General features: G+C 47.4%; 3 protein-coding genes across 9 annotated transcripts; 1 reads left to right on the top strand and 2 right to left on the bottom strand.

Annotated features, from left to right (window-relative positions):
- Positions 1-13,548: 13,548 nt before the first annotated feature.
- Positions 13,549-20,204, bottom strand: ISCU (iron-sulfur cluster assembly enzyme). Its single transcript, XM_066370666.1, has 5 exons — positions 20,048-20,204; positions 18,560-18,673; positions 17,540-17,650; positions 15,576-15,654; positions 13,549-14,065 (listed from the first exon to the last, which is right to left on the bottom strand). The coding sequence occupies exons 1-5, from the start codon at positions 20,159-20,161 to the stop codon at positions 13,980-13,982; spliced, it is 504 nt and encodes a 167-aa protein (XP_066226763.1). The 5' UTR covers positions 20,162-20,204; the 3' UTR covers positions 13,549-13,979.
- Positions 20,205-21,374: 1,170 nt separating this feature from the next.
- On the top strand, positions 21,375-54,965 carry SART3 (spliceosome associated factor 3, U4/U6 recycling protein). 3 transcript variants are annotated; one of them, XR_010749359.1, is made up of 20 exons: positions 21,375-21,924; positions 31,866-31,992; positions 32,864-32,968; positions 35,568-35,752; positions 36,827-36,932; positions 38,117-38,241; positions 43,019-43,174; positions 43,998-44,136; positions 44,585-44,692; positions 45,313-45,390; positions 45,517-45,575; positions 46,723-46,832; positions 47,977-48,089; positions 48,992-49,068; positions 49,639-49,804; positions 51,309-51,763; positions 52,312-52,464; positions 53,245-53,435; positions 54,028-54,276; positions 54,794-54,965. XR_010749359.1 is itself a non-coding variant. In XM_066370657.1 (19 exons), exons 1-19 carry the CDS (start codon positions 21,604-21,606, stop codon positions 54,200-54,202), a joined length of 2,949 nt encoding a protein of 982 aa, XP_066226754.1. In that variant the 5' UTR covers positions 21,375-21,603; the 3' UTR covers positions 54,203-54,965. The 3 variants fall into 3 exon arrangements, 2 of the variants coding, with proteins under 2 accessions (XP_066226754.1, XP_066226755.1); XM_066370657.1 differs by having other exon boundaries at positions 54,028-54,965; XM_066370658.1 differs by having other exon boundaries at positions 21,376-21,924; positions 36,881-36,932; positions 54,028-54,965.
- FICD (FIC domain protein adenylyltransferase) lies at positions 54,699-64,077 on the bottom strand. 5 transcript variants are annotated; one of them, XM_066370662.1, is made up of 3 exons: positions 64,057-64,077; positions 61,842-62,200; positions 54,699-59,161 (listed from the first exon to the last, which is right to left on the bottom strand). In XM_066370662.1, exons 2-3 carry the CDS (start codon positions 62,140-62,142, stop codon positions 58,086-58,088), a joined length of 1,377 nt encoding a protein of 458 aa, XP_066226759.1. In that variant the 5' UTR covers positions 62,143-62,200; positions 64,057-64,077; the 3' UTR covers positions 54,699-58,085. The 5 variants fall into 5 exon arrangements, with proteins under 5 accessions (XP_066226759.1, XP_066226756.1, XP_066226758.1 ...); XM_066370659.1 differs by lacking the exon at positions 64,057-64,077 and adding an exon at positions 63,735-64,050; XM_066370661.1 differs by lacking the exon at positions 64,057-64,077 and adding an exon at positions 63,992-64,012.
- Positions 64,078-69,618: the final 5,541 nt, after the last annotated feature.

The raw sequence follows: 69,618 nt of genomic DNA, 5'->3' as shown, positions 1-69,618 counted from the left end.
GTTAGCTATAAACTGTGAAGTGCTGTGCCCACAGAAAAGAAGAGGAGGAAACTTCTGTCTCTAAATGTCTGGCTGTTCTATGAGTTGCCTCTTCTTTCCAGGTCCAGATTTAGAAGCTTCAGAATCATGAGATCAGTGATTCTTAGATGCTTGGTTTTAGAGTCGTAACATCTTTCTCAGGGGTAAAGGCAGAGGGTCCCAGAAATGTTGGTTAAACCAGAGCAACACTGGCAACCAAGGTAGTCCTGGGAACGTCACGGAGGGAAGAAGGGTGTGGCCAGAGAAGAGAGACAGACTCATGCTGCCCTTTGGGTGATGTAAAGTACCCCCCCCCCGTCCACGTGCCCTGCTGCTGGGGTTTGGCGCCCAGAGGGGGCCAGGGGTCATGATGCAGCTGTTCCCTGTCTCCCTCTGGGGTGTGATGACCCCAGCCAGGGCTTAGACATTGTCTGGGCTAGCACAGCTGGACACATGGTTGGCAACACGGGATGGCGAGCCCAGGGGCTTGGGCCCAAGGGGGCAGGGGCCAGAACTACATATTTCTAACGGGACGGAAAGTTGAGGGAGACCGAGTGGGATTAGTTGCCAGGTGACCTAGAACAGTCCTCTCCTCTCTCTGTTGTGTTCCTATCTAGAAAACAAACCAAATTCTTATCAGCACCAACTCTGGCAGGACAACAGAGGAAGGACATAAAGTGTGTACATCCCGAAAGACTAGTGCTCAAATCCCAGAGTCTGAATTCCATTTCCAGGCTGTGTGACCTTGAGCAGCTTCTGCCCCCTCTTGGAGCCTCAGTGTGTCACCTGTGAAACCACAAGGCCTGCTGCATTGCAAGGCTCATCTGAGTGTGGCCCAAGGCCTGGCATGGAGAAAGAGCTCCATTGCTCTCGGTTCTTCTGGTTGTCCTTGTCGTTCCTACCATCAGAAAGCTCCAAAACAGATGCTGAGGGTGAGTCTAATCTCAGAGATTTTGTGGCTTCTCCTCCAAACCCTGTGGGTTCAGACGGTATGGAGCCAGGTACTCAGTAGGTGCTCAATGAATGCTGAGTGGGGGGTGCTGTGCTCCCTTCAAGGAGCTCCCTGCACAATGGCCCAGAGGGTCACCACTGGGGGAGCTGGACATCTCTGCACCTGTCCTGGGAAAGGCTGTGATATGACAGGCTCCAAGAAACCCTCTTATACCCCCAATTCTGGAACACCTACTGTGTAGCAGGCATAGCACTAAGCACTTTCTATACATTTGGGCCTTCACAAAGCTCAGGGAGGCATGGATATTATCCACCCTTTACGGAGGAATACACGGAAGCTCAGAGAGGTAAAGTGATTTGCTCAGGGTCACACAGCCAAAAAGTGCCAGAGCTGGGCTTTGAATCTCCTGGGGCTGTTGGTCCCCATAGCCACTGCTCCACACTGCCTGCAGCCTTATTCATGAATGAATGAATGAATGAATGGGTGCATGAATGGATAAGGGGTTGGAGGAGGGGACCTAAGGCCAGTGTGCTGAAGTTCCTCATGGTCCCACAGCTCAGCTGGCTCAGGTGTCTTTACAGCCGCTGGTGCTGCAAGGTGGAAAGGCACCCAAGAGGGCGTGACCACAACCCACTGTGGGGTTAGGCTTTTCCAGTTCACAAACAGCGCATGTGCGCACCCCACACGGGGGAGACAACTCAGGTTGCTCACCCAGCACCGCATCCTTGCCCGGGCACGGTGACCCAACAGGCGGCCCAAGGCCATGTGTCCAGTGAATGACCAAGCCAGTCTGTTGTGCTCCAACGCCCCCGGTCCTGCCCAAGATGTTGTGTGTAAGAGAGCCCCGGGAGTCATCAGGGTCTGCAGTTAAAACCACAGCCCTGGTGCAGAACATGTAGATGGGGGGCACTGGGGAGAGACACCAGCTTTGGGTCTGGAGCCCCGGGGCGGAGGCCCTGCTCTGCCCCTCTCCTGGCTGCACTGCCCTCTCTGGGCCTCAGCCACCTCTCTGACAAAGGGAAGAAGGAAGCTCGCCCTGAATTTCAGCCAGCTGGTGGGCCTCAAACTCTGCTTTCCATGTGAGGCGTCAGCACCTGGGGAAAAGGACCACAGGATGCCATTTCCCCTAAATAGACCGAACCACTTGATTCTTGGACAGGAACGTCTTGGGAGACACTGCTCCTTTTTCCTCCTTTAATACATCCCAGAGAGATCAAATGCCCCCCCCCCCTTTAAGAGACCCCTTGAAGAGATCTCCCGGATTCTTTGGTCATCTCACCAGCATCTCAGCAAGCCCACACCATCAGGAAGTCCTTTCTTTTAGTTAACCCAAGAAATTGGGCCCAGAGACCAATTTCCCCCCAGGCTGGTCTGCAGCGTGCTCTGGCCGGAAGGACTGGGCCAGCCATTGGAGAGACAGAACACGTGAGTTTTTCCCACGACCTCTCCTAAGATAAGAACATTTTGTCTCTGTCCCGATCTGATCTTTGCACTGTCTGGTTTTGAGCAGACTGGGGTAAGAGGGAAACAGCCCCCTTTGGAGGGTTCCACGCACCATCTACCAATGTTCTCAATTTCCTTGTCCTTTGCCCCAGACTTGTATGTGGACCCTGAGATGGACTGGATGTGCAAGGATGTTTGTGCCACTGTCGTTTAGAATAAGTGGAAAAAAAATCCAAAACCCGAAAAACTGGAATCCGTCTAGGTGCCCATCAGTGTGGGATGGTTAAAGAGATAGTCAAGTGAGAGGATACTGAGAGAAAATTTGCTTTGGAGCAAGGGTCTGGAATATAAATATAGTCACTACTTTCCAATTTGCTTTTCACATGAAAGATTTCATATGAAAAAATTACTTCGAGGTCAGTTTGATCACTTTCAGTTAGCCGATGAGAAAATCAATCTCTGCTCAGTGTGTTGCTGACCAACACGGGAACACGGCAACGCGGAAGTGAGGAAACATGGCTGGGAGTGGGGGAGAGGTTTCAGGTTTTAGGTTTGGCCTGGCTTGACATGATTGGATTCACATGTGAAAGTCATGTGGTTGAGGCATGAGCCCAGACCGGCTCACCTGGGCTTTGGGATCTTTGGAACAGAGCCAGTTCAGGGTTTCTCTGGGTCAGGTGTGGGGTGCAGAGCAGGCCGTGGGTGAGCTTTAGAAGGGAGATCACCGATGGCAGAGCTGGAGGGTTTTTGTGTTATCACACGTCTCCAAGGACATCTTGCATGTGCATGTCTCTGCAGACATGTGGCATGCTCCTTGGTCCTACTGGTGGGTGTGCCTGTCAGACGGGACATGCATAGCATTTTTAGAGATGCTGCCAAATGACTTTTCCAAAACGCGTCACCCATTTTCATTCCTATCTTGGCCTAAGAGTGTTCCCATATTTCCACATCTTTAACAGCACTGCTGGTTTTCAGTCTTTTTTCCAGTTGGTGAGAAGTGGTACTCCATTGTTGGTTTAGTGATGGTACTCTGATTACTGATGACATGGGGGCTTTTCCTTACGGAGTTCCTCTGTGAATTACCCCTTCCTGTCCTTAGTCCCCATTAGTGTTGGTTGTGTATCTGCTGGTTTTCAACTTTTTAGAGCCACAGAATCCTTTGTTCGCATAAACTCTTACTAGGAATGCTAACATAAGTTGAATGAAAGTTGAGCTGCCTTCTGGAAGCTGTATTCTGCCTCCATGAGTGACTGTTTCATAGCTTCCTGTCTATACTCTTCACTTTACTTGTTTTTGTTGTGTGTATGTATTGCAATGGCTGGAACTTCTAATTCAATATGATTGGTGGGTGTGGTGGTGATAGAAATGGCCAATGATAGTGGAGGTGGAGGTGGAGGTGGATATGGAGGTGGTGATGGTGGTGGAGGTGGTGGTGATGGAGGTACAGATGGAGATGGTGGTGGAGGTGGAGGTGGAGGTGATAATGGATATGGAGGTGAGATGGTAGAGGTGGAGGTGGTGGTGTTGTTGCAGGTGATAGTGGTGATGGTGGTGATGGTGATGATGGTGGTGGAGGTGGTGGTGATGGAGGTGGAGGTGGTGATGGAGATGGAGATGATGGAGGTGGAGGTGGTGATGGAAATGGAGGTGGAGATGGTGGTGGATGTGGAGGTGGTGATGATGGTGGTGGAGGTGGTGGTGATGGAGGTGGAGGTGGTGTTAGAGATGGAGATGATGGTGGAGGTGGAGGTGGTGGTGGTGTTGCAGGTGATAGTGGTGATGGTGGTGATGGTGATGATGGTGGTGGAGGTGGTGGTGATGGAGGTGGAGGTGGTGTTAGAGATGGAGATGATGGTGGAGGTGGAGGTGGTGGTGGTGTTGCAGGTGATAGTGGTGATGGTGGTGATGGTGATGATGGTGGTGGAGGTGGTGGTGATGGAGGTGGAGGTGGTGTTAGAGATGGAGATGATGGTGGAGGTGGAGGTGGTGGTGGTGTTGCAGGTGATAGTGGTGATGGTGGTGATGGTGATGATGGTGGTGGAGGTGGTGGTGATGGAGGTGGAGGTGGTGTTAGAGATGGAGATGATGGTGGAGGTGGAGGTGGTGGTGGTGTTGCAGGTGATAGTGGTGATGGTGGTGATGGTGATGATGGTGGTGGAGGTGGTGGTGATGGAGGTGGAGGTGATGATGGAGATGGAGATGATGGAGATGGAGGTGGTGATGATGGAGGTGGAGGTGGTGGTGGAGATGGAGATGACGGTGGAAGTGGTAGAGGCAGTGGTGATAGTGTATTTGGAGGTGATGGTGGAGGTGGTGGTGGAGATGGAGATGGTGGTAATGGAGGTGGAGGTGGTGGTGGAGATGGAGATGATGGTGGAGGTGGTAGAGGCAGAGGTGATGGTGTATTTGGAGGTGATGGTGGAGCTGATAGTGGTAGTGGACATTCTTGCCCTGGTTCCTGATCATAATGAGAATGCTTCCAAAGATTATCAGTGGCCACAATTTTTACTATTAAGTGTCTGGTAAATATCCTTTTTCACATTAAGGAAATTACTTTCTCTTCTTGCATTGCCAGGATTTTGTGTCACAAATAGGTATTGAAGTTTATTGAGTGCTTTCCTTAAGGAACAAGATGGAAACATTCCTTGGAAGTCTGAACGAGCTGGTTTTGTCTCAAGCACGGGACTTCCCTCCGTCTCACTCACTTTTCCTATCTCTTCTTTCTCCCTAAAATGCAGACACATTTCAAGGCCTGGGGAGCTGGACACTAGAGGAGGGTGAGGCATCGGAATAGAAATGATCTCCTCGTGCTGGGTCAGCGCTTTCCGCCTGCTCCACTTCTGCTGCTGTTTCCTGTACTAATCCCAGGGGGGACTAGCCCCCCCCCCCCCCCCCGTTCCAGACATAGCCTGAGACATTCTGAGGTTGCGTTAAAATGCTGGTGGCAGACAGACAGAGGGGATCTTGAAGCCTTGCATTCCTCTCCAGGATAGGGGAGAAGGGGGGATGTCGCAGGGGAGGGTGAGAGGGTGTGTGTGTGGGGGAGGAATTTTTCTTGGGGGGAGGGATTTGGTTTGGAGTGTGGGGAGAAGGGCTGGTTGCTAGGCAAAATCGGCAGAGATGAATCATGTTCTGGCGTAAGCTGGGTATTGGCTAAAATGTGAAGTTGTCCGAGTTTGTGGAATTTTTTTGTTTGAGCTGGAAAGGAATATGGATTTGTTGGGTCCAGTCCCTCATTTTGCAGATAAACTACAAATACAGAGAGGGAGAAATGTTTGCCTAGGGGGTAATGGACAGATCTCTTGCCTCCTGGCTTTTTCTAGGACCCTCACTGCGGGTGCAGGCCGGTGGCCAGAACAAGCCTTTGGGAGCATGTCCCATATTGCACATAGTGACTGTCTTAGGCATCAGAGATTTGATGGAACCCTCTGACACACTCTTCCTGAGCAGCACTAGTCCAGAGTGTTATGTGCTGTGGAGGAAATGAACAGTGTGATGACCGAGGGGGCAGGCATGGTTTTCTACTTCAGCCAGAGGCCAGGGTGGCCGGTCTGCAGAGATGACATTTGATGTGAGACCTGAGTAGAGGAGGCAGCCTTGGGAGGCTCTGGGGAAGAGGGGGCTGGGCAGAGGGGCCAGACAGTGCAAAGGTCCTGAGGTAGGAATGAGCTTTATGAGTTTGAAGGACAGCAGGAAGACCAGTGCAACTGGAGTGGGTTGAGTGAGGGGGGCTTTGGAGGCCAGAGGTTCCATAGAAAGCTCTTGCTCTGCAGAAAACAGAGGGGTGGTCACCCCTTGACTCCTTCTCCTGTCCGGTCATGTCTGCTAAGGGCCTATCTTCCGGATGAATGAGCATTTAGTATGGTGTGCCTTTCCTGGCTGTCCTGGGCACATTGTCTATGTAATCTTTTTTTTTTTTTTTTTTTTTTTTTTTAATTTAGTGAGACAAGGGGAGGCAGAGACAGACTCCGTGCACCCAGACTGGGATCCACCCAGCAAGCCCACTAGAAGGTGATTATCTGCCTGTTGGGGCCCTTGCTCCTTTGCAACTGTAGCCATTTTTCTTTTTTAGCACCTGAGGCAGAGGCTATGGAGCCATCCTCAGCGCTCAAGGCCAATGTGCTCCAAATGAGCCATAGCTGCGGGAGAGTAGGAGAAGAGAGAGAAAAAAAGAGAGAAGTGAGAGGGGGAGGGGTGGAGAAGCAGATGGTGCTTCTCCTTTGTGCCCTGACTAGGAATTGAACCCAAGACACCCACATGCTGGGCTGACACTCTACCACTGAGCCAACCAGCCAGGGCCTGTCTATGTAATCTTATTTCATCCTGCAGCAGGATGTTGTCATAGTTTGTCCTCTTAGTTTGTTCTTATGAAGAGGAAAAATGAAAGAGGCCATGCTTGCTTGGGACTGCTCAGTGCAGGCACCCCTGACCCAAGCTGTCCCCCTAGAGGCCCTCATGTCAGTTCACTCGCCCAGAAAACTACTCGTCCGCACGAGCAGATTGTCCTTGGGTTCAGCAACCTAGAAAAGAGAGTGGGAAAGGTTGAGAGGAGACTCAGATCCCGGCGGCTGCCCAATAAAGTCTTGTCAGGAAGTTGTCCTGAGCCTTCAGGGTTCAAATGGATGAGCACCCACTTGATGGTAGATGGTCCTCAGGGGCCCTGCTGTTGTGGGAAAGTGAGCACAATTCTGGAGCTGAAGGGCAAATGGGACAGTGTGGGAAGCTCCCACAAAACTCCTTTGCCCTCAGATACTAAGCCCAACAGATGCCTGGAATTCCACCATTAATAATTTACTCACTGGTGGTGAGAATTGCTCTTGGCTCCTCTTCTTGTAAAATGCAAATCTCCTTTGGAAAAAGAGTGAGGAGAGAAAGTCTCAAATCCAGTGGAATGATAAATTTTAGAGATCATACTAAAATTTAGGGACACTGGACCCTGGACAACTTTTAGGAGCCATCAGATTTAGAGCTCCTCATGGGGTCAACAGAGACTTTTGTTGGGGCTACACTGCTGCCCACCTTCTCCTCCCTTTGCCCAGTTCTGCGTTCTTAACTGACCTTTCCACAGGTATTGCTCCCAGGAATACTTTTTTTTTCTTTTGTATTTTTCTGAAGCTGGAAACAGGCAGTCAGACTCCTGCATGCGCCCGACAGGGATCCACCCGGCATGCCCACCAGGGGGCGATGCTCTGCCCATCTGGGGCGTTGCTCTGTTGCAACCAGAGCCATTCTAGCGCCTGAGGCAGAAGCCATGGAGCCATCCCCAGCGCCTGGGGCCAACTTTGCTCCAATGGAGCCTTGGCTGCGGGAGGGGAAGAGAGAGACAGAGAGGAAGGAGAGGGGGAGGGGGTGGAGAAGCAGATGGGCGCTTCTCCTGTGTGCCCTGGCCGGGAATCAAACCCGGGTCTCCTGCACGCCAGGCCGACGCTCTACCCCTGAGCCAACCGGCCAGGGCCCCAGGAATACTTCTGAGTAAACACCTCATTAGATGCGAATTTCCATCTTAGAGTTGGCTTCCTAAGGAAGTTGACTTGTAACAAGGATGGTGATGATGAAGGTGATGATAGTGGTATGGTGGTGATGATGGTGATGGTGATAGTTACAACCATGACAATACTGAGGATGATTATGGCGGTGATGATAATGATGGCGGTGGTGGTGATGTTGATGCTGCTGCTGACGATAATGGGGATGATGTTGATGAACATGATGGCATTATGATAATGTTGATGATAGCTAACATTTATTGACTACTTACTACAGGTCTGGCATTGTTTTTTGATGTGTTTTTTTGTATATTTGATAATTCACTTAATCCCCACAACAATTCTTTAACTTAGAAGCTTGTGTTCTGACAGTTTTCCAGAAAGGGAAATTGAGGCTCAAAGAAGTTAAGTGCCTGCTCAAGGTCACATGCAAAGATCATGGCAGTGCTGGGATCAGAACTCAAACCCCCAAATCCCCATCCAAGGTCATTCCCTAATGTTCTGAGGTCCTGCTCACAAGGGGCCGGTGACATAGGGCTGCATGTGGTATTTGGGGAGAGGGAGGTCCAGCCCAATCCTTTGACTCATTGGCCTGAGGTCCTGGGGCCAGGAAGGGAGGTCCCTGGATGTTTTTTTGTACCATAGCTCCGGGGCAGCAAGAATTGTCCCCACTGGAGGGTGGAGGGGTTTGGGAGTTATTCTGAGAGCTGGGCCTTCTCTGAAGTGAGGCCAGGGTGGGAGTGTCTAGCGTGACATTTCCAAAGATAGCTGGGCGGGGATGGCGCTGGTGGGATTTGAGGCTGGGCCTGGGGAAGAGTGGGCCCTGTGGTTGGCCAAGCACTGTGGAGTGAGCTTGCTTGTCAAGTCATGTGTGACAGAAGTCATGTCGCTGTGTCTTCTGCATGGGTACAGTGAGACCACAGCTTTGCCTAACTTTGGAGGCCTTGCTGTGAGGGCTGGTTCCATGGTAAGGACAGTGTAGGTTGGAAGTCTGGGGGTTAGAGTATTTAAAAAATAGTAATGATTGTACCACTGCTAATACTACTACTAACTATAGTAGTAACGGTAACAGTAGTTACTGGTGGTAATAACAATGCCAGTGCCAACAATAATAATGATAATATCAGGAGAAAATAGAGTGGTAGCTTTGGCCTAGAATCCTGCCTCCGCCACTTCCTGGATATATGATGTTGGACACAGCACTTTACCTTTTTGTCTTCATCTGTACAATGAGATACTCATAGTATTTAGGATTTTTGTGAGGAGTACCCAGTAAATGAAGTAATCTATATCAAGTACCCAGCAACCGTGCCTGGTAAGAGTCAAGGCTAAAGTTTAGCATAATTGTGACAAGCACCATAACAACAATGAGCCCTTTCTACGTGCCACATGATTTATATGCACAACCGCATTTAATCATCACATCAACACGATGTAGATAAATAAACTGAGGTGGGGGTGGTTGAAGGCTCTTGTTCAAGTTCACACAGTGGTAGCCAGCATTTGAACTCATCCTGTCTGACTCCGACGCTCCAAGCGCACTTTGTTTGCTCTGTCCTTGTGCTGCCTCCCTGTGTGGAGATGGGCTTTTCTGGGAGGTGATTCTTTGATGGGTTGGCAATGTCATCTCGGAGGGTGGAGAAAGGGCACACAGACCAGAAAGAGCCATTGATGAGGGATGTGCTCCATCCATCTTCTGTTAAGGACTTGAACTCATGTATCAAGTCTCAGCGGGACCTAGAAGTCTCCTGTCCTGTCATGAGGACGGATGTAGAGTCTTCACTCTTGCCTCAAGTTCAGGGGGCCTAAATCATCAAGAGGTGCCTCCTCATTTCCTTGGCTTTTTGAGAAGACTCCATGATAGAGACAGCTAGTTTGGACAGGACAGTATTTAATGTGATGTCCTAAAACTCCATTTTTATGTTGTCTCAAATGGCCAAAATCCAGGACTAACATGGAGGAAAGGTTAGAGGTGTGCTCAGAGCTGTAGTGTGGTGTTTCAAAGAGGGTGGGGGGTGGGCAGAGCATCTCAGGCAGAGCTTTAACCTACTAGCTGGGGCAATTCATTTCACCTCTCTGAACCTGTTTCTCCATTCATCTGTCCATCTAAACCCTCCCATACTCACGCATCTCTCTACCCACTCTCTGTGTATCCATCCACCTACCCACCCACCAACTGACCCATTCATCCACTCTCACATACCTAACCATCTATCTATTCACCTACCCTCAAATCCATCCATTCTTTCATCCATCATTATGTCCATCCTTCCATCTTCCATCCATCTGTCCATCCTTCCATCTATCCATCCATCTATCCGACTGTTCCTCCTTCTGTTTGTCCATCCATCCATCCATCCATCCATCCATCCATCCATCCTTCCTTCCTTCCATCCTTCCATCTTTCCATCCATCCTTCCCTCCATTCACTTACTTGATAAGCATTCATGGAGCCCCTAGTAAGTCAAGAAGTGTACCAGACGCTGGGCTCCCTAATTAAGACAGTGCTATAAATACACCTTATACAATCACTGATAGAAGACAAATTATGCCACTATTTGTGTTAGAGAGAGAGAGAGAAAGAGAGAGAGAGAGAGAGAGAGAGAGAGAGAGAGAGAGACTATTTCAACACATAGATGCCTAAAACATCCTTGGAAGGACACTTATGAAATAAGTATCAGAGATTGCCTCTGAGGAGGGAATTATAGGGGTGGCTAGGAAGCATATATCACACTGTTCTGTTTCAGGCTGTCTGAATAAAAGAAAAGTGTGTTTAAAATTGAAAAAATAATTTATACATTAAAAAAAGACAGCTTTGGGGTAATGATATAGAAAGATAAGGCAACAGCAAATTATAACGCCATCCATGATATGTGTGATTAGGGGAGTGCAAGGGTGTGTGGGAGCACAGAGGGGCACCTAGCTCAGCCTGGGGGAATCAGGGAAGGCTTCCCAGAGGAGGTGATGTGACATGAAGCTCCCAGGCTCAGTGGAGGATAAGGGAAGATACTTGGCAAGGGCATCTCTGGGAGGAGGAAGAGCATGAGCAAAGGTCTGCAGTTAAGGTTCAGTGTGGTTGGAGCCATGCGATCGATGTGGTAGGAGATTTGGAATGTGTCTAAAGAGCAACAAGTCATGGATGGGCTTTAAGAAGAGGACTGACAGTGCCAAAGTTTTGTTTGGAAAGATCCCTCTGGCAGCCATGTGGGGAATGAACCCTGACAGGGAGGCTGGGGGCAGGGAGACAGATGGAGACCAGGGGAGAGGTGATGGAGGTCTAGACTAAGGCAGATATGGGGGTGTGGCAGGAGGGGCAGAGAGGAAGGGATGCAAGAGCTCTTTGGAGAGAGATGGGATGACATTGTCTAACAAGACTGTGAACACCCATCAAAATAATTTTAGCAAACTGCTTTGCATAGCGCTTCATAGTGGTTTCTACCCATGAGTGCACATTGGAGACTCCTGGGGAGCTTTTGAAAAGCACCAGTGCCCAGGCCCCATCCCCAGGGCAGCGCATCAGATTTTACTGGGTGTCAGGGTGAAGTTGGGTTTCTCGGTGGCTCTGATGCACAGCCAGAGTAAGGGCCATGGATGATGTTGTGGTGCTGAGCTGGCCAACTGAATGAATTGGGCTCATCCTGTTGGTTCACCTTCTTCACGCAAATGCTCAAGGCACCATTGAGCCTCTGACGTGTGGTTGTTTAGTCGGAAAGAACAAGGTGGGAGAAGCATTGGCTTTAGGGTCACCCAGCTCAAGTAAGCTGTTGGCCTCTTGAGTCAGTTTCCTTGTTTGAAACAAACCTCAGTGGGTTGTCATGAGAATGAACAGGATTACAGCTGAAAGGGAGCATGGGGGCTTGATGGACTGTTGTAGCTCCCGTCAGGATCTCCAGGGAAGTTCTCTTGGAGGTGCTAAGACCCACTTGGAGAGGGGATAAAGCCTAGATTTGAACTCACTGAAGGGTACACGACGCCCTCGTGTGGTTTAAAGCGGATTCATCTGGGAATAGGAGTGTCTTTAATATAAATTAAAAAAAATACTTTCTTTTAGCTGCGCCACTATATATTTTGAAGTTTGGGCTATTCTTTTATATTTTTAAAATTATTATTATTTTTTTGTGAGTCAGAGAGAGGGAGAGAGAGGGAAGCATTCATTTGTCAATCCACTTAGTTGTGCGTTCATTAGTGCTCCCCGCATGTGCCCCAAGCCGGGATCAAACCCTCAACCTTGGCGTTTTGGGTTACTCCTACTGACTGAGCTACCTAGCCAGGCTGGCCTATTCTGGTAATATTGTTTAGGTTTACAAGCAGCTTCTGATGTGTAGAATTCAGCTTCCACTCTCAAGAGGGTGCTCGCTGGGACAAAAATGTCTCATTTAAAAAATGTGGTGGGAAATTGCATGTTGTCACATAGAATAAAGAGAAGGGAGACCAGCGCAGCCTAGAGGGACCATGAATTAAATAGTAGAACATGCCACACAGGACAACCTGACATGGCTCCCCCGGCAGCTCTAATTTAAGATTCTTCTAGAGGCCCTGCCCTGTGGTCCTCACGGGCTGCGTGCGGAGGGCATGGCCTCTGAGGTTCTGTGCCCTCTCCAGAACCCAGAGGATTTTAAATATAGATATTTTTAACAGAGGAGGTGTATTTAAGAGAGAGGCAGCTAGCTTATGTCTGAACAGAAAAAACCACCATCAGAAAAGACAAACACATCCGACTTTTGAGTTGAAGATTTGAGACTGAAATTTCAGTCATGTTTTCACTAGACAAGCTTGCCTCTCTTAGTGGGATGTTAGCAGTGCAGGACTGTGGGCACCCTGCCGTCAGCCCTGGGAGAAGTAAGGGTGCAGAGGCACAGTGACTAGATGGCTGCTACTCGTGCCTGGGCCAGGGATGGCTGTGACCAACCTGAGCTCACTGTATAGGTTCAGACAGTTCAGAATGAACTGCTAGTGTCGCCCTGTGCGGGGCATTGGCTTATCTGCCTCCACACAAATTGGAACCACCTGCCCAGACCTAAAACAGAATCCTGGGCCTAGAATTCTACATTTTACACTCACTCCCCAGGTGCTTCTTACCTAAATTCCAGCAGTTCTCAACCTGTGGGTCGCGACCCCGGCGGGGTTGCCTAAAGCCATCGGAAAATACATAATGCATATCAGGTATTTACATTCTGAATCATAACTGTAGCAAAATTACAGTTATGAAGTAGCCACCAAAATTATTTTTTGGTTTGGGGTCACCGCAAGATGAGGAACTGTATTGTGGGGTCATGGCATTAGAAAGGTTGAGAACCGCTGCTGTATTCGGTCCACAGCTTCAGGGGATTGTTGAAGCCAGCATTTGTCCCATTTCAGGATTTCCCAAATTGGTGACATTACAGAGAATCTTCTATCCCCACTTGAGTTGTCAGTCTGTTATTATTTCACAAAGGGCACCCCAAAGTGATGGCCATCTCCTTTTACCTTCACCCTTGTCACATAAAACATGACACTGGCTTTGTAAAAATCTCCGTATAGCCTTTACTGCCCCGGTTGCTCAGGAAGGTGCACGCTACTGCCGCCGGCATTTGGGAACCCCGAGGGGCTTTGGGCAGCACTTTGGGGTGAGTGAGATATCCAAGAGACAAGGCTTAGCAGAGAAAGACGTTGTCTTACATTCTTTTATTTGTTATACATATGCAGATCTGTTTTATGTACAATATGTGGTTCTATCAAATAATAGTATCAAGGCATTCTATTGCTACTCTTCCCCAAAATAGATTCAGCTAAAATAGAACTTTGTGCACTTGATGGACTAACCAAACTTGAGACTTCATTACTGATTTCAGTTTTGAGGCCATACTCACAATTCAAAATATACAGAGACTGGATTAAGGCGGTGAACGTGGGCTGAAAGAAACCATAGGAATCAGAACAATTGAACTGTGTATTTTGCTTGCATCAGGGCCACAATGTGAACAGCAAACGTGCGCATGGCACAGCTCTTTCACTGTAGTGCAAGGAGCTTGTAAAATCTACGGTGACTGCACAGCGGGCGGCAAGCGGCGACATGTCCTGCCGGAAGCCCGGCCGAGGACTCATTTCTTCTCCATCACTCCTTTCTTGGGTTCCTGTTTCAGTTTGTAATCAGCCAGGGCGGCCTTGATCGCATCTTCGGCCAGCACTGGGAGGAAGGGAAGGAAAGAAAGAGAGCCTAAGTTTCTAGACAGAGAGAGAGTTTTAGGGATGGGATTTCTAAGAGCTTGGAGGGCAGCGCTGCTGGGCAGGGCTTACTAGTCGCCCAGCCAGGGTGCTGGGGATGGGGCAGGCCTGGAAACCGGCTGTTCCCTGAGCCAGATTCCTTCTGCGGTGGCTTTGGGGACAGAGACGGGGTAAAATACCCTGGGATTCTGGGTTAGGTTCTGAGGCTCTGCGGATCTTTCTCTTCTGCAAAACTGGACAATCACGCTTGTCTTGCTGGGACTGTGTGAGGGCTTACATAGTGTGGCTGGCACACAGCAGGGACACAACAAATGTTGGTTCTCATCTGCAGTAAACGTAGTGGATGGCAGTTAAGCTAGCTGGCATAACTTAGGTCGCATTGTTTGTAGATAGGATGGTGTTTGCCACATCACTCTCTAGGGACCCTAAATTTGGACACTTATTTAGGAGTGAAGCTCTGGAGGAAAATAAAAATCGAGGGCTGGAATGACCACAGAAAGCAAGCCAACACTGGAGAGCCTGAGCTCAAGGTTTCAGTACCCAAGAAGGCCTAACGCAGAGGCTGGGTTTTCTGAAGCCCGGGTTTTCATTCTCAATGTTTACATGCCTCCACTCATGGGTACTCGAACTTCCAGCCCAAGTGGAAAGAACTTGGTTCTTACAGACTTCTCGAAGACTGTATTAGGGTATCCCTTCCCCAGGACCCAGTTCTCCCGTGAGTCTTCCCCTGGCAACAGGCCTGGCTCTCGGCTGATTTTAACTAATTTGGTCAGTAAGCCCCATCAGTGTGAAGGCTGCTGTTTCTCATTTCCTCCTTTCCCAAAAAGGTTGAGAGAAGATGGAAATAGCTTTAGATTTAAGACAAAGACTGAGCTGGAAAGCCAAGTGTCAGTCTTAAAGTATCTGGGCATTCCCTGTGACAGCGCAGAGGGGAATACTGTACGAACGGGCTTAGTCATTCCATATACGCAGACGCAGACCCTGACAGCCACAGGTGTGGACAGGAAGTGATGAAACACACAATAAACAAGACTAGGATGAAGGCTCACTCTTCTCCTCTGCTGTCCTAACTGGACTGCGGTGGGGTGGGAACAGCACGGATTCTGGAGTCCCAGATGGGGGATTAGCTCCTGGCTGTCTCACTTAGGAGCTGTGCACCTGGCGCTTTAACCTAACCCTCGTTTCCTTACCCGTGAGGCTGAGAGGAAACAGTACCTCCTGTGGCGTGGAGGACGTTTCTGAGGTTTACAAGTTACACCATGAAGTGCCCAGCGCGAGGCCTGGAAAATACCACCTCCCGTAAGACTCCCCTGGACACAGATGTGCGACCGTGTGGCTCGAGACCTCTGACGGATATAAAGACAGCTCCATGACCACAAAGGAGTCGTCATCACGCTGTTGCACATGCAAGCTGATTCCATCAGAACCCCCCCACCTGCCTGGGCCCATGGCATCCTGCAGGGCAGACTTACTGGAGCAGTGCAGCTTCACGGGGGGCAGGCACAGTTCCTTGGCGATGTCTGTGTTTTTGATGGTCAAGGCTTCCTCCACCTGAGAGGCAGGCGAGGAGAAGCAGTGTTACTGGTGCTCTGTCTTGAGGGACAGACAATAAAGAATGGAAAAGCCCAAGAGGCCCCCAGCACAGGGTGCTGGGTGATGGCTGCTGTTAATAACCCCAAAGCCAGGACCTTCTCAGGCCCCTATGAGCATGCCAGGCTGCACGGGGACTCTCAGGTACAGAGACGTCTTGGTGGGGTAAGCAAGGCCGGCAGAGATCCTATGCTGATTTTGTGAATGTCGGCTTCTCTGATGTCCTTATACCAAATGTTTAGAATAAGTCTCTTCAACTAGAAGTGTAGATGGCACTGGGTAGTCAGACAGATGTCAGACAGGCTGGCGACAGTCCAGCACAGTGGCAGTGGCACAGGTGGTCTTGGGCTGAGCGTCCTCTGTGGGCTCACCCTCTGCCGACGGGAGTCTGTCTCCTCTGGACAGACTGAAATGCCGCCTGGGGTTTGGTGGAGAGTTCGAGGGCATCCCTGGAGGCAGGCAGTTCCTTGCCCATAGGGAACAGAGTTCCACCATCTTAAGAAAAACCAGATTTCTGCACCTGTCCCCCTAATTTCTCAATTCCACTCACTAACTCCACTGAATTATGAGTGAAGGTCTGTTTCTGGTAATTCAGACAGGGGGACCTCAAGGTTAAAGAGAGGCACTCCTCTCCCATTTTCTGATCACAACACATACGCCTGAGGGTCCAGTGGGAACAGAGGTGCCGTCTCCGTTTTGCCCCTTTCCCTGCAGACAGTTGTTGATAGATCATTGCGATCACTGCCTGCCAGAACAGGTCAGGCTGTGCTTCGCTGGCCCCGAGCCACAGGAGGCAGGTGGCTCGCGGCGTGGCATACCACTCTGCTGAGCTGCCCAGCTCCCAAGCACTCTTCTCTATGACTCAGCTTTCTGAACTTGGTCCCTTGGGGCTACAAAGATGAGCAGCCTGCAGTGTGGCTTTTCTGAGAGGTTTTAAGGACTCAATTTTAGAAAGAACAGTTCTTCAGTGGGCTTGGGACCTTCCACTTCTGCAGCTGCTGGGGAAAGAGGCTTTGGTGGAGAGAAGGATGGGCGAGAGGGTCCAGCCCTGCTTTCCTCCACCCTCAGAGGGTCTGTGAGCAGCCGCCTGGACCACCGCTTTGATGTGCTGGCTCACTTTGCCCCTACCCTGTGTTTTTGAGTCTTCAATCCCTCTTTTGGCACAGGCCGATGTTTATCATGAATCCTTAAATGCCACCTGCAATCTTCCCAAAACACATGGGAGGAAATAAACAAGAAAAGAAACCACTATACAACATCCCCTGACCTGACCAAGACTCCTAAGAAACTGTAACAGCAGCAGCAACCTCAGAGAAAACCAAAGATTTCTTTTAAGCTCTATTGTGTTAGGTGGAGAGGTGAGAATCTTTTAAAATTTTTTTATTTATTCATTTTAGAGAGAGAAGAAGGGGGAGAGAGAGAAAGACAGAAACATCGTTCTGTTTGTGTGTGTGCCCTGATTGGGGATCGAACTGGCAACCTTTCTTTGCCTATCAGTACAACGTTCTAACCGACTGAGCCCTACGACCTGGGTGAGGATCTTTATTCTATTTAATAAGAAACTAAACACCTCGGAAACCTTCAGATAAAAACAATCATCAACATCAACAACAAAAGAAACCCCAACTAAAAACCACTTAACAAAATTATCCACTGTTCCCAATGTGGAGAAGAATTTAATAAAAATCTGGGTAGGGGAAATTAAAAAGAAATTCTTAGAATGACATTAAAAAAAAAATCAGTTACTCCCCCCCTCCCCGCACTGTACCCTCCCCTACCTGAGAGCCACATTTGTAGAAAGTGTGGTTTAATTTTGTCAGATCTGCGAGCAACCTTACTGCCTTACCGTCTTTCCTTTCACCCATTCGGTGGCTAACGAGCTGGAGGCAATTGCAGAACCACAGCCAAATGTTTTAAACCTGGCATCCACGATCTTCCCTTTTTCATCCACTTGAATCTAGAGAAGGGACAGGAGTTAGGCCACCCTGGATACCTGGTGCTCACCGAGGTTCCCTGGGGCTCTCCCCAAGAGCTTTGGTCTTGCTTTCCATACTTGTAAGATTTGGCATTGACTACTGAGTTTGCTTTATTTTGAATAGTTCAGTGATAGAAAGTTAAATATAGGAACAATTATATAGAACTATATACACCTAGCTGGTATAAAGATCAACTGAAAAATATGCCCCCTTCATAGTTTTTTTTTTTTTTTATTGTAACCCTAGGTTGCTTTTGGCTATGGAGTTCTACTCATGTCTGCTATGTCCACCTGCCTCTTAAAACAGAACACTTGAAGCATCACATCTACACTCAAGGTGTCTAGTTAACGCTTTTTTCTTGGACAGCAAATTGCATTTAGTAGATCTGCCCTGCCCTGTGTGTTTTCTAAGATAGGCATGAAGACTCTGGCAAACTGCCCATTCACCATGATGAAGGAGATTGTGGATAAAGCTACGGTTTACCCAAAGAGCCAGTCATTACCTTCCTGCTGTCTTCGATTTGGGGGAGGTTTGATTTATTGGATTTCTTATCTCATTTGTGGATTGCTAGCTCAACGGTTGTGGTTTTCCTTTGCTCAGTAAAATTCACAAAACGTTTTACTTAACTGACATTGGAATTTAAGCTGATTTAGTCAGTGAGTAGAACAGTGTGATTAGTTTACTATATCAGAAAGGGTCAGCACAGTGTACTAGCAGGAGAACTAGGATTCAAGCTCTGCTCTGATAATTTATAATACTGACTCATCCCATCTCTTCAAGAATCGAAATGGAGACTAAATGAAATGGTGTATGCAAATGCTTTGTAAACTCCCAAGCACTGTATAAGCAAACAGATTACCATCACTATTAAAGATGCAAACCAGCCATACCTGCAATTTCATTACATCACCACATGCTGGAGCCCCCACCAATCCAGTTCCAACATTTTTAGATGTCTTGTCAAGGGACCCCACGTTTCTGGGATTTTCATAATGATCAACAACCTGAAATGTGTGAGTTAAGATAAATCATGATCACTCTTTTTTGGTATTGACTTGACTTGATGGTAAGCTCAAAGTCAGCAACCTGAGCTTGGCAGGCAATCACCAAATACCAAATTTCACCTTGGAGGAAGGCTTACAATCATGTCATTGAGAACCATTTGTATCTCCTCTCCAACTACCTTAAGAGGTTTGTTATACTTGAGGAAAACCACGTCTTAGTTCCATAGGATTTTTAACTACATATAATTATTTGGCCTTTACCCGCTTAAATCGACAGGGTTGGGCTCATTTTTGTTATTTCCAAATAAGATCTGTTCTCAAAGTAAAATAATTACTATTCAGAATTCCTCAAAGTAATATGATCTATATAGACTGAAGGCTTTCCCGGAAGCATCAAGGAGACTGTTACAGAGGAACAATGCTATGGAATGCGTCCCATTCTGCGATGCGATTCTGTACAATAAAATCAGTTCCATCAATTTATTTCAATGCTCTGAAATCGCCCTGGTGCAACAGCGCACCCTGGTGGCTAGAAGGCTGCCAACAGGAATGCATTCAGCGTGTACAGTCAAAACACACCTCTGGGTGGGGGAGGAGCAAAGTCCTTGGCGAGGAGCCGAAGGCAGAACAAAATAAATGTTAGCCTTAAATATACCGACCGTCCAGTCCTCTTTCCCCCAACGATACGTCATGGCTGTTGACTCCAAGCCCAAGGTCCTACAAGATAATATCCAATCTGGACTTTTTGCCCCATGTTGATTTACCATATTCTTTAGTTACCGTAGTTGTTTTCCGAGTGCTAGAGTCTCCGGTCTAAGGGGCTTTACGCCCCCGGAAGGCAAGGGATGCAAATTACACAGCCATCCCAATCCCCCGCCCCCAAACAAAACATGAAAATAAAAACAGGCCCGTTGGTTAGGTGTCTGACTCCACTAGGACGCTACGCTAGGCACCATGCCGAGGACTTCACAGGCACTATCTCGTGTAGGGGGCTCCTGAGATATACATTCTACAAATGGAGAATCAGGTTCAGCGAAGGGCAGTGACTTTCCCAAGGTCACTTGGCCAGGGCACTGACCTGGCTGAAGCCAGAGCCCGCCCCAGTGTGTGTCTGTTCCAGGAGTCAGGCCGGCAGGTCATAATAGGACCCCCCTTCTTGGGCTGTTAGGATGTTTAACATCCTAACCAGGACCTCCACCCAGGACCGGACGCCGACCCTACCCCAAGCTCCCCAGCCAGCGCAGAATCCCGCGGCCACTCCTCCCTAGGCTGGGCCTTCGTCTGGTGCCGGCACGCACTAGTTCCCCATGGCCGTCTTCGTACTCCCGCACCTCGATGAGTGCGAACGCGGCGCATCCCCCTGCCCACCCCTACCTTCTTGTGATAAAGCCGGGCCGGAGCTGACAGTTCCCTGGCCGGTAGGCGTGGGCTTTGGAGCAGCAGGACCGACGCCGCACGCCTTAGACGGCCCACTCCAGCCGCCGCCATCTTGCGAGCTTGCGCCTGCGCAAACCAAGCGCGAGACCAAGGTGGAGGGGGCGCGCCCGTGAGTCGGCTCTCAGCTTGATGCGCGCACTTTCTACGACGTCATCGCGATCTTGCGCCTGCGCCGACCCGCTCTGTGCGCGTGTCGGCACTTTGACCACGCCCCTCCCGGAGCGGGCGGGTCGCGGAGCGGGAAGCTCTGAAGTTGTAGGAGGGCTTGTCCTGGGTACTGCGTTCTGGGTGTAAGAGGCTCTCTTGGCTGAAGTGCGGGACCCAGGTTGACGTTCACGAGGCCCACCGCCGGAATACGGCGCAGAGGATCAACCAGTCCATTTTTCTTAACCCTGATTTGCAGTTAAGGACTTTCAGTTTCAGAGCGGTTTAGTAATTTGTCGAAGGTTGCTCAGAGAGTTGGATTTATTTGGAATTCAAATTCGGACAATCCTGAGTTTGAATCCGGATTTTTGCACCTTCCTGGTTGTGTGACGGTAGCCAAATGACATCAGCTCTCTAAAGCCTCGAGCTTTTGTAATACGTAATTCAAGGACAATTCTTTCATTCACGGGCAAATACATGTGTACCTACTATGAATCTAGGCGCTATACTAGGCTTTGAGGATCCGACGGGAAGGAAAACACATATTTCTCACCTCACTGAGCTTGCTCGTGAAGGAGAAAGGCAAATAAACACAGCAATACTTTTCTACCTAAAAATGACAGGAAACGAATATCGTGTACTGTTTAAAAAAATGTTTATGTGTGTATCTATTTCTGTACAAACGACAGTAAACTCAACTTATATAGCAATACCTGGCAATTGAGAGTTTCTAATTACGTAAATGCTTAGTAATGTAATTAATATTGGTTTGTAGAATATGGTCTTATAAAATGAGAAAACTCACACGTGTATTTAACGCCTACTAGGCACCAGACATTACATAAAGGGGAAGAATCTGGGAAATGGATTTTTCTCATGAAAGGTGCAATCGAACTCCTAGTACTTGGGGTTTTCTCTGCGTTTGAGGCTCAGTTGCTGGGGATGCTTGAACCATGGAGTCAGGTCAGACTGGCGGTAAGTAGGTATTTATCACCCAGATTCATTTTGACCTTCTTAAGATGGCGCCAAATCCTTAACTACAGTCATCACGCTCACTCCATGACTTCCTTTAATGGCCTCCACTTCCTGTCTAAAGGCCAAACTGTCCGAAGTTGAGGCGGAACACATGCCGTGTTAGTGAGTTTCTTTTCCCTCACGAGAACTCTTATAAGTATATAAAAATAATATGAATTGCATGATTTTAGATACTTTTCTCGTCGTCCAAGGCTCATTTTCCTCTCCAGGTGGCAAGAGAACGAGGTTTTAATCAGGCGCGCGCCGCGGGCAGCTTCCACTTCAGCGGGTCTTCGGCGGCCGAGTGAAAACCCGGGACTCAGTGGTAGCGCAAGATGGCGACGGCGGCCGCCGCATCAGCTTCGGAGCCGGAGACCGAGGCCAAGGCGGGGCCCGAGGCCGAGGCCGAGGAGGATGAGGTTAAGGCGGCAAGGACCAGGAGGAAGGTGTTATCGCGGGCTGTGGCCGCTGCAACGTACAAGACCATGGGGCCAGCGTGGGACCAGCAGGAGGAACGCGTGAGTGAGAGCGATGGAGATGGAGATGAGGAGTACGCCATGGCTTCCTCAGCCGAGAGCTCCCCCGGCGAATACGAGTGGGAGTACGATGAAGAGGAGGAGAAGAACCAACTGGAGATCGAGCGACTGGAGGAGCAGGTGCGCCCGGGGGTGGGCAGGGGGCTCCTTCCCGCAGGTTCCCAGGCCCCGGCCCCCCTCCCCGGTCCTGAGCGGTCATCAAGTCGCCAGGGCGGCAAAACCACTGTTATCACCGCAGCGCTCATGTGGGGCGCTGACGGCTTGCCTGGTGCTGTGCAGGCGTTATCCCATTGACCCCTCGCCGCGACTCGGGGAGGCGGGAGTGGATTCCCCCTGTCACGGGAGGGGACCGAGGCTCATCGTGAAGGGAATTCTCTTGCTCAAAGTTAGACTTCCTGCGAGTGGGGGGTCGGGCCTTGAACTTTGAACCGCCTCCACCGCTTTCACTCCTAACCGCGCAGTTCAACTATAAACTATGTCTGGCAGCAGAAATAAAATAATCTTCGTGAGTTAACTTTCCTTTGGCACAGTGATATTGATGACGTACGATGGGATAGGAAATGGATTGACCGTGAGAATGGTAATAGAAACGGACAGGTAGAGATTTCAGCGTCTGGAGGCCGAGGCCCCGGCTGCAGGTGTTCTACACCTGTGGGTCCTTGGGTGGAAATCTTAATTTCTCTTTAAGCTTCAGCTTCCTTATCTGTAAGCTGGGAGTAACAGTTCTCTCGTCCTGTGGTGGTCGTGACAGCAATTGATGCCTGGCGCCTAGGAATAACGTTAACTCCTGTGTGATCCGGGATCCCAGCAGGAAATGGTGGCATAGTCACATTCGGGGAATTTGAGAAAAGGTTGATAAAAGGGAGTGGGCGGGGAAATCAGGAGTGAAGGTTAGTAGTATCCCAGGGCCAAGTGACAGCGGGACCTGGGTTCACTTTAAGGCCTGTCGACGTGAGGGGAGTGGCTAGGGCTGTTGGGAGGAGCAGAGGCCTTGGGGCAAGGGATGCAGCCCCACTTTCCTCTCCGGGATTGGAATGGGAGGAGATATACCCTGACCTGCCTCTTTTCCTCTCTCCACACATCTGCTGGGGAAACCCTGCTGGAATAGCGAACCGGAGACCCCCTCTGTGTGGGCCACACAGCGGGGCTGAGGAGATTGGGAGGGGCATACAGTGGTTTGGGAGGGACACACAGACCAGTACTTTTCTTTCTCATTTACAGATAAGAAAACAGGCTCTGAACAAATGATGAGATAGATGCTTTGCTCAAAGTCACTCATAAGGGAATTTGAACTTTTCAAGGTTCATATGGAGCAAACTGTGCTGGGTGTGAAATCACGTAGTGACTTGAAATTGTTAACCTAGGTCGCTCATCCTTGCTGCATATGAGATTCCTTATCGTGCCTTCTCTGGCAGTGATGTTAAGTTATGAAATGATTCTCCATTGGTATGGCTCAGCGATTTTCAACTGGTGTTGAATCCAGCTGCAATGATTTTTAACATGTGCAGTACCTGGCTATTTAGTCTGGGGCACTGACCTCTTTTTCCTTAGGTTGTCAAATAAAGTGATAACAGCCAACACAACAATAGCTGTCTGGTGTGAATGAATCAGTTATGCTTTTTTTTTTTTTTTTGTCAGATTGGCAAAAAATACTATGTCTTTTGGTATGCTGCAGAATTTTAGTAATTAATTTATATGTGCCATGAGATGGGAAGGTTGAAGATTGCTGGTGTAGCTTGTCCCACTTATTACATCTGAATGTCAAAGGAACCAGTTGGGGTATACAGGTGGTTACCATTTTTGCTTTTTATAAATAAGCATGCCAGTGTTTATTCAATTTTTTATTTATTCAGCAAGTGCACTGTGATAATGGGTGCCAGGCTGACTGTGTCCCTGTCCTGATGAAAATCAGTTCACTTGGAGTTTACAATTCTGATAGGGGAAATAGGATGATCTGTTTTACTGGAAGGGGAAGCTTAGGAGCAGAGAGATTAAGTCCTTGGTGGAGGGTACCCAGTTTACTAAGGAGGAGGCGGAGGAGCAGTCTCCTGGGCACTGGTGTTCTGCAATTGCCTGCCCTGACTCAAGCCACCGGGGGTGGAATGTGGAGGTGACTACGCAAGATGGGATCTGGCAAGTGATGGCCTGGGGACTAGAATGGACTTTTCCCAGCCTCCTTCTCACCTTGTTCTGATCCCACAGCCTCTGGTTCCTGCTGTAATAGCTTTTATGGTGGAGCAGAGTGATGAATTCGCAATTCCTAGTTCTCATTCCTGAGTATAGTTTATGCAAACTCACAGTTAGCTGTGGTTTCTGTCCATGTAACAGAGGCAAAGCTTTGTCATCATTTGTGTTTGTCCTGAAACGGAAAGTGGCACATTGTGGTGCCTTACGAGGTATTTCAGCCCTCGGAGTCTGTGGTGTCCCGTTGGTTGTTACAGTACCTTCCTCACAGGGCTGTTGTGGACCTTAAGTGCCACAAAGTGTGTAAAGCTGCTGGCAGAGTTTGACACACAGTAGGTGCCATGCCAAGGCCTGCTTCTTTCTGCTTTTGCTGCCTTCCCATGGTGGTAGTGGTAGCGGATGTCCTTTCACAAGGTCTCTCTGTTATTTCTTCACCCCCACTCCAGGTCCGGTTTGTGCTGCTCGGGAGGTAGGAAATCAGCACACCACATTATGCATTGGCTAAGTTGCCTCTTTGTTGTTAATGGTGTTCTGAGAGCGAATGGAACAGCATGTCTACTTACTTGTCAGTGCTGCTTGAGCTCTGCAGAGCTGTCTCTAAGTGCATCCCAGTATGCATTTAGTGTACAGACTTTCAGAGCACTTCCCATATTTGCTATCTTCATTATTATTTGGGCCTAAAAATCAGAAATTTAGACCAAAAATCATCCTAGAGGCACTTCTACTTTAATGACTTTTCTACTGTTTCCTTCTGACTTACGCATGGTATTCACGTGAGGGACACTTGCATAGACATTCCTCACTCTAGTTAGTAAGTGCTCTTCCACCCCTCTTCTCGCTCAGAAACCACATTCAGACCCTGGTAAGTTGTGAGTTGGTGGGGTGACAGGGAGAACAGAGAATGTTTTTAAATGAGGAAAGTGTATCTTTCACAAACTTAATTTTTATTTTATTTTATTTTATTTATTTATTTATTTTTTACAGAGACAGAGAGAGTCAGAGAGAGGGTTCCTGTCAGACAGGAACGGAGAGAGATGAGAAGCATCAATCATTAGTTTTTCATTGCGCTTTGCAACACCTTAGTTGTTCATTGATTGCTTTCTCATATGTGCCTTGACCGTGGGCCTTCAGCAGACCAAGTAACCCCTTGCTGGAGCCAGCGACCTTGGGTTCAAGCTGGTGGGCTTTTGCTCAAACCAGATGAGCCTGCGCTCAAGCTGGTGACCTCGGGGTCTCGAACCTGGGTCCTCTGCATCCCAGTCCGATGCTCTATCCACTGCGCCACCACCTGGTCAGGCCAAACTTAATTTCTTTTAACTGTTGTTACTTGTGTGACACTTTTGACAATCAGTTTTGAAACGTCAGCTGTCATGATAGCCCACTTGAGAACCAGCCCCTTCCTGGTACAGGAGGAAACAGAACCAGTGGAGATTAGCTTACTTGTGTCCTGGCCTAGTACACTCCTTTTCAGCCCATCACATAACCATGGGTTGGGTTCAGTTGTCAAGTTGTTTTTGTTTTCTTTTTTTACAGAGAGAGAGAGTAAGAGAGAGGGATAGATAGGGACAGACAGAAACGGAGAGAGATGAGAAGCATCAATCATCAGTTTTTCGTTGTGACACCTTAGTTGTTTATTGATTGCTTTCTCATATGTGCCCTGACCGCGGGCCCTCAGCAGACCGAGTAACCCCTTGCTTGAGCCAGCGACCTTGGGTCCAAGCTCGTGAGCTTTGCTCAAACCAGATGAGCCCGCGCTCAAGCTGGCGACCTCGGGGTCTCGAACCTGGGTCTTCCGCATCCCAGTCCGACGTTTTATCCACTGCACCACCGCCTGGTCAGGCCAGTTGTCAAGGTTTTTTTATTTTTTTATTTTTTATGTTTCTGAAGTTGGAAACAGGGAGGCGGTCAGACAGACTCCCGCATGCGCCCGACCGGGATCCACCTGGCATGCCCACCAGGGGGCGATGCTCTGCCCATCTGGGGCGACACTCTGCTGCGACCAGAGCCATCCTAGCGCCTGAGGCAGAGGCCATGGAGCCATCCTCAGCTCCCGGGCCAACCCTGCTCCAGTGGAACCTTGGCTGCGGGAGGGGAAGAGAGAGACAGAGAAGAAGGAGAGGAAGGAGAGGGGGAGAGGTGGAGAAGCAGATGGGTGCTTCTCCTGTGTGCCCTGGCCGGGAATCGAACCTGGGACTCCTGCACACCAGGCCGACGCTCTATCACTGAGCCAACTGGCAGGGCCCAGTTATCAAGTTTTTTAAACAACCAGCAGGAGAACCTTGCTAAAAGTCTTTAAGTTTTTTAAAAGAATTAGTAGGTCATGCTGGTATCTGTAATTGTTTCTCCTTTACCTTTTTATATGTGAATTGATACATACAAAAACAGTTCCCTTCTGTAGATGATAAAGTATGGTAATCAAATGAACACCACCTACCCCACCACTCCTCTGCGAGTTAAAACTTCCTCAGTACTGTTGTGTGTACCTGTGGGCATCTCCGCTATGCCTTTGTCTTGCTTTGCCCCTTCCACCTTGCCCCTCCTAAAACCCAGGTAACTACTTTCTTGAACCTTGTGTGTTTCCTTTTGTTAGAAAACATGTATAGTTTTGCCACCTAAGTATGTATCCTTAAGCAATGTATTGTCCACTTTTGTTTGTTTTTGAGGTTTTAAAAAGTATATTATGCGATACGCCATCTCCTGGGACTGCTTTTCATCCAGCAGCGGGTTAGCGACCGTGTTACCTGACCGTGTTACCTGTCGCTGCAGTTTATTCCTTTTGGTAACTGTCCATCTGTTCTGGCATTGGGATTGCTATAGTTTTTCCGCCTATTACAAACAAGCTGCAAGGACATTGTTACAGTTGCACTCTGCTGCTGTTGAATGTGTATAAGAGTTTCTCTGCCTCAGTGTATTTCAAACTGATATCTACAACCAGTGCCACCTCTGTAATCTTTTTTGTCCTTTGTGGGTCTGTTTTCTGGGTGTTCTCTTTTGTTCTGTTGGTCAGTTTGTCTGTCCTGTGTCAATTTCATGGTCTAACTCATTATTGCTGAGACGTGGTACCTGGTAAGACTAATGCTCCTATGTGAATTTTAACACACTAGCTAGTGTCTAGGTTATTAAAGGTACTTTGTTAGATGGCAGAATGTTAATTGGATGAAGTGTAGGTAATCTGCTGTCTCTGGAGAGGGAGGTATTGCTGAAATGTGGCAGATGTTGGAAGAGTAGATACTAGTTTAGTTTCCATGTAGACTTAAGGTAATCCCATACCCTAATTTATTTGAAAGGTTTTTTAAAAATTGAATTTATTGGGGTCAGAAGCTTTTTAAAAAAAATTCATTTACTGAATTTTAGAGAGCAGGGAAGAGGAGGAGAGAGAGAGAGAGAGAGACAGACAGACAGACATCAATTTGTTATTCCACTTATTAATGCATTCACTCACTGGTTGATTCTTGTATGTGCCCTGACCAGGGACTGAACCCTCAACCTTGGTATATAGGGACAAAGCTCTAACCAAGTGAACTACCTGTCCAGGGCTGGAGTTGAAAGCTTTCTTAAGAAATGAAAGTTTTCATTTTGAGATCATTTTAGAGGCCCCTGCAGTTGTAAGAGATAATACAGAGAGATCCTGTGTACCCTTTACTCATTTTACCCAGTGGTAACGTTTTGTAAAACTATAGTATAATCTCACAACCTGGATAGTGACTTTGACACCATTAACGCACTGAACAGTTCCCTCACACGAATCCTTTCCTGTTGCCCTTTATAGCCACAGTTCTGGGCTTATGGGAATCACTCACCTTTCTCCCATTTCTAGAATTTTATCATTTCAAAAATATTGTGTAAATAGAATCATACAGTATATAACCTTTTGGGATTAGTCTTGCTCACTCAGCATAATTCCCTCATGACTTATCCACGTTGCGTGTACATTAGTCAGTTCCTGTCTATGGCAGAGTAGTATTTAGTAGTGTGGGTGTACCATGGTTGATTTATTATTATTCACCATGGAAGGACGTCTGGGCTGTTTCCAGTTTTGGCTATTAGGAATAAAGCAGTTATGAACATTCATGTTAAGGGTATTTGTGTTAACATAGGTTTCACATCTCTGGGAAAATGCCCAAGGGTCACTTTCTGGGTGATAACGGTAGTTGTGTATTGGATTTTATAAGAAACTGGCAAGCTGTTGTTTTTTTTTTGTTTTATTTTGTATTTTTCCGAAGCCAGAAACGGGGAGGCAGTCAGACAGACTCCTGCATGCGCCCGACCAGGATCCGCCCGGCACGCCCACCAGGGGGCAATGCTCTGCCCATCCAGGTTGCTCTGTTGCGACCAGAGCCACTCTAGCGCCTGAGGAAGAGGCCACAGAGCCATCCTCAGCGCCTGGGCAAACTTTGCTCCAATGGAGCCTTGGCTGCGGGAGGGGAAGAGAGAGACAGAGAGGAAGGAGAGGGGGAGGGGTGGAGAAGCAGATGAGCGCTTCTCCTGTGTGCCCTGGCTGGGAATCGAACCCGGGACTCCTGCACGCCAGGCCGATGCTCTACCAATGAGCCAACCGGCCAGGGCTCTTGAGCTCATTTTTAAAATTGGAGTCTTTGTTTATTGTTGAGTTTGGAGTTGTATTTTTTAGGTATTAGTCCTTTGTCAGATGTGTGGTTTATAAATATTTTTTAATAGTCCTTTACAGAGCAAAACGTTTTAGTTTTGATAAGGTTCTAATCTGATAAATGTTCTTTGTTTTTTAATCAAAAATCGTTGCTGGATTTTATCAAATGCATTTTCTGTATCAATTGATATCATGATTTTTTTTTTTTTGTATTTTTTCTGAAGCTGGAAACGGGGAGAGACAGTCGGACAGACTCCCGCATGTGCCCGACCAGGATCCGCCCGGCACGCCCACCAGGGGGCGATGCTCTGCCCCTCCAGGGAGTCACTCTGTTGCGACTAGAGCCACTCTAGCGCCTGGGGCAGAGGCCAAGAAGCCATCCCCAGTGCCTGGGCCATCTTTGCTGCAATGGAGCCTCGGCTGCGGGAGGGGAAGAGAGAGACAAAGAGGAAGGAGAAGGGGAGGGGTGGAGAAGCAGATGGGCGCTTCTCTTGTGTGCCTTGGCCGGGAATCGAACCCGGGACTTCTGCACGCCAGGCCGACGCTCTACCCCTGAGCTAACCGGCCAGGGCGATTTTTGTTTTTAAGCCTGTTGATAATAGTGGATTACAGTGGTAGATTTTCAAAGATTGAACTAACTAACTAGCCTTGCATATCTGGATAAATCCCACTTAGTTGTCATGGTGTAAAATTGCCGAATTTAGTTATGTAAGTTTTCCTCTCCACACTGGTAGCTGTAGCCCACTTAATTTTGATTTGTCGTATTTTTTATTTTCATTCAGTTTTATGTATTTAAAATTTTTGTGTGACTTCCTTTTTGACCCATAGATTATTTAGAAGTGTATTGCTTAATTTCTTAAGTGTTTAGTAATTTTCCTACTGATACTGATTTCTAGTTTGATTCTGTTGTGATCAGAAAATGTACTGTGTATTATTTCATTCCTTTTAAATTTGTTGAGGTTTGTTTTCTGGCCCAGGGTATGGTTTCAGTGAACAGACTATATTCCATGGACACTTTAGAAAAAAATGTGCATTCTACTATTGTTGGGTGGAGTGTACTCTTATGTCAATTGGATAGTGTTGGTTGATGGTGTTACTGAGTTTTTCTATATCCTTGCTGATTACCTCTCTAGTAGTTCTTTTAGTTGCTAAAATGGAGCATGTTGAAGTCACCAAAATAATTGTAGATGTGTTGGTTTCTTCTTATAACTATCAGTTTTTGCTTCATCTATTTTGGGGCTCTATTGTTTCGTGTGTACACATTCAGGATTGTTTTGTCTTCCTGGTGGATTGATTCTTTTATCATTATGTAGTGCCCCTTTTCATCTCTGACAATTTTCTTTGCTCTGTATGTGTTGTTAATGTGGCCACTTCTGCTGCCTTTCCATAAATGTTTGCATGGTATATCTTTTCCCATCCTTTCACCTGCAACCTACCTTTCATCCTTAAATTTGAAGTGAGTTTCTTTTAATCACCATAAAGTTGGGTTGTGTTTTTATCCACTCTGATAGTCTCTATCTTTTCCTTAGTATATTTAGATCATAGACATTTAAGGTAATCATTGATAGGTCTAAAGTCTGACATTTTATTATTTCAGTTCATTTCCTGTTTTTTTTCCTCAGCTTCCTATGGGTTACTTGAACATTTTTTATGAATCCATCTTGATTTACTTATAGTGGTTTTTAGTGTAGTATTGCTTAGCATAGTTTCTTATTTTTTTTTAATTAAAAGAAATTTTTTTTTATTTTTACAGAGACAGAGAGAGTCAGAGGGATAGACAGGGACAGACAGACAGGAATGGAGACAGATGAGAAGCATCAATCATTAGTTTTTTGTTGCGCGTTGCAACTTCTTAGTTGTTCATTGATTGCTTTCTCATATGTGCCTTGACTGCGGGCCTTCAGCAGACTGAGTAACCCCCTTGCTGGAGCCAGCGACCCTGGGTCCAAGCTGGTGAGTTTTTGCTCAAGCCAGATGAGCCTGCGCTCAAGCTGGCGACCTCAGGGTCTTGAACCTGGGTCCTTCCACATCCCAGTCCAACGCTCTATCCACTGTGCCACCGCCTGGTTAGGCAGCATAGTTTCTTAATGGTTGGTTGCTTTCGGTATTATAGTGCATTTGACTTCCTTATTATAGTGCTTTTGGTATTTGTATTTTACTGCTGAGTGAGGTGTGGCAGTCTCCTGTCCATTTATCCTCCTTTCTGTCCCTACTTTTAAATATCTCTGTTTTGGGTATCAGATAGTCTTAAAATTTGCTATCACATACAGCTTAGAAAACACAAGGAAAAGGTTTTCTGCTCTTCCCGTGATTATTTCTCCTGATGCCAAGATTTCTTTTTTTTTTTTTTTTTTAAATATGACACAGCTTTCTTTTATTTATTTATTTATTTATTTATTTTTTATTTATTCATTTTAGAGAGGAGAGGGAGAGGGAGAGAGAGAGAGAGAGAGAGAGAGAGAGAGAGAGGAGAGAGAGAGAGAAGGGGGGAGGAGCTGGAAGCATCAACTCCCATATGTGCCTTGACCAGGCAAGCCTAGGGTTTCGAACTGGCGACCTCAGCATTCCAGGTCGACGCTTTATCCACTGCGCCACCACAGGTCAGGCCCAAGATTTCTTTAATCGTGATTCCTCTCGGTTTGAAGAACTTCCTTTAGCTATTCTTTAAGAGTTAGTCTGCTAGTATCAAATTATTTTAGTGCCCTTTTGTCTCAGATGTATGATAGCTTTTTAAGCAAGTGTTTTAATTTATTGTTTTAACTTTTAGTTTGAAAAGTTTCAAATATAAAATAAATCCTTTATGTGCCTATAGCAACCTGTTGTCTTTCTCTTTTCTATCAGCAGGGTTGTTGTTGTTCTTTTTGTTTAGTAAAAGAAGAGCTATCCCATGTACCTGGCATATGCTAAAAACATGCTACTTCTAAATCATCTTTAAAATCCTGATAAGAACCTTATGAGTGAGAACATAGTAGCATCCCCATTTTAAGATAAGGAAAATGGAGGCTTAGACAAGGTAATGACTTACTTAAGGTCACACTTTGTGCTTATTTGTTTCATTAGAATATTTCAGAGAGAACCGAGTGTGTTGTGATAGGAATTCTAACAGACTTGGGAGAACTTGATTATAAGAAGCCCCTCTCATTGAATTTTTTCTCCCTTTCCTGAGGGTACAGATTTCTATATCAGAGGCTCTCCCAGACGTACATGTGCGTTGTCTAAGTTATTTCAGTGATGGCATTTTACATTTCACTTCTGTTTCTTGTCCTTTTAGCTGTCTATCAATGTCTATGACTATAACTGCCACGTGGACCTGATCCGGCTGCTGCGGCTGGAGGGGGAGCTGACCAAAGTGCGGCTGGCCCGCCAGAAGATGAGCGAGATCTTCCCTCTGACCGAAGGTAGCTCGCTGCCAGTCAGGCTGCTTCCATACGCACAGAATCTGCAAACTGTGAAATGCCCAACAGCAGTCTCTACCGTACTGTACTATGATTCTAGTGGTTTGATATTAACTGGAACTGTAAACCTTCTGTGTGCTGGGTGCAGGTTTTAAGAATTGAATTTCTGTGAACTGTGCAAGGTTGTGTAGTAAGGTGATGAAATGTTTGTGTGGGTGTTCCGCAGTAGGGTCCCTCCTTCCCCTGTGGTGGGGCGGTGGTAACGTGTGTGGGTGGCCCGCAGTAGGGTCCCTCCTTCCCCTGTGGTGGGGGCGGTGGTAACGTGTGTGGGTGGCCTGCAGTAGGGTCCCTCCTTCCCCTGTGGTGGGGGCAGTGGTAACGTGTGTGGGTGGCCCGCAGTAGGGTCCCTCCTTCCCCTGTGGTGGGGCGGTGGTAACGTGTGTGGGTGTTCCGCAGTAGGGTCCCTCCTTCCCCTGTGGTGGGGGCGGTGGTAACGTGTGTGGGTGGCCCGCAGTAGGGTCCCTCCTTTCCCTGTGGTGGGGGCGGTGGTAACGTGTGTGGGTGTTCCGCAGTAGGGTCCCTCCTTTCCCTGTGGTGGGGGCGGTGGTAACGTGTGTGGGTGTTCCGCAGTAGGGTCCCTCCTTTCCCTGTGGTGGGGGCGGTGGTAACGTGTGTGGGTGTTCCGCAGTAGGGTCCCTCCTTTCCCTGTGGTGGGGGCGGTGGTAACGTGTGTGGGTGTTCCGCAGTAGGGTCCCTCCTTTCCCTATGGTGGGGGCGGTGGGAATGCCTGTGGTTGGCCCGCGGTAGGTTTCCTAATCTCAGGCCACCCTGTGGTGGGGGCGGTGGTGACACAGGCGGCGCTGTTATCTCCTAGAGCTCTGGCTGGAGTGGCTGCACGACGAGATCAGCATGGCCCTGGACAGCCAGGACAGGGAGCGCGTGTACGACCTCTTTGAGAGAGCTGTGAAGGACTACATCTGTAAGTTCCCGCGGGTGTCCCGTAAGTCAGACAGTGTCACCTAGCATAGCCTCTGCTGCCGTGGAGTGTCTTGTGCGATGCTGCTACCCAGCCCCGAAAAGAGCATTCGTTTGTGGGTTTCAGTTGAAGACACTTGGTTCTAAATTTTTTTTTAATTTTAATTTTATTCATTTTAGAGAGGAGAGAGAGAGGGAGAGAGAGAGACAGAGAAAGAGAGGAGAGAGAGACAGGGGGAGGAGCTGGAAGCATCAACTCCCATATGTGCCCTGACCAGGCAAGCCCAGGGTTTCGAACCGGTGACCTCAGCATTTCCAGGTCGACGCTTTGTCCACTGCGCCACCACAGGTCAGGCTGAAGACACTTGGTTTTAAAATACAGGCATCCCTCATTCTATAGCCCTTGGCTTCATTATAATTCACAGATACTTTTTTTTTTTTAATTGAAAGTTGTGGCAGTTCTGCATCAAGCAAGTGTATCAGGGCTGTTTTTTCCAGCAGTCTCAGGTTACAGTTAGCATTTTTAAACAATAAAGTATTTTTTTAAGTTAATGTATGTAACTTGTTTTTTTAGACATAATGCAGTTGCATACTTAATGGACTATAAGATAGTATAAACATAACCCTGAAGTGCACTGGGAAACCAAGAAATTCGTGAGCCTCGCTTTATTTCAATACTCGCTTTGTTCCAGTGGTCCAGAGCCGCAGGTGCGGCACCTGTGGGGTGGGCCTGTGCAGGGACAGGGCAGGTTTGTCATGAGTGGGTGAGAACACTCACACCCAGCGCTCATCTGGCAGGAGGAGTTTCCACGGTGTTTCCAGATGACTGAGGCCACCTTTTACACATTAAATAGGTTTTCAGAGGTTTTGGACAGAACCTTCTGTCACCACAGAGCTCTCCCTGGTCTCCTGGCGCTGATGTTTTACCAGCGTGCACGAAGTGCAGACTTCACCCTCCCCTGTTGATTATGAGTGCTCTAAATATTTTCTCTTTGTATATTGGGGACTACATCAGACAGTGCCTTGGACAGGATGTTTTTAAAAGCCTTAAAAATGTTTCCCTTTTTGGTTAAACACCTTTCTTCCCCATCTGATTGTCCTCACTCCCACTGTGGGCCCTTCCCTCTGTGAGAAGCATCAGGACTTAGAAGCTAGACTGCCCTGACAGAGAGAGTTTCTCATGGATCTTTACCAGCCAGGAAGAAGATCGTTTTTATCTTTTATTATTCAGATAGTGAAAATAATAGGTGTTTTGTGAAGATAGAATTGTACCAACTGTGCTTTTCCAAGCTATCCTTATGCCTCTGCTCAGATAATGCCGCCCCTGTGGCCTCTTAGAATCTCTGACAGTTCCAGATGCCTGATGGTCCCGTGTTTGCTGCTGGGCCTGTTATCTTTCCTTAGAGAATCAGGGTACCATTAACAGAACCAATTCTCTTTCTCCAGAATCATTTGTCTTTCCCCAGTCTGTGATGTTTTTGGTCCTTCATGGCTATGGCCCTTTGACTCTTCAGAGCTTTTGAAAATCAGGTTCCTTGGTCTTTGGAGGAGCCTCGTGCAAAGGCTTCTTGCCTGTTTCAGAACCTGGGATCTAGTAACACAACCTTTTGTGTCTCAGTCATTGTAGACTCTAAACCCTTGAATTTTCAGAGTTTAAGATATGTTCATAATATTTTGCCCCTCTCTAAATATTGGGAGGAGCCATGATGCTAACCTATTGAAAATGACCTTTTCTTAGAGAGGAACATTTCACAGACTCCTATGAACTTGACCTACCCTCACTAAGGCTTTGCCTCCCGGAGCTGGCTTGTTTCCGTTCATTCTGCAGCCCGTCTGGCGGCTCTGAATTGATGAACGAGACTGAGTGGCTCAAACTCCGGCTGAGTTCTTTAAATAAACTTATTTCAGTGAAAAAGGAAAACAAATAGTAATCCTCAGATTGGCTTCCATGTCTTTCTCGTATTTTTATTTTACAAAGTTAGTGTATAGGCCTCTGAAATTATTTTGTATAGGCAAAACTGTATAATAAGAATTGATGTATTTAGAAAGAGTTTAATTCATTAGTCTGGTCTTAAAGCTGTGGGAGTGAATATATACAAAGTTTAAAAGGAGTGGAAGAAATGGCAACCAGGCCTTTTGTTGTTGTTTAAACATCATTAAAAGTAGAGATTTAAAATGTACATTTCTAATAACAGGATTGGTGCTTTTGATTTTTTTTTTTCATTATGAGGAGTTTTTAGGTTTTGAAATCTTTCTGAACATTGACTCAGATTTGTGACTATTTTCATTGAAATCCATTACTGGGTTCCCTCAGTTTTAATAAATAAGTTTTATAATGACGGTCTTTTAACACATTACCATCTGCCATATACTATTTATTCAGTAGGGTCTCAGTGATTATGCCTGGTAGGGACATTGTTTAGATGTACTGTCCTTTTCAGCCTGCAGTGTTAGTATAGGTAAATTGGGATGCTTGTTGATGATGCTCTTGCCTTTTTGCATGAATGAGTACTTTTATGGCGGGCACATTTCTTTTGCTGTGCATCAGTTTTGATATTTGCATATTTCATATTGCAAACTAATAGAACACTTCTTATTTTTAGGTCCAAACATTTGGCTGGAGTATGGCCAGTACTCAGTTGGTGGGATTGGTCAGAAAGGCGGTCTAGAGAAAGTCCGCTCTGTGTTTGAAAGGGCCCTCTCATCTGTCGGTTTACACATGACCAAAGGATTGGCTATCTGGGAGGCTTATCGGGAGTTTGAAAGTGCGATTGTGGAAGCTGCCCGGGTAAGTGCCCCGTCTCCGTGACCAGGGCTTGCCTTTCACCCCGGGCTATCTTTGTAAGTGCTCTGGGCCCTGGGAAGAACGCAGATAGTAAAATGGTCTTTGCCAGTCCCTTAGCGTGCGGGCAGTGGGATAAATGAAAATCAGTTGTCTTTGTGGACTAGCAAGAATGATTTCTTTGACTATATAAAGCACATGATCCTATAGTTTATTCCCGATATGTAAAGTACTACTGTTTCAGTTAATGGTTCCAGGATAATGTACGAGAATAATCATGTCACTACCCTCCCCAAAAAGACATGTCTAATAATAACTGTGAGAGAGTTGATTGACTCTATCATAATTGCAGTTTTTAGACTACAGTTTATAGAATTTGACAGTTCCTCTCCACTATGTTCATGAGTGTGTACACAAAGTTATTTTTGATACATAGTGAAGCCCTCTAAGAGTCAGATCATTATTGTTAAAGTAGCCCAGTCCCATCTTGGATTATGGCCCTGTTAAAACTCAGCAGTGGTGCCTTCAGCTCGCCCTGACCAAGGCACCAGGCTGACTCCTTTGACTGACATTTGTGGCTTTCTAGTGTCAGGCATAACCATGGACTTTGCTCCCATGCTGCCCTCAACATTCTTGTATTTTCTGGCCACCATACTTTTACTCATGATGTGCCTCCCACTGGGAGTCACTTTCCTTCTCTCGCTCCCCCTGGAGAGCCTGCAGGTGCAGCCCACAGGCCAGCGCCTGTAGGCATCTTTCCTGAGTTCTTCTCTTCATAGTAAAATGCCCTAAAAGCCAGCTGAGAGCAAGCCACACTACTACGGTATTTGTGACACTTGGCTTTTACGATATTCTGCTTCATTACAGTCATTTGCATATGTTGCTTATATTCCTTCTTGCTTTCTACTCATAACACTTAGTGGCAGAAACAACTTTTATTTTTGTACCTCTTACAGCATTTGACACAAAACCTCACACATAAGAGGTCATAATTTTTTTTAGTTTGAACTGAAATGTTGAAAAAATTTTTGAGGTAGGAAGAACCAAAGTTTGTCATTTACTACGAATTTGCTTCTTTAGCCCATAGCTGGCTTCCTTTCCCCTTTTGACCGGGAACAAACCTTTGATTCACAGCTGGAGAAAGTGCACAGTCTCTTCCGGCGACAGCTGGCGATCCCACTCTATGGTAAGCGAAACTGACACGTCAAGAACCAGCTCTTCGTGGTTTTAAAATGCTTGGAGTATGTCATGTAGTTGTGCCTTTCCCAGCATCCTGTGAGGCAAATGTGGCCAGCATTCTTATCACTGGACAGTGTCACTGTGGACATGGCACTTGGCCAAAATGTATCTCGAATTATTAATGCTCAAGTGGGTTATAAGGGTCAGTCATTATGACATTGTTGGAGAGGCAGAGAGGGCGATCTGAAAGGAATAGGTAAACTGAGTCCCTGTGTTTTCTGGGGAGACTTTATATAATCAGAGTCCCATTCTGAGCATTTCCCCCTGAGGAGTAATGTCTTTCATGACGGGGGGTATTACCTGGGCCCGTATCAATTTTCTGAGGGGTGATGTGGTTCAGGAGCGCCGTCGGAAGGACGGATTTGTGTCTGAATTTCCTAGGGGTTTTGGCTGAGTGTATTTTGGCAAGCTGAACCTGGAAGGTTCTGGAGCTTGAGCGGCACAGCGCCGGGGCATTTCTGAGTGAGAGGCCCTGCCACCTGTTTATTCCTGAGGCATGGCAGGCCCTGTGCCCGCTCACAGCCAATGGGCAACTTTATGTGAGCCCAGGCGTTATCTCTCCTTTTACTTCATAGTTTATTTGGATTTGATTTAACAAATTATAAAGCATCTCTCCAGGTGAATCCTTGGGTGACATGCAGACAAGGCTAGGTGGAGCTGGCTGTGGATTCCACCTCATGCACGTGCCAGCGTGGGGTAGCTGAGCAGAGGGGGCGAGTGAGAACTGGAGCCAGACTCCAGGGCTCAAAACCACGCTCTACTGTTTCCTGTGATAGTTGATGTCACCCTCAGTGCAAAATGGGGGATCCAGTAGAACCTACATCACAGAGTTGTGAGGATCAGATGAGTTAATGGGTGTGATAGGTTAGAATCTAGAAAGTGACAGGTAAGTGTTGTTAAAGCTTCATTAACTCAGATTAATTAATTGGCAGGACTGGCTGGGACGGTGCTTTGAGACAGTCTGAGGCCAAGTCTGAGCTTAGCAGAAGAGCTCAGGATTTGCTCAGTCAGAGCTACAGCGGCTACAGATGTGGGAGGGGCTTGTGGTGCTCGGGTCTCATGGTTTAATCTATGTTTGGGTTGATAAAACCCAGTGGCAACACCCACGGGGCTGAATCCATCTTTCAATAGATATGGAGGCAACATTTGCCGAGTATGAAGAATGGTCGGAAGACCCAATACCAGAGTCAGTGATTCAGAACTATAACAAAGCACTTCAGCAGCTGGAGAAATGTAAACCTTATGAAGAGGCACTGGTAAGTGTTGGCTTCTTCTATAGTAAACTTCTCTCTGTAAACCTTTTCCTAATCTATAGTTGCAACTAAAAAAGTATCTTTGAAACTTGTTTTATTGTGAAATATATAGAGTATATAATTGCATACTACAGTTTACATACTAATAATAAAGTGCACATCCATGTACCCACCACCCAGGTTAAGAAATAGAACATTGCCAGTACCTTAGAAGTCTCCTATGTGCCCCTCTCCGATTGCCTCCTCTTCCCTCTCCCGAGAGGTAATCACTTTCCTCACTTTTGTGATACTCATTCCCTTGCTTTTCTTTATATAGTTTTACAACCTATCAACGTATTAAGTAGAATATTGTTTAAATATTGCTTGTTTTTGAACTTGTATATAATGGAATCATGCTGTGTATTTTCTTTCATTCAACATGTTTTGGGGTTTTTACTCATTGAGAAGTATGGTTGCAGCCCATTTGTTTTGCTGTAATGTTGTCTGTATATGAGTAATTTATCCATGTTCTTAGTTGGGTGGTTTGCAGTGTCTGCTAGGAGCAGCAGTGTTGTTAGGAGCAGACCACTGCACATCTCTCGTGGTTCACATGGGGAAGAGTTTCTCTGAGTGTGTACTGAAGAATGGTTTTTTCCAGGTTTCCAGTTTATACTCCTACCAGCACTATCTGAGATGTCTCATGCCTTTGCCAACCTTGGATATTGACATACTTAAATTTAGCCAATCTGCTGAGTCCAAAACTGTTGTTTTATTTTGCATTTCCCTGATTACAAATGGAGTGGAGCATCTTTTCACATCTGTTGGCCATTCAGATCGTCTTTCCTGGTGAAGTGCCTGTTGAAGTCTTTGGCACATTTTCCTTTTTTTTTTTTTTTTCCCATTTTTCTGAAGCTGGAAACAGGGAGAGACAGTCAGACAGACTCCCGCATGCGCCCAACCGGGATCCACCCGGCACGCCCACCATGGGGTGACGCTCTGCCCACCAGGGGGCGATGCTCTGCCCATTCTGGGCGTCGCCATGTTGCGACCAGAGCCACTCTAGCGCCTGAGGCAGAGGCCACAGAGCCATCCCCAGCGCCCGGGCCATGTTTGCTCCAATGGAGCCTTGGCTGCGGGAGGGGAAGAGAGAGACAGAGAGGAAAGTGCGGCAGAGGGGTGGAGAAGCAAATGGGCGCTTCTCCTGTGTGCCCTGGCTGGGAATCGAACCCGGGTCCTCCGCACGCTAGGCCGACGCTCTACCGCTGAGCCAACCGGCCAGGGCACATTTTCCTTTTTGTTTATCTTTTTATCTAATTGATTTGTGGGGGGCTTGGAACTTAATTCTTCCTTTTGGTTGTATATGTTGCAGGATCCCCCCCCCCCCCCCAAGTTTGTGGTTTGTCTTGTAAAAATGGCATCTTTTTATGTCAAGTTATAATTTTAATTTAGTTGAATTTATCATTCTTTTCCTTATGGTTTGTGCTATTGTTATGCTTAAGAAAGCTCTCCATATTCCAAAGTTATTAATATATGTAGCTTTATTTTCTTCTGAAAGTTTATAATTTTGTATTTCATGTTTCAGTCTCCATGTGGAATTGGCTTTTGAGTGTATGAGGCAGGGCCCAGTTTTGTTTTTCCATGTGAAGAACCAGTTGTTGTAGCACTGATTCTGAAAGTTCCATCCTCCCCTCGCTCACGTGCAGGCCCACATCTGTGCAGATTAGCCGTGTATGTGTGTGGGGCTAGTTCTGGCCTCTCTCTGCTGTCCCCCTGGTTTATGTTACTGTGTCATAATGGTGATCATTTTATAAGTTTTGATCTTGGGTGGCATGAGTCATTTCCTTTTTGTTCCTCTTCAAGAGAGCCTTGGCTTTCTTTAGCTCTTAATGCTTTCATTGGATTTAGAATCAGCTTTTCAAGTTCAAAAACCTATTGAATTTTTCATTGGAATTGTGTTGACTTTGTAGATCAATTTGGGGAACCATTTACACCTTTTAAATGTCAAATCTAATCTGTGAACATGGCATAAGCCTCTGCTGTTTAAAATAGGCCTTGTCTTTCTGTGAAGTATTATAAATTTATAAATTCACCTGATATTTTGAACACATATTTCTACATGGTATTTGATGCTATTGAAAAAGATCTTTTTAAAGATTTTCTTTTCTAGGCCCTGGCTGGTTGGCTCATTGGTAGAGCATCAGCCTGGCGTGTGGAAGTCCTGGGTTTAATTCCCAGCCAGGGTATACAGGAGAAGCGCCCATCTGCTTCTCCACCCTTCCCCTTCTCATTTCTCTCTATCTCTCTGTTCCCCTTCCGCAGCCAAGGGTCCACTGGAGCAAAGTTGGCCTGGGCACTGAGGATGGCTCCATGGCTTCTGCCTCAGGCACTAGAATGGCTCTAGTTGCAATGTAGCAATGCAATGGGCAGAGCATCGCCCCCTAGTGGGCTTGTTGGGTGGATCCCGGTCGGGTGCATGCAGGTCTGCCTCTCTGTCTCCCGCTTCTGACTTCAGAAAAAAACAAAGAAAAACAATTTTTTTTCTAGTTGTTCCTTGTATATAAAATGTAATTTGTTTTTTCTTATAATAGTTTATCTAATTTGCTAGATTCTTACTAATATTAATTTCTGGGTTCTTTTGGATTTCTGTGTTGACAGTATTTGTGGGTTTGTTTTAAACAGTATTATTTGTAAGTGGCATCTCCCCACCCCCCACCCCCCATCTTGCTCTTACAACACGTTTAACCTTATTTACCATCCTTGGGCTCAGTCCCTTGATCCTGTGTTTCTTGCCTTTCTGTTTGCTTCGCAGGCATCATTGTTGATTCTGCATCATGCTGTCTGAGTTCACAGGTGCCACGTGCACAGCCGCTTGCTTTCCTCCTCCTCCTTCCTGCAGCCTAGACCTGTCGTCTGGAATCACTCTTCTTTTGCTTGAAGTCCATCCTGTAGAGTCTACCATACTGGACATGCTAGTAACAGATTTTCTCAGTTTTTGCTTGGAAAGGTTTTACTTTTTGCTCCCCTTGGAAGTAAATTTCCCAGCATATAGAATTCTAGACTGACAGTTGTGTTCTCTCAGCAGTTATATCTATACCTTTGTCATCTGGCTTCTATTGTTGCTGTTGAGAAGTCAGCTGTCAAACTCTTGCTTCCTTGAAGGCAATCCTTATTTTCTCTCTGGCCAATTGTAACATCTCATTGGCTTGGTTTGACGTCCTGCAGTTGCGTTACAGCAGGTCCAGGTGTGGGTATTTTGTATTTATCCTGCATGTGGTCTGTTGGGCTCCTTGGCTTTCTTTGTCTTGGATCTCTCTCATGGCAGAGTGAGTGAGAACACAGATGTTGAGAGACAGGCTGCCTCCAGTTTGAATTTTAGCTCTGCCACTTAGCTCTCTGATTTTGGGCTAGTACTTAGCCTCCTTGTGTGCATTTGACTTGAACGTAAGATGGGGATAGTTATGACATGTGCCTCATAGGATTGTTGTGAAGATCAAAGTCTTACTGTATCTTAAACCAGCAAAAGCTTAACCTTCACTTAAGTTAACCATCTTCACTTAGATTTTGTCCTTAGTGTTTCTTTATCAGTTTGTTGAGATTTTCAAGATTATTTTATATTTAATCCAGCAGTTTTAGTTGTTTTCAGTGGTGGAGTGTGGATGGGCAACTCGTTTGTCATTATTACTAGGAACTGAGGCTCTAAGGCACCATCTTTCTATGTTCAGAGCCCTTGGGCTCTCTCGCTAGCCTGTGTATTCTCCCACTCTCTCTTTTACATGGAAATGATTTGTAAGTAATTGTACTTCACAAAGCTTCATGAATGACTTTCTTAGCCAGTTCAGTTTTGTTTTGACTGTTAGAATGTGGCTGAAAAGAAAAGTTGAACAAGAGGATTTTGTCTAAAAAGACTTTTGATCGTATTTCTGGATCAGTAGACAAACGGCATATTTTTTCCACCTTCTGCATGCACCTGTGCTCTGGCAGGACCTGATTCCTGGGAGAGAAGCCTGAACCAGTGAAGGGGTGTGGGTGCATCGTCTGCACTCAGTAGTAGGCCATGCAAATAACTTCTGTTTTGGAAGGATGGCTCATGTTGGTCATTGGCAAAGGTGTTTCTCTTTCATTCAGTTCCTGACTGATGGGAGATTTTTTTTTTTCAGGCAGTATCTCTGTTTTTATCTTTTAAAATTTTTTTTTGTATTTTTCTGAAGTTAGAAACAGGGAGGTAGTCAGACAGACTCCTGCATGCGCCCGACCAGGATCCACCTGGCATGCCCACCAGGGGGCGTTGCTCTGTTGCAACCAGGGCCATTCTAGCGCCTGAGGCAGAGGCCATGGAGCCATCCTCAGCACCCGGGCCAACCTTGCTCCAAGGGAGCCTTGGCTGCAGGAGGGGAGGAGAGAGACAGAGAGAAAGGAGAGGGGGAGGGGTGGAGAAGCAGATGGGCGCTTCTCCTGTGTGCCCTGGCTGGGAATTGAACCCGAGACTCCTGCATGCCAGGCTGATGCTCTACCACTGAGCCAACCAGCCAGGGCTCCTGATGGGAGATTTAAATTGCCTGTAGACTAGGGATGATGGATTTAGAAAAGGATTTAAATAGCCTTTGTAGCTATTACCTTGAAGAGGCACTTTGGATTCTCTCTCTGCCCATCAAATTATAGATCCCGATGTCCAGAGGTTCTGAGAGTGGGGTTTGGTGATTCTGACCTTTGTGTAGCAATCTCCCCAAAGTTTACTAAGATGTGTTTCCTGATGGTACCAAGTAGCTCATTTCAACTTCCTTGCTGTTCTCCTTTGCCCCAGTTGGAAGCAGAGGCACCCAGGCTGGCCGAATATCAAGCATACATCGATTTTGAGATGAAAATGGGCGATCCTGCTCGCGTTCAGGTGATCTTTGAGCGTGCCCTGGTGGAGAACTGTCTTGTTCCAGACTTATGGATCCGTTACAGTCAGTACCTAGTAAGATAACTGTTCTGATTTCATTTTATTTTTACCAATTTGGGATTTACTTAAAATCAGTAAGCGTGCTCAGGGTTAGTCGCATGCTGCTTGTCTCTGCTCATTCTCGTTTTCCCTTCACCCTCCTTTTCTTTGTCGGCGCATTTAGGAAGTTCTCCTCGGGTCTTAAGTTATTTTAAACTGATTAATAACTAAAAAAATTGCATAGTCTTACTGTTGAGGCTTTTATAACAGATTAACTTTTTTTTAACCGTTTATTTTGATGTAATTGCATAAATGTGGACAGATTAGTAAAATGAACGTCATGTACCCATCACCCAGCTTCAACACTTCCCTAACGGTACTAATGTAGTTTCATCTGTATCCTTATCTACTTTCCCCATTCCATGTTATTTTAAATGAAATCCAGAAATCTCATTTTCTCGGTAAAATATTTCAATATGTATGTATAAAAGACTTGAGTCAGATCCAAACAAGATTTTTACATTAGGATTGGCTGATGTTCTTGAGATGATTTTAATCTATAGGTTCCCCTTTACTTCCCCTCTTCCCTCCCTCCCTCCTTTCCTCCCTCTCTCCCTCCTTCTCTCCCTCCCTCCTTCTCTCTCTCCCTCCCTCCCCTCCTCCCCTTCTCCCCTCTTTCCCTCTTCCCCTCCAACCCCTCCCCCCCCCCCCCCCCCCCGTGATTTCTTGTTGAAGAGACCTGTCACGAGACATTTCTAAGGAAATATCCTTTGTCAGTTGGTTGTGCTGGAACTGTTTCATGGTGGTGATGTCTTACCCATAAACTTTGACCTCCTAACCCTGGAATTCTTTATCATAGGACCGGCAGCTGAAAGTGAAGGATTTGGTTTTATCTGCACATAGTCGTGCAGTTAGAAACTGCCCCTGGACAGTTGCCCTGTGGAGTCGGTACCTCTTGGCCATGGAGAGACATGGAGTTGAACATCAAGTGATTTCTGGTGCGAATGTTTTTATGGGAAGACTTCAAAGCTTTTTGTCCCAAGTTAGAAGTTAGAGATATGACAGTTATTGAATCAGTGTTCCCCACGGTGTTACTTTGGAGTAGCAGACAGTAGTGACAAGAAGTCTCTAAGTGGGAGGCAAACTGGTTGTGTTTTTGGCTGTTTAGAGCTTTTTAACACGCTAATATTTATTGTGCTCTTCCTGGAGTCTTTCTCCACTTACTTGACTTGGAACTCTTCCTGCCTCCTCTAGAACAGTGTACTCAGCACTCTAGTGGCTTTTCTTTGGAACATTTTCTTCTAGCTCATTTCACTTTATCGCATCATATTATTGTTAAATCATGTAGTATTTTATAGTCAGCAGAGATTTTGATGATAATCTTGATAACTTTATACTTGTTTCTTTTTGAATTGGCCGCAAACACTTGTTTTTTTCTTCACCCAGTGACCTTCGAGAAAGCTTTGAGTGCTGGCTTCATTCAAGCCACTGATTATGTGGAGATTTGGCAAGCATACCTTGATTACCTGAGGAGAAGGGTGGACTTCAAACAAGGTATTTCAGTCCTCAGCTCATGTGCTCTGTGTCAGAACTGTACTTTTTCTTAATGTGGCTTTTGGTGGGAGGTTCTAGTGGCCCAGATACGTGGTGATTGGGCAGGTCAGCCATTGTGCCCCCACCCCCAGTTTTAGCTGTGCTTTTAACAAGTCATGCGGTGGATTGTAAAGGAAGGGACTTCTCTCCCTTCTATGTATCTGGACTGGTTCTCTGTATGAATCTGCTGTGTTTCTATTAAATCTTTGAACCTTTGCAGTATTCCTCTTCCTTTTTCCTTCCTACCCCCCGAAAAGAATAGCAGCCACACATTACCCTCCCTGCCCCCAGTCTACTTGTTCTTTCACGCTCAAGCATGTGGCCTTCAGCCATTCCAGAGGCTGGGGAGACCCTCGCATGGCACCATGCTTACTGTTGTCCTTATACTTCCTGTGATGTGCTCTGCTCCAGTGTCTGTCTCTCTCCATCTGTGTGATGAGGGCAGGGCTGACAGTTTTGTCTGTCCCCAGCATCATGCCAGGTGGCACAAATGGCCCTGGCAGTTTCAGTGTAGGATTAAAAAAAACAACAACATGGTATGTGGTTTTATAGAGTCCTAATCCCTCTGTTGCACCCCCCAGACTCCAGTAAAGAGCTTGAGGAGCTGAGGTCCGCGTTCGCTCGTGCTTTGGAGTATCTGAAACAGGAGGTAGAGGAACGTAAGTATGGCTTCAGCCCTCTGCTCAGTCCCGTTGTGTGTCCTGTTCTTGGCTGATGCGCCTTTTCAGGCAAAGGCTCTCTGTCTCAAAGTTACTTTCTAATTTTGACTGATTCCATTTTTAAAGGTTTCAATGAGAGCGGGGATCCAAGCTGCATGATCATGCAGAACTGGGCCAGGATTGAGGTAAATGTCTTTCGACAAGTCTATTGGCTTCACCCACCTTTGAAGGACCATTGTCTAATAGTGTAGCTGAAGTTGAGTCAGAATCCCAGCTGGTGGTCTAGGATCTGAGGACCCGTGTTCTGTGCCTGGCTTGATGCACATTTGTTTATATCTTAGCTGCCAGAAAGAAGGTGTGCAGCAAATGTCTGGATGCTGGCGTTCACTCATGGCTGTTTTTCTCCCTTGCCCGGGGCCTCGTTCATGAGAGAGGGGCAGCTGCTTGCCAGGCAGTTTACCTGGTGCTGGGAAATGTGGTGACCCTGGTCCCTGCCCTAGGAAGGCTTCAGTCTAGTGTGGAAGACAGATGACTTGACAGATAATCGCAGGATATGATGAGTTGAATGTTGTTATTGGGCCACGGTCCCAATAACATGGACATGGAACCTGCCCTTGATCAGCTTATAGAATTGTAAAATTCTAATGTTTTATTCTTTGAGGGGAAGTAGGTCACAGAAACATTTATCAGGTAGTTTCTGGATGGGACGTTTGTGTTGTAATCATTTTAGAGATGAGGCAGCTGAGGCCCAGAGAGGGTAAGTAACTTGCCCAGATCACTCGGTGGAGCTGGCATTTGCTTCTAGAAAGGTCTTTCTCTGCGCTGCCTCTCAAACACTTGTAGTTCAGTTTGATAAAAATAGAAAACAAGTGACTAGTTAGAACTGTTGTAGTGCCCATGGGCTCCCACTCTGTTCTCAACAATGGCCATAGGCAGGCCCTGGCTGAGTGGTTCAGTGGATACAGCGTTGTTCCAGCACACCAAGGTCATTGGTTCAGTTCCCCGTCAGGACACATATGAGAAGCAATCACTGAGTGCACAATTAAATGGAACTAAGTGGAACAACAAGTTGATGCTTTTCTCTCAAATCAAAAAAAAAAAAAAAAAAAAAAAAAAAGCATAGGCAGACAGCTTGAGGCTTGTCACTGCAGAAAGGCCGAAGTGATTGGGTTGGGCCTGTTACTGTGGAGGGTGGCCTAGGGAACATCCAGGGGTTTATGTAGCTGATAGTTAAGGGATGGCTTTTTTAGACATGTCTGCTTACAGTATGTTTTGTTGTTGGTGTCATGAAGTTCAGGTGCTTTCCTAACTGGGCCTTCTAATGCATCTTAGGCTCGACTGTGTAATAATATGCAGAAAGCTCGGGAGCTCTGGGATAGCATCATGACCAAAGGAAACGCCAAGTATGCCAACATGTGGCTTGAGTATTACAACCTGGAAAGGTAATGACCTGGGGTGGGAGGCGGTGTTTGGTTCGGAGTAACCTGTCTTCAGTCCTGGCTGACCTCTGTTGGCCTGGGCTTGCTCTTGACGATGGGCCCCTACCACGTGCCTCCATCCCATCTCTTTCATTAATGGGTGGGGCTGGAGGACCAAACAATATTTTGAGTCTGGGCTGATAGAGCTATGCGTTTCTTTTATTATCTATTTTTGAAGGTTGGTTTGTTTTGACTTTTGGGCATGAATGTTTTATTTGACTTTTGGGAGGAGCTATCTTTTTTTATATTTGCTTTGTATATAAAGATGTAAAATACTAAAAAGCACAGAGGAAAAGAACCCCAAATTATCTACAATCGCTGCCCCAGATGTAACCACCATTAGTTGATTCGGTATATCCCTTTTTTTTTTTAATTAAAAAAAATTTTTTTATTTATTCATTTTAGAAAGGGGGGGGAGAGAGAGAGTGTGAGAGAGAGAAGGGGAGAGCAGGAAGCATCAACTCCCATATGTGCCTTGATCGGGCAAGCCAGGGTTTTGTACCGGCAACCTCAGTGTTTCCAGGTTGATTGGGTATATTCTTTGAGACTGCTAATGCTCAAATGTTTAAAAAATGAAAATGCAGTTATAATTCATCTGTTGTAAACCTCTACAATTACTTTAAATAAGATAAGCCCAGAAATATTGAAAACATGGGGAGGACAAAGAAGATGACCAGCTTTTTTATTTACTATTTCTTTAACTAGAAAGTGAAACTATCTTGTGACCCCACCCCCAGAGATGACACTCTTGAAGTTTGTTGAATATTCTAGGTCAGTGGTTCTCAAATTTTTTGGTCTCAGAACCTCTCGGCACTCTTAAAATTTGGGGACCCCCCCAAAAGCTTTTATTTATGTGAATTATCTAGGACACTAATGTGAACCATATTAGAAAGTGACAACTAGTTTAGGTTGCACCCGAACAATGGCAGAATTTCCTCTGTAGCGCCATGCGCTTTGGGATGCAGAGTGCTGTGTGTGGACAGTGCTGTGAGCCAGTTTCCTCAGGCACAGCTGCCAGCCTGTGGCACTGACCTGTGAGGAGACTGCCCCTCCGTGTGTGCTCCTGCTTTGTATCCTGGTGGCAGCACCTGTTTGCTTTCTGTCCTAGGGCACATGGGGATGCCCAGCACTGCAGGAAGGCTCTGCACCGGGCCGTCCAGTGCACCAGTGACTACCCAGAGCATGTCTGCGAAGTGTTGCTCACCATGGAGAGGACAGAAGGTGGGGACCCCCGGCTCTCTGCTTCTGGTTGCCGTCTGTAAGGACAGGCTGCGTTTACGGCTGTAGCCCCTTCAGTGGCTCTGTGAGTTGACTGTCACGTGGTGCTCACCATGAAATCGAATCCTCTCAGATTCTCTAGCTGCAAGGAGGCCTCTCTGTGTCTAGTTCTAGCTTGGGTTCTCAGATTCTTTGTGGAGGGGCATCCCAAGCATCGTGGTGTCTTAGCAGCGTCCCTGGGCTCTGCCCACTAGGCGCCAGTAGCACCCTCCCTGTGCTGCCAGGACAACCAGAATGACTCTAGATGTTGCTGAATGTTCCCTGGGGGTCAGAATCACTCCAGTTGAGAACTTCTGCTCACGCACATCACGCATGCCCAGGGAGCACAGAGGCAGATGACTACATGTGCCCATCCCCTGCCAAATTAGAGCCTCAGTATTAAGATTCCAGTAGGAACATAGTGAATGTATGCAAGGCCATTGGGCTGGATTCTGGGTGGGGACCCCTCAGAACTTTGAAATAAAGCACCCAATCAGCAACAGATTACAAAACAGCCCAACAGTTACCATTTGAGATGCTTTTTAAAATCTTTGGTCTTAATATAAATGTCTTATATATTTTGCATTGAAATGTTTTCATAATTTTGCCAGGGAGCGCCCATAATAGTTCATATTCTGGTTATCTGTTTCTAAGAGCGAATGTACGTTTTAAACACACCTGGAAGGACTGTTGGAATTCTAAAGCTTCGAGCCTACATGATGAAATAATCATGTTGTAATGGGGAGCTGACTCACTCCAGCTCTTAACTGTCTGATGGGAGAGATCTTTTCTGGAGTGTGGGGACATTAAAGAAAATCTTATATCCTTCAAAAAGCTAAAAAGTAAAAGTTTGTTTCTCTGTCAAGGCACGTTAGAAGACTGGGACATAGCTGTTCAGAAAACGGAGACTCGATTAGCTCGTGTGAACGAGCAGAGAGTTAAGGTAACGGTGCTGTTTGTTTGAAGTCTTGGGAACATCTGATAAGCTATTTTGATTGTGTTTGGGATGAATGTTTTCTCTTGAAACTTTTAATGTCTTTCTAAAAAGTGTCTTTTACTTAGTATTTATTATGAAATATTTGAATCTGTATTTAAACCAGTCTTGTATTAATTTTTAGAACAGCTTAAAACTTTAGCCCCAATAATAAATACTTTTTTATGTAGGAAGGGAATTTTGGCCCTAAAATTGACTAGAATAGACAAAATATAAGAGGAAGGAGCCTCACTTAGTTTAGCGAGTGGAATGTGGACACTACGAGTTATGAGGGCCCCAGTTCTACAGATTGTCTCTTTTTCTCCTGGTGAGTAATCGCTGGCGCTATTGTGAGACCCAGTCCTAAGCATTCCTGAAAAGCTGTGGCAGGAAGCACTGTGAGCTCATCTTGTTTTTCATGATCTTGTCCTGTCATGTGGGCAATGCTTTTCCATCCCTGACCCCTTTCTTCTGTCTTATCACAAGTCAGTAGTTCGGCCTGGCCGTGTCTGGTGATACCACCTGTGCCTGGTTTTGCAGGCCGCAGAGAAGGAAGCCGCCCTCGCCCAGCAAGAAGAAGAGAAGGCGGACCAGCGGAAGAGGGCCCGGGCCGAGAAGAAGGCGCTGAAGAAAAGAAAGGCCAGAGGAGGGGACAAGCGCAAGGTGGATGAGGATGACGAGAAGGAGTGGGGCGACGACGAGGAAGGTAAAGCCTCTTGGCCTTCCAGGGCAGTTGCAGAAACAGTACGAATAACCTTTTCCTTGAACTGTTTGAGGATAGGTTGCTGGCGTGATGCCCCATCACACTGCCTAACCCTACCAACCTCTGTGCCCTGTGCCAGGTACTGCCCTGCACAGAGACTTGGGCTCTGCTACCCTCCTCTGGGGTGCCCTCCTCACTGTGCTCAGGCTCCCGTGCCCCAGGCTGTCCCTGTCCCACGTGAGGACGTCCCTGTCATCCCACTCAGGGTCAGTGTCTCATACCACTGCCCAGCCCTGCCATGCACAGACACCTGCCTTGTGGCCCCCACCTGTGATTTTAACTTGGTAGAATTTTCTAACCAGTATTTCTGTCAACCCTGCAACTTCAGAAATGGTCAGGTGTGGGTCAGATTTATTTCAGCAGAGTCAGCCAAGGTAAAGAGTTGTCTCTAGGCATTAAAGAACTAGACATTTCCCTAGTACGAAACTGTCAGCCAGCAAGAAATAGTGATGGAATCATCATTCAGTTGACCTTTCTTGCTCACCTTTTCGGGGCCTTTGGAAATGGCCATAGTAGCTCATTGCCCTGTAGAGCTCCTGGTTTAGCCAGGTAGGGCAGATGTGACATTGTGACTGCAGTGGCATGTAATCAGGACCGTGGGGAGACGTAGGTGTGAATTATGGTGGAAGCCAAAGGTGGCCCAAGTGGTGCAGCTCCCTGCAGGAGATAGTTCGCAGGGAGGTGCTGCGTGCCCCTGGGCACCTAGGGGAGGAATGAGTGACGCTCCAGTGGCAAGAGGAAGCCAGCCACATGGAGGCCTGTTGTCAGCAGAGCACGAGGCACAGACAGCCTGGCGTTTTCTTTGAGCTGGAGGCAGCTGGGCTTTGCCTCAAAGTGTGCGGAGTGGCTGGGGCAGGGGCAGGGGCAGGAGCTGTGCCAGGCAGCAGGTGGGGCCCCGCCCAGGAGCGCTCCTGAGTGAGGGGGGCAGGGGCAGAGGGGGAATGGGGGTCCTCTGGAGACAGTGGTGAGAACAGTTTGGGGTAGAATGTGGTTCAACTCTTGAAGGACATGAGAGAATAGCAGAAGTTTTAGAGCTTTCCAAAGTGTGGCCCACCTGTGAAGCACATACGTCAGAGTCACTGAGGGTGCTTGTTTAAATGCAGGTTCTGACCGCCATCCTGCCCTTGCTGACCTGCGATTTTTAAGAGGCCTTGGAATTCACTGGCTGAATTTTGTAGACTCCCTGACCTTTTATATAGACATTGTGAACTTATATCACTTCTTGATGTAGCTCACTTATCCGAATGTAACCAGGGTCCAGGAAGAAGTGGGAACAGCTGGTGGGTGGAGAAAGACCTGACAGGTGTGGTGTGAGCAGGTGTGTGGAGGAGTGTTTGTTTAGGGCAGCTGGTGCAGACTCACTGTAGTGGGCAGGGCACGCACCTGGGCCAGCTCAGCAAAGATAAGAAATGGTTAATTGTTGCACTTGTCTCCTGACACCCTGTAGAGCAGCCTTCCAAACGCAGAAGGGTTGAGAACAGCATCCCTCCAGCTGCAGAAACACAGGATCTGGAAGCAGAAACGGGGCTCTTTGGGAAAAGTGCTCCCATCGACGTCGGCCCCCTCTCGAAGCAGAAGGAGAGGGCAGCCACCCTGAAGAGGGACATGCCTAAGGTGGCCCATGACAGCAGCAAGGACAGTGTCACCGTCTTTGTCAGCAACCTGCCCTACAGCATGGAGGAGCCGGACGCTAAGCTGCGGCCGCTGTTCGAGGCCTGCGGGGAGGTGGTTGAGATCCGGCCCATCTTCAGCAACCGGGGCGATTTCCGAGGCTACTGCTATGTGGAGTTTAAAGAGGAGAAGTCGGCTGTGCAGGCCCTGGAGCTGGACCGGAAGACTGTGGACGGGAGGCCAATGTTTGTTTCCCCTTGCGTGGATAAAAGCAAAAATCCTGATTTTAAGGTATGTTTGTGTAAAGAAAGGATACCTTTCATGAAAGGTTGCTATAGACATACTAAACACTTTCCTTTGTGCAGCAGCTACTATTTAAAATACACATGGAGTACCTATCCTGTGTTAACTCTTACTTTCATTGGGGTCTGTCCTGAGCCAGTTAATTGAGGTCTGACTCCTGGCTCGATCACTCTGAGCTTGCATTAGCTGATAAATGATCATAAAAGGAGGAACTGTAACAATGGCAATTGTCTGTTAAGTGCCTAGAACAGTGACAAGGGACTGGGCTAAATGTTTTATGTATTACCTCATGGGATCCTTACCCAAACTTTGAGAATAGCTTCTTTCATTCTTGCCATTTTACAGAGGGGGAAGTGGAGGCCTTGATAGGTTAAGTAACATGTGTAGGATGACCCCAGCTTACAGTTCCTGGCACCCAGAGGTGGCTGGCCTGCCCAGCTGGGCCGTGGGCCTGTAGACAAGGCTGGTGCTGGTAGAGCATGGCCAGCACGCTGGGTTGGCCTCGAGTTGTTGGTTCCCCTCCTTTCTTCCTGTAGGTGTTCAGGTACAGCACTTCCCTGGAGAAACACAAGCTGTTCATCTCGGGCCTGCCCTTCTCCTGCACTAAAGACGAACTTGAAGAGCTCTGTAAGGCCCATGGCACCGTGAAGGACATCAGGCTGGTTACCAACCGGGCTGGCAAACCCAAGGTCGGCACTTAGCCTGAGCCTCAGGCAAACCTAGCTCTGCGCCAGTTCAGAGATTTTTTTTGGTTTTTGATTGTGTTCCTAGTTTGTCTGCTAAGAGACAAGTGATAAGTTAACAGAAGGATAGGGTACACTAGGTTCTTCTTGCATTTAGAGTCAGTTTCACCCGTTTTTAACTAATGGTACTAAAAAGAATAAGGCATTAAAAGATACCTACCATGAAATTAGGGGAGTCAGGACTATGGGGCCTTGGGGTGAGGGCTGTCCCCTGCAGTCTCCTCCTTCCTGCCCAGACCCTCCCTGTCACTGGGCCTGCAGCGGACTCTCCTTGTGTCCTCCCCTCCAGCCTCTCTCAGTTTCTGGTTAAGTCTTCCTTGCGCTACATTTTGAGTACTGTTGTTTAAGCATGCATTCTTAGCCCCTCCCCCTTAAAATCCAGGTTAATCCAGAGTTAGAGTATGAAATAAGGGGGGACGAAAGCACCAACGTTAGGGCACACCTGGGCTGCTTCCTGGGTCCAGGCCTCTTCAGCTGTTTGCTGAATTTGTCCTGGTCTGATTCTTTTCGTTGGAGCAAGCACAAGATGTGCTAAACTGACGGGTTACTGAAGTTAGTCAGTTACGGAACCCTGGAGGAAAGAGTAGGGCAGGGAGATCAACCTACAAAGGTGGCAGTGGTGGGGAAGGTCATGTGGAGGGGGTGGCCCTTCCCTGGTCCCTTCACCTGAGGGAGCAAGTTGCATCGTGACCCCGCAGCACCTGAGCTGGCTCTGGCCTCTTTCAGGGCCTGGCCTATGTGGAGTATGAAAATGAGTCCCAGGCCTCGCAGGCTGTCATGAAGATGGACGGCATGACAGTCAAAGAGAACGTCATCAAAGTGGCCATCAGCAACCCCCCTCAGAGGAAAGCTCCAGAGAAGCCAGAAGTCAGGAAGGGACCAGGTGGCCCCATGGTGCCGCGGCAGATATATGGAGCGTAAGTGGTTGCACACTGGCCCTCGCAGCCTTGGTCCTGGCCTCCCCGGGGTGAATGGTTGCTGCTAGCACAGTGGGTCAGGACAGGAATCCAGGGTGTGCTGTCCCCTGTAGTCACTGCAGCAGGTGTCCAGAGCAAGTCTGGAAGTGGAACCCTTCCTGGTGTTTGCCAGTTTATACTCATGACTTACTACTTAAGGTCAAATTTCTCTGTTTTAAAGTCCTCTTTGCCAGTTGAATCCGTGTTTGAACAAAGCCTGGAAACCATATATTTGCAAGTATAATCTATGGCTCTGTCATTGTATAAAAGCTCTTGTTTTACCTGGTAGGGGTGACAGCAAAAATATGCCAGGTGACTTGGTGAGGTCTGAAAGGGTGCAGCCATTTGTATCTGCCCATAGGGGACTACATTGCACAGGGTTGGTCCTTGCCACATTGGGAAAAAGGCATTAGTCAGTGTGATTTTTACCTACTAGTCAAGGAGACATAGGCTTCATCTTATCCTTGTAGGTTTTTTCCACCTTTGAACTGTGAGTAAGCCAGGGGTCACGAGCTGTCGCTTTGAAAGGGTACATTCATGTCTGCTCTTCCAGGAGGGGGAAGGGAAGGACCCAGCTCTCTCTGCTGCCTCGCGCCCTGCAGCGCCCGAGCCCCGCGGCTCAGGCCGAGAATGGCCCTGCCCCGAAGCCAGCGCTTACTGCCTCAGCAGCCACCGAGGCTCCCAAGATGTCCAACGCTGATTTCGCCAAGTTGCTGCTGAGAAAGTGAACAGGACCAAGAGAAGGGAGATGCCTTACTTCACGCTGGCCAGGAGGACCACCCGTCACCCGGCTGAACCCTTGGTATGGAAGGGTCCGGGGCAGTCTATGCCTGCGTAGTTTCCTCTGGCTTAGAAAGGGAAGGGTGTCCAAAGAATGAGGCTTTAAGTGTTCCCTCATATTGAGGGGGACAGGAGGAAAACGGTCACTCCACAGGTTGGGCACGGTGTAGTTTCTAAGATATTTTTTTGTCTTGAAGAATGAGAAACAAAAGTGAAACTTAGACACACCGTTTGAGACTCCCTTGTCCAAATGTTTTTGGCCAACTCTGGCCCCTTTTTATAAGACACTTCTCTTATGCTCTGCATAGTCCATGTGCCCGTCACTTCATTTTTAAAAAGACAAAATGGCAGATGCTAGTAATTCACCAGAATGGCCTATTTTAGTAAAGGGGAGGGTACAGGGAAAGTCACATAAATAATTTGATGGATTTTTGTTCAAGGGGGCTGTGCGTTTTTATATTATGTGTTTGTAAATGACATGTCAATCCACTGTTTTATGTTTCCTAAAAGCAAAATATTGTGACATTTGTTTTATATAGGAATTGTGTGCCATCTGCTGTGGACCATTTTCTTTGCCTAGTGAGTAGTGGACTGTGTTCTTTGTCTAAATATTGAGTTTCAGCCCTTTGGTTTTGTTTAAATACCATGTCAAGTGCAAACTTAAATTTTCCCCATTTAGCTTTGTTTATTAAACGGAAGTTCTCGTAAAAACCTCTTGTGGAGTGGGACTCAGCTGTGCACTCAGATGGGATACGCTATGAAGTGGGTGTCCTTTGCTCTACCTAACAAGATGTGTAAACGGAACTCCTGTGCATTACAGCCCGTACCACTTGGATGGATTTCAGTCTTTTCAGCTTCAAACCTCAGTTTATGGCAGTTTGACACCAGCTTTTATGCTTTTTACCCTACTCATACTCTTTCATCAAATATTTATTGCTTTTGAAAGTGACATTGTTAGTTCAGCAGGGGAAACTTGCTTTATAAGCTCTGCCTAGCCTGCGGTGGTGCAGTGGCTAGAGCGCTGACCTGGAACACGGAGGTCGCTGGTTCAAAACCCCGGGCTTGCCTAATCAGGACACACGTGAGAAATAACTCCATATGAGCTGATGCGTCCTGCTCTTCCCATCTTTCTCTCAACAATACAAAAATCTTAAAAAAAACACCCCAAAACAAAACACTGGGGGAAAACCCATGAATGCTCTCCTACACGATGGAATCTGCTCATTTTAAGTTTTTGTGTGTCCGTCAGGCTTCACTTTGTTGTTTAACTTAAATGAACATAGAACAGTAAGATAAACTCAGTGCCTCCCACTGAGCGTCAGCACTGCTTGCCTCAGCCTGTCTCCCTCTGCCTGCACCCCCCTTCCGTACTATGTCATACTGAGGGACACCCCAGGCCCCTGGTGTTCACCCAGCAGCATGGGTCTCTACAAAGGCCATGTTTTCATCCTCATTCCTAGAAACATTAACAATACCTCCCTGGCAAATTCCCAATTTCCTACTGTTTCATCTCACTTACGCCCGGTAAGTTAAGGTTGGTGGATAGTATCTTAAGTGTTTTTAGTCTGTAAGTTCCCCGCTGTGTCTTTCTCTTTTGAACAAAACAAAAGTTTTGTGTTAGGAGTGATCTGGATTAGTAATCTGAATTAAATCGAGGCTATTTCTTACCTCAAAAGCAGCCGGAAGAAGCTGTGTTGGAGCCCTGGTTCCCCCTGTGTTCTCTGGAACGGCTCTCACTTCTCTGGAAGCCCGTCTGGTGGGGGAGGATCTGGGCTGGCTGAGGGCCAACATTGAAGAGGCAGGACTATTTCCTTGTCCCTCCAGGATCCGGTGGCTTTACTCTTCGCCACTTCACATTTCACTGTTTTGTCCCCTTGCTGTTGGCCAAGCCTCTGACCTCACTCCATACTCTCATATATCAACACACACTTATGAGAGAGGCGACCCTTTTCAGACCTGAGCAGGACCCAATTTAGGTGTCTCATTTTCCTGTGAAGGTCCCGTTTGAGCCTGTTCGTCCGCCAGACAACAGAGAACAGGGCTGAAGTCCTGGAAACTCCCTCCTGCATCCTCCCGACAAAAGTGACCAGCTCTTGAAGACAGCAAAGTCTCAGGCCTTTAATTAATATAATAAAATACTTTATTAGAGTCAGTTATTTGTTAAAATAATATCCTTCACATATAGCTAAAGTGCTGATTTCCATAGTACAAAGCAAGCACTCCCGCCAGACTTCCTCAGTGTGCTTATAAAAACTAGGCAATAGAAGATTTAAGGTTTAAGAAACACCTTATGGCAGCATACAGGTACAAAAATATTTTTTAAATTGTGAACATCACACGGGGCCATTTCAGACATCTTTAAACTTATTTTCCTTAATCTTTCAAAAAACCATTCTGGAAGGGCTTATTATATACAATTAAATAATAACTATAAACACTTGCTACGTAAGAACAGTGACCTTACTTCTGTCAGAATCTGAATTCTCAAATCAGAGACAACACTGTGTGTACTCCCCGGCATTCAGACACGACACTGACAGTGCAGCAGTGTTAAGTCACGGGCTGTCCTGGAACAGGAAGCAGAGCTTTCTGGCCATTCTCACTAAATAGCAGCAGTCATTGGCACCTGTGCCGTGTGTGATTGAAAGAGAAGATTCTTTCTTGGCCATATTGCATATGTATTTTATAAGCTGTTAGAAAAATAAGGCCACTCCAAGGCAATCTATTCTGCTTCCCCAAGGGTACTCTGGCGGACAGAGTGGCTGTGGAAGGTGGGAAGTCAGGTTAGTAAGTGGATCAAATTGCACGGCAGGAGGGACACGTCCCGGCTGTGGTCAAAGGTTTTTTCTGGTTCAGTACAAACTGGTGTACTACACAAACTATTAATTCATTATTAAAATGCTTATTTGGTGTTTACGCGGCATGTTTTCTCAGATCACACCTATGGAGAGAAGATGTTACATGGAGTGGGGGGTGCGGGCAGACTTGCCCACTTGACAGTACCTGACTGCAGCATGACTCGGCTGTTCGTGAAAACCCAGGGAATGCTTACACTCAGACACCTGGTCTGAGTGGCTGCAAATGAAATGAGACATCGACAAAAAGAAAAACCAGGCTGGCCCTTCCCCTAGTTAGAAAAATAGTCTGACTATGGAAAAATAGCCTCTGACGCTAGAGTTTGCAAACTATGGCTCTTCAATGAAGTAAGCAAGGTACCAAATTAGAAATGTTGTCAACACTCATTTTCTATCTCAGAAGTCTACCCTGCCAGTAAGAATTAGTTACAACACTAATCTCTTTGTAGGGAAGTGAAATCTCTTAAAAAGAGCAAGCTTTCAATCATTTCTCAAAACTGGGACCAGGCTGTCCCCAGGAGTGCTGACCTCCCAGTGAGGTCACAGAACCCCTCAGCTGGTCTGAGGAAGGCCTGAAGGAGTCAGTCCTGTCTACACCTCCAGCCTTGGCCTCTCCCCACCTTAGTGCAAATTCTGCTCCAGAACCTGCCCTGGCCTCGCAGGGAGCACTGGTGCTCCGGACGCCTGCTGGGACCACTACCACTACAAGAACACGTCACCAGCACAGGTGGCAGATACTACACATTTACTAGCTCAAAAGAAGGAAATAAATAACTTGGCTGAATTATAAGTTATATAGACAAGGCTTAATAATTTAGTTTGTTTCTTTTAACTAAAAACATTTGGAGGTAAAGAACGTTTAAGTACCTTATCTGTCTCCTTTCGCTTTGGGAGATGACAGGGTTTCTAGAAATGCTAAGTTTTGATTTTTTTCCTCCCCCAGAACTCCCTTGTCACCAAGGGAGGATTTAAAGAGTTAAGGTTTCGCAGGTAGCGTCTCCTTGAACCCAGAGTGGTTAGGTTTGGCCTCTGGCAGTGCCACTGGGTACTCTGTTGTGGCAAAGAGCAGGGTGTCCAGGGTGGTCTCTGTACACTTGGCAATGAAGCGAATGAACGGCCTCACGTCGCCCTCATTGGCGACTTCCAGTACGTGGTAGTACTCAGACCTCTGCTCCTTGCGGACGGTGATGGGCGGGTAGCCCGCCTGCATGAGGATGAGGTTCATCAGCAGGCGTGAGGTCCTTCCGTTGCCGTCAATGAAAGGGTGGATATAAACGAGTTTATAATGGGCCAAGGCTGCAAACTCAACTGGGTGCAGATTCATGGCATCCTCGGAATTGAGCCACTGTATGAACTCTTGCATCTGCTTTTCCACATCTTGAGGATGGGGAGGGATGTGGTGTCCCACCAGGACCTGTGTCGTCCGAAACCTGCCGGCTTCCACGGGATCCACATAACCCAGCACCCGCCTGTGGATCTCCAACACATCGCTGATGGTTACGGACCCGATGCGGGAAACCAGGGTCGTGTTGACGTATTTCATTGCCGCGTGCATGCCAATGACCTCGTTCTGCTCCTCTAGGCTTTTCCCCGGCACTGCATAGCGGGTCTCCAGGATGTGCCTGATTTCCGAGAGGGTGAGGGTGTTGCCCTCGATGGCAACCGTGTGGTAGATGTGATGGTAGTACGTTTCCTCCATGACCCTTCGCAGTGCGGAGTTGCCCTTGGGGATGGACATGACCTTCTTCACTTTGCTGTCGATGATGCTGAAGTACCTCTGGTCTATCTCCTCGACCAGCGGCAGCGTCCGGTCCCGGTTGATGAGTGCTTTCTCGTGGGAGGGTGAGATGGTCAACGCTCTGGTGTACAAGTAGTCAGCCTGGATGATGTCCTTGTCCTCCTCTGAGAAGATGCCGAACTCGTTGAGTGCATCCACAGAGTCTGGGTCCATCCTCAGGGCGTGCAGGAAGAGCTTGCGGGCCTTCTCCCGCTTGCCCTGGCGCTTCATCTCCAGGGCCTGGTTCAGAGCCGCTTTGGCTTCCAACCTACTGGCTAGAAGAGAGCCAAGGAAGCACGGTCAGGCAGTGACAGAGGCATCCAGGAGAGCTGTCCTCTGTGCTGGGCCCCCAGGGGCAGCCACGGCCTCGGGCTCGTTCCAGCCTCAGCGCGCCTGGTACCACTACATGTATGGACGTGTTTATTGTTTTCCATTTGTCCCCAGAGCCATGCTTTGTACCCTGGGAGGCCCCGCCTGGCCCCCTGCCTCTGACTGCCATGCTGAGTGGCTGTGTTCCTCTGTGGCCACAGTCCCCATCACGTGGCCCTCCCTGCAGCTTCTCCGGCTCTTGGCTGTTAGGTCCATTCTGATGGGGCCTGTAGGCCAGGCTGCGAACGGTCCTTCACTCACACCAGCCCTGGGGCCCTTCTAGCCTGACAGCACCCTCTGACTGACATCTGGTCTCCTTCCACCAGCCTCCCCACCTAGTGAATGTCAGCTACACCTGCTGGGTTTCTTTTAGTTCCTCAAGTGCCCCAGGCTCTCTTATCCTCAGGGCTCTGCTGGAGCACTCTCCCCTCATGACTGGTCCCTTGGGTCACTCCTGCTTACACTCTGGTCTCAGCTTAGGCACCTTGTGCTCCTGTGGCCCCCTTTGCTCCCCCGTACCACACTGGTGGCAGTGTATCTGTCACCTGTCTGCTTGTCTAAGCTGGGAGGTGAGGGCTGACTTAATTTCCTGTAATACCCTGTGCCCTGCACACAGGATGTTGTACATACTCTAAATATCTACTGTATTAACCAATGTTGAGGAGTGATGCCACCACTAGGGGGAGGTGAGAAGACTCCATTGTTTCTCCCGTGTAATGTACAAAAGGGAGACAACTACAACACAACAAAGGGTACCATGCTTACCACACAAATGCCCAAAGGTCCACAAGCAGGGACACCTGGAGATGGGAAGGGGGGGAAGCGGATGGGGGGAAGGCAGGGACACTGGCCGCAGAAGAGGCTCGGTGTCCACTGTGGCTCCAGCAAGGGGAGAACTCGGGCTGCAGCCCTCACATGACAGCCTGCAGTCTGAGGAGGGGCAGGCAGTTTCCCTCTAGGAAAAGACATTTCCTTTTCTGGCTCCCCACCTCCTTGGCAAAGCGGGTCTAGGCAGCTGGTGTGTGTGTGGGGGGACAGAGCCCTCAGAGCACTAAGTTGCCTCCCCTGCCCAGACACCCTGGCAGAACCCAGAAAAGCTGGGAAATGAAAATGCCACAGACCAGTGTTTTCGGGATGCAGCAGAAGCGCAGAGCAGTGCGATGACACTATATGAGCTGGCAGACAGATGCGCAGAGCCAGGGGATACCACCAAGAGCACAGAAATAAACCCACGTGTATGGGTACCTGATTTTTGTAAAGGAACCAAAAACAACGGAGAAAAGTCTCTGCCATAAATGGTACTGGCAAAACTGGAAAGCCACATGCAAAACAACGAAACGACTGCCGACTGCTATCTGACAATATAAGACCTGAAACTATAAAGTATATAGAAGAAAATACAGGCACTAAACTCAAACCTTGGTCTCAGGGGTTTTTGTGATATTGTCCCCTAGGGCAAGGGAATTAAAAGTCAAAAAACAAAAAAAGAACCAACCGGACTACAAACTAAAAAGCTGCACAGCAAAAGAAACCAAACCAAAAAAGCAACCAGCTGAATGGGAGACGATATTTACAAATGACACCTCCAATAAGGGACCAATATGCAAATTATATAAAGAACTCATACAATTCAACAGTAACAAAAAAATTTGATTAACAAACTGGCAGAGGACCCAGACACTTTTCTAGGGAAGACATAGTGATGGCCAACAAATATATGAAAAGATGCTCAACATGACTAGTTATAAGGAAAATGCAAATCAAAACTACAGTGAAATAACACCTCACACCTGTTAAAATGGCCATTATCAACAAGAAAAGGAATAAGTGTTGGAGAGAAAAAGGAACCTCATTCACTGCTGGTGGGAAGGTAAACTGGTGCAGCCACTGTGGCAACAGTATGGAGATTCCTCAAAAAGTTAAGAGAGTTAGAGTTACCATATGATCCAGCAATCCCTGTTCAGGATGTCTACCCCCCAAAATTGAAAACATTTATTCATAGAGATGTAGTCCTATGTTCATTGCAGCATTATTCACGATGGCCAGACATGGAAACAACCTGTGTGTCCTTTGATGGATGAATGGATAAAGATGTGGTACATATCAACAATGGAATACTACTCAGCCACAAAAAAGATAAAACTGCTATCTGCCATAGCATGGACAGATCTTGAGAGTAGCATGCTAAGGGAAATAAGTCAGATGGAAAAGAACAAGAACCATATAAATTCACTCATATAAAACAAAAAGCAACTACTGAACAAACAAAAACTCATAGATAAGGACAACAGAATGGTGATTCCCACAGGGGAAGGGGAATGGGGAGAGGACATAGTGGGTAAAGGGGTCAAATATATGGCGATGGAAGGAAACTAGACTTCGGGTGGTAGGAACACAATGCCGTACAATATACAGATGGCATGTTATAAAGCTGTACCCCTAAAATTTATGTTACTAACCTGTTACCCCAATAAATTTAAGAAGTGTGAACAACACAAATGATAGCAGATAAATAAAATATGGCATAATCCAAAAATAAAAGCAAGAAACCAAGAGTTGAGGAGAGAGAGCCACTTGCTGTCTTACCTGGGGAAGACTTCGTCTTGACCACTAGCAGTGCCGCATCCTTGTAGGTGACACTGAGTTCCGTGGATGGGCTGGAGCACTGGGTGACAGCATGCTGTGCCCTGTCCAGCTTGCCCCTGAGCAGGTAGAAGCCCTTGAGCAAGGCCAAACACTGTTCCTCCACAGCGCCCAGCGGCAGCAGCAGGGCCAGCAGGGACCCCAGCACCATGCTCAGCAGCATTACCCACAGGAAGCGGCTCCAGATTGAGACCCATTTTGGTTCAGTCACGGCCATCACTGAAGCCATCGGCATGAGTGTCATCTGGACTCAGGGTTGGGCCCCTTGCACATATCCACAGTCGTCTGAGCGAGTGCTGGATCTGAAAGGGACCAAGAGTTGTCGGAGGTAAGGCAGGGGAACCAATAGGATTAGGATACGTGTGACTCCAGCTAGGGCTTCGAGACCCTCCACTTCTTAGCTCATTGTGACCAGGGGTTGGGGGCACACAAGGAGTGGATATAAATGGGAAGGGACAGCCTAGAGGGGTCGGGAACCTATGGCTCGTGAGCCAGATGTGGCTCTTTTGATGGCTGCATCTGGCTCGCAGACAACTCTAATAAAAAAAATAATGTTAAAAAAATATATAAAACATTCTCATGTATTACAATCCATTCATTTCCTACAGCTCATGTTCATGGTTGCGGATGGCTGGAGCCAATCACAGCTGTCCTCCAGGACACCACCAAATTTTTATTGGATAATGCATAATGTACACGGGTTGTTGTATGGCTCTCACGGAATTACATTTTAAAATATGTGGCGTTCATGGCTCTCTCAGCCAAAAGGTTCCTGACCCCTGGCCTAGAAGGTCTGGTGCGACCTTCAGGGTGGAATGTCTCTGAAAAGTAGTGCTGTTGCCCAGCATTTGTTAAGCACTGACTGTGTACCAGGCCCTGTGCTAAGCACTGAGGACCTACACATACCCCCTACAATCTGCAACAGGAGTTGACGCTACTGTCACCCCCCTTCCGGGATGAGGAAACAGGCTGAGTGGTGAAGTGTCTCTTGACAGAAGTAACCCAGTATGCAAGTGACAGCTTTAGGACTTGAATTCAGGACCCTGTGGCTTTCTAGTCTCCCCCCTTCATCACAAATTCTGTGGCCTCTGACCCCAAATACCTACAAAAATGTCACAAACACATACTGACATTGGCTGGAGCACCTCTGAGGCCCATTATTTGATAAGCACAACTGCATGGTGGCCTGATTTATTGCCAAATGGCTGGCCACCTCTTCCTGCCCTCACTCCGATATTAGCCACAATGCCAAGCCCTCTGGCCGTCCTTTTCTGGGCTGGTCCAGCAGGGCTATGACCTGGAGTCTGGGCAGTCCAGGCTGTGAAAAAGAACTCAGGGTGTGGGCCACAGCGAGCGACCCCTTGCTCTGTGTGACAGTGGGCTTGTGCTGGGGGCTGGCAGTGGGAGTGGAGGAACCAGGTATGCAAGCACCATTATGCCAACAATAAGCATTTATTGGGCAACTATGGTGTGCTGAGCATTGCGCTGAGTGCTAGCCATGCCTTATCTTGCTTAACGCCCAGTACCCTAAGGAGGAAAGCTACCCCAGCTCCGTATTATAGAAGCGGAGGCAAGACGCAGAAGGCAAGTCAATTCCCAGACGGCCCGCAGGGAGGAAACAGAGGAGTCGGAAACGATTCTCCAGGGCGTCTGAGTCCCAGATGCCCGAGTCCTCACCTCCACCTCACCCACAACCCGGGCCTGTGCACCTGCTCCGGCTGCTCCCGGTGCTAGGACTCCCAAGAACCAGAAAAAACCGACCAGGTGTCTTATCGCTCAGGGCTGTGCGTCTACGGGGGGAGCCTGGCTCGCTGAGATAAGAACTTCAGAACTGGCCTGGTACGCGTTCTGATGGGGGCATGGAGCCGGTGTGGGTCACTGCTTCGTCCCGGCGGGCTGGGCGCGCTCCCCGAGGGACTGGCTCCTCCGGGGCTGCAGCTCCCGGCGACGCGGGGGGGCGCGAGGAGGGAGCAGGGAGTTCGGCAGGCGCGAATCTCTCACCCCACCCTACGCTAGGAAGGGGAAACTGAGGCCCAGAGGGAAGGGGATGGGACTAAGGTCATTCTGGGGAGCCGCCCCTTTCCGCACCCCACCCAGAGCTCTCCGCAAACTGCCCGGCTCTTTCTCTCTAAGCCCCTCGGGCTCGCCTCCGCCTCACCGCGCACCTCTCCCAGAGGCCCTGCCTTTGCCTTCCCGGCGTTCGCAGGCCCCGCGGCGCGGGCTCACAAGACCTCCTCCGCCGCCGACCCCCTTGCCCCGCCCTCATCGGCTCCCCATTGGTCAGCTCATCATTCTCGTCACTGCGGGTTGGCTGCCCGCACTAGTCCGTTCCTCGCATTTCCGGGTTCTCGCGTCGCCGTCGGCTTCCCGGGGAAAAGACTCACCGTGGGCCACTCCTATTGGTTGGCTCTTGCGTTGGTCTCGTGCTCGCAGCAGCTAATAAACAACAGGAGGGGCGGAGCCTGGGCGAGAAGCGGGAGTGGAGGGTGCGGGAAACTCGGCGCAGTTACGGTTTGGGGGCGCGCTAGGTGTGTAGGCACGGGTTTGGGAAACACGCAGTTCCGCTCTCTTGGAACTGCTGTACTGCCTGCACGTCTTATTCGGGAATATCTCCTGGCCCATTTCCTTAGGTGTAATATGAGGAAGCTGAAAGATTGATTGCACCTGTCCCCCCTGTTAATCTGTCTTCCCAGCCCAGTTCTTATTCTCCACCCTGTAATACCAGGATTGCGTTTTCTCCTTTCTCTCACGTCTCTTTTCCTCCCTGACTTTTTAATTAGGATCCTCCAGAGAAGGGCCTGGCTGCCGAAATCTCCATCTGTCTCTCTCTTGGAAACCATCTTAATTCACAGATATTGAAACTAAACATCCAGGACGTGCCCAGTATTCCTAAGCATTAAGATGTTATGTATAATCATGTCAACCAGTATCACCCCAATAAATTAAAAAAAGGTGTTATGTCAACCAATTGTCGTTAGCGTCAACTCAACGCCAACAGGAGTCCCCAGTTTGGGCTGTGGTTAAGTGGGAGGCTGTTCAGCACAGCTGTGCAACTGCAGGGCTAATAGAGGCAGCCCGGTGGCAGCTCAGCCCCCGTGTGGCAACTCCGCTTCTCTCTGGTGAGCCGGCTGCGGTGTTAGAGCTCGGCGCTGGAGGCCTGACCCTTCAAGATCTGACCTCCATAACACACATCTCCTTTGGGGAGCCACTCCAAGGTGGTGGTTGAAGGTGTCACCAGTGGAGACACAGCCCTGAGTTCAAATCCCATGTGTACCACTTGCGGAGAGTACATTCAGCGATTTGACCTTGCTGAGCTCGTGTGCATAAGATTGGGGACAATGTGATGACAGTATATCCACTAGGGTTTTGTGTGAGGGCGAAGTGATAAGTGTCTGCTATTGCAATTATTCCCAGAGAGGACTCCGAGTCATTGCTGTTTTATTTGTTCTCTGCCGAAGAAACTGTTAGAGCTGCAGCTTGCTCCAAACTCTGGGGAGAGACCCCCTTGCCATTTTGTGGGTCTCAGTCTGACTCCAGTTGTAGGGGAGCCACTGAACCATAGCACAAAAGGAAGTGTCCAGGCCCAGGCTAGCAGTGTGCTTTCATGAAAGAACCATGTGGGGACATTGTAAGGTGGGGGACCAAACAGCTTTGGCCTTTGCTGTTTGGGGTCCTTGTTTATAGCTTATAACTGACCTCCAATTTCCCCAACTCCCAGCCCTTGGCATAGAGAATGAATGGCATGTGGTAGATGCTCGAGAAATTTTGTTCGACTGAATAAAAAGTGTCTGAAGTAGGACCGACCATGGAGTTTTTAAACAAAATCAGGATGGTGGCTATTTTTTTTATCTTATTTATTTATTTAGTGACAGAGACAGACAGAGAGAGGGACAGATAGGGACAGACAGACAGGAAGGAGAGAGATAGGAAACATCAGTTCTTTGTGTGGCACCTCAGCTATTCATTGATTGCTTTCTCATATATGCTTTGACTGGGGAGCTACAGCAGAATGAGTGACCCCTTGCTCAAGCCAGCGACCTTGGGCTCAAGCTGGTGAGCCTTGCTCAAACCAGATGAGCTCACGCTCAAGCCGGTGACCTCGGGATTTCCAACCTGGGCCCTCCATGTCCTAGTCTGATGCTCTGTTCACTGTGCCACTGCGCCACTGCCTGGTCAGGCTATTTTTTATCTTTTGAACAAAAGACTTGAACATTGTTCTCTCAGAGTCCCCTGAATCTCACTTCTGATGGCCCACGCAATAATGTAGAAACCTTCCCCAGAGGAGGGACTGCTATGCAACCAGCTAATTATGGGGGATGGTTAATGGAGTGGAAAGCACTGAGGCTCTGGGGTCAGACAGATGTGTGTTCAAATGCTTACCAGCTGTGTGACCTTAAGCAGGTCACTTATCCTCACTGAATTGGGTATTATAGGGTTTGTGGACCTTTGTCCCCTCCTATGCATAAGGTGATATAATCATCTACTTTTTTTTTTTTTTTCCATTTTTCTGAAGCTGGAAACAGGGAGAGACAGTCAGACAGACTCCCTCATGCGCCCGACCGGGATCCACCCGGCACGCCCACCAGGGGCGACGCTCTGCCCACCAGGGGGCGATGCTCTGCCCATCCTGGGCGTCACCATGTTGCGACCAGAGCCACTCTAGCGCCTGAGGCAGAGGCCACAGAGCCATCCCCAGCGCCCGGGCCATCTTTGCTCCAATGGAGCCTTGGCTGCGGGAGGGGAAGAGAGAGACAGAGAGGAAAGTGCGATGGAGGGTTGGAGAAGCAAATGGGCGCTTCTCCTGTGTGCCCTGGCCGGGAATCGAACCCGGGTCCTCCGCACGCCAGGCCGACGCTCTACCGCTGAGCCAACCGGCCAGGGCAATCATCTACTTTTAAAGCAATCATCCCTTCTTCATTCCTTGGGATGCCAGTGCAAACTCTTTAAGGAGTTTAGGCCATGGTAGCAAATCCAGAAGCTATATAAAAGCTGTTAGTAAAACTGCCCGAGTGTGAGGCAGTAGGGAGAGGTGGGGAGTGTGGAGAACGTGAGAGCACCTGTCTTGTCCAAAGTAGGCAGCACCTTCTCAGTTCTAGCCTACATTTATTATTCTGGGTGTAGTCTAGAAGTCGACAGGTTTTCCAGTTTTTCAAAAGATGTGTCAGGCCTAGTTTTTAAACAGTTGGCATGTGTGCTGGCCAGCTACAGAATGCTGCTAGATTCGTGCTGAAAGGCTTTTAAAATGGGCAGGAGATAGTGGCAGGGAATACAGGAAGCACCACCCCAGATGACTCTCAGCAAATGATTGCACCATTGTCTGTGGACACCAGGGGGCAGTAATTCACCTGGCATCACTCCCCCCACTCAATCCCATTGTCAGGAGAGCACACTCAATTTCTTTTTCTGGACTTTGTCTGCATTCAGTTGTGTTACATGCACAAAATATCGTCCCCAAAGCAATATCAAAAAGTTGTCTTTCTCTGTCTTAAGTTTCTGTACTGAGTGGAAATTGCCTCTTTGTGGCCCACCGAGGAGTTTTCTAAAAGCTTACCTTGACACTTGACGAAGAACCTGGGAAGTGCCTGCACAGGGAATGTGTCTGTTATGCAAAACAAAAAGAAAGAAAAAAACCCTTCTGTATCTTTAAGAAACAGCACGTAAGCACGTCTAGATGTCAGAGGCAGATTAGGTTGCTTAGAAAACACAAAAACTCCCCAACTTGAGGCTATATTATATTGGGATGGCTCCACAAATACTGAACTTCATTTAAACAAAAATACAGCATGCTGGTTCTCTCTCCCTTCACTCTCAGGCTCCTTTCATTTCCCAGACTGCTTGGACATATATTTTTTTCTCTCCTTCTAACTTAAAGACGCTGTAGAAGAGACTCCAACAGCCCTCCTCCTTGGCCACTAATTGTCCTTATTGGGCAGACCCAGTGGGGTCAGGACCAGTTTTTGAGGCACTCCCAAGAGACAGTTTGGGGACACTGTGTGAGTGTCCCTGGACTGATGGCACTTGTGCTCTGGACTCAGGAAATGCCATGTGTCATACTGATTTACACCAATCCACTCAGATCTCAGACATGCAAATAAGTGTTGTTTTCAGAGCAAGTCATTTGTGGACATGATGTCTCTTACTTTCAAAAATATTAAACACAACTGCTTTATTTCCCTTGTTAAATAACCAACTACTCTATTTCTTCAAAGCAAGATGTATCATTATAGATGTAACAGAAGGCACAAATAACAAGAAGAAAAATACCTATGTACATCTGTACTAAATATTTTTCCATGCACATTGCTTTTAATATTATTCAACACTTCAGACATGCAGAAGGCATAGCTAATACGGTGGGTACCTGGGTGCCTGCCACCCAGTTTATAAAAATACCACATCATATTACCAATGCACGGAAGATCCAGGGCGTCCCCTCCCCTTACTCCATTCCCTTCCCTTCCTCCCAGAGGTAACCATCACCTTGAATTTGATGCTTAATATATCCATGTATGGCCTCTTGCTTTTATCCATATGCATATAGTCTTAAATAACATATAGCAATGTTTACATTCTTTCACACGTACACTCTATGTGTCCTTGTGCACATTGGGGCGATGTTCAGCAGTATATTTTAGAGATTTATATTAATCTTTAGTTCTGGTTCATTAATCTTATACTGTTGTGTAGTATTCCATTTAGCATTTACTTCCCATTTACCTATGAGGAGCGTTTGGACCATTTCCAACCCTTCCCTATTATAACAGCACTGCAGCGAGATTCTTGTCTGATTCTTTGGCACATGTGTGAAAGTTTCTCTTGGGCAGTTTCTCAAAGACTCACCTGGGGAGCTCTTAAAAAAACGCCCATACCTGGACTCACTCCAGACCAATAAAGTCCTCTAACCTTTCTGATCCTCCTGTATTGTCACTATAAATGCAAATTGTACTTGTCATGTCACGTTATTATTGGTAGTGGTAACTACCATTTATTAAGTTCATATTTACTGTGTATGAAGTAATTTATATGTATTAGTTTATTGGATTTTTATAATGCATTGAAGTAGATATCATTAAACCCACTTTATGGAAGGTGAAAATGAGGCTCAGAGAAGTTAGGTAATTAGCCTGAGGTCACACAACAAGCAGAGTCAAGGTTCACAACCAGTCTTCCTGCTTCAAAACTTATGGCTTTAACTGCTGTAAGACCCTATAGTTTCAGAGCTGACAGGGTATGCTTTGTCAGTTTTACAGGTGGGGAAACTGAGGTGTGTAGAGGGCAAGGGCAGAGCCAGGACTCAAGGCCAAGTCTCTATACTCCTTACTCATTAACACATCACTTTCTTAGGTAAAAGTACTTTGGGGAAGGGAGAGACGAGCAAGGAAGGAACAATCTTATAAAGCCATCTTTTTTTTTTCTCAAAAATTCCGGTTATCCTATGGACATTTGGACCTATGCTGTATCTGTGCTATGTAACGAATAACCCTAAATTCAGCAGCTTAACCCAACAATAAACACTTCTTATCTTACATAGTTTGTGTGTGTCAAGAATCTGGGAGCAGCTCAGCCGGATAGTTTAACTCCAGGTCTCTCTTGATTGTAGTTAAATGTTGGCTGGGATTACAGTCATCTAAAGGCTTCAGGGTTCATTTCCAAGGTGGCTTACTCACGTGGCTGGCACCTTGGTGTTGGCTGGTGGCCAGGGGCTTCAGTTCCTCTCCAT

Source organism: Saccopteryx leptura, chromosome 2 (assembly GCF_036850995.1).
Source record: "Saccopteryx leptura isolate mSacLep1 chromosome 2, mSacLep1_pri_phased_curated, whole genome shotgun sequence".
Taxonomy (NCBI): Eukaryota; Metazoa; Chordata; class Mammalia; order Chiroptera; family Emballonuridae; genus Saccopteryx; species Saccopteryx leptura.
This window is presented reverse-complemented; position numbering and strand designations above follow the sequence as displayed.

Excerpts from the sequence above, each read along its gene's own strand:
- ISCU (XM_066370666.1), bottom strand. The coding sequence starts at position 20,161 with ATGGCGGCGGCTGGAGTGGGCCGTCTAAGGCGTGCGGCGTCGGTCCTG. Across the intron at positions 18,674-20,047 it reads CCCGGCTTTATCACAAGAAG|GTTGTTGATCATTATGAAAA; the intron begins GTAGGGGTGGGC and ends CACACATTTCAG. Across the intron at positions 17,651-18,559 it reads GTGATGTAATGAAATTGCAG|ATTCAAGTGGATGAAAAAGG; the intron begins GTATGGCTGGTT and ends TCCCTTCTCTAG.
- SART3 (XM_066370657.1), top strand. The coding sequence starts at position 21,604 with ATGGCGACGGCGGCCGCCGCATCAGCTTCGGAGCCGGAGACCGAGGCC. Across the intron at positions 43,175-43,997 it reads TCCGTTACAGTCAGTACCTA|GACCGGCAGCTGAAAGTGAA; the intron begins GTAAGATAACTG and ends TCTTTATCATAG. Across the intron at positions 49,805-51,308 it reads GTGGGGCGACGACGAGGAAG|AGCAGCCTTCCAAACGCAGA; the intron begins GTAAAGCCTCTT and ends GACACCCTGTAG.
- FICD (XM_066370662.1), bottom strand. The coding sequence starts at position 62,142 with ATGACACTCATGCCGATGGCTTCAGTGATGGCCGTGACTGAACCAAAA. Across the intron at positions 59,162-61,841 it reads CAAGACGAAGTCTTCCCCAG|CCAGTAGGTTGGAAGCCAAA; the intron begins GTAAGACAGCAA and ends GCTCTCTTCTAG.